The sequence below is a fragment of the Pleurodeles waltl genome, chromosome 2_1 (assembly GCF_031143425.1).
Source record: "Pleurodeles waltl isolate 20211129_DDA chromosome 2_1, aPleWal1.hap1.20221129, whole genome shotgun sequence".
Classification (NCBI taxonomy): Eukaryota; Metazoa; Chordata; class Amphibia; order Caudata; family Salamandridae; genus Pleurodeles; species Pleurodeles waltl.
This window is the reverse complement of record NC_090438.1, coordinates 344,757,755-344,829,843: the sequence shown is the minus strand read 5'-3', so window position 1 is coordinate 344,829,843 and position 72,089 is coordinate 344,757,755. Positions and strand designations below refer to the sequence as shown.

Here is a 72,089-nt window from a genome sequence, read left to right as displayed (position 1 = left end):
CTTGTGTACATTCACTATCAAACCATCCTTTGTCTCCCCGTGATCTAGATTTACCCAAACTTAATGTGAGAGACTGTTTTATTCCAGTGGTGATTCCAGTGAATGCTTTAATGCAATCCTGTGGTCTGATGTTATCTGAGAGGCAAGTTTCAAACTCATTAGTATATTTACTCAACAGTTGTTTCATGAAGCTTATAGGTTCAATCCGTGACCACCGAATAGTATAACCATTTCTTGCTCCCAATTCAATATTCACTACCTTCTCTACTAAACCCTTATGTTTATTTGTAGCTTGAGGCAATACAAGGCTTAAACTTTGAGGATAGTGGTCGCTGAGCATGATGTCATGAATTTTATACTCGGATATACAGAAAACAAAATGATTAGATACTAATATAAAATCAATTATTGTATTAGCACATCTGCCATTAAAGGTAGGTTTTAGCTGTGAATTACTATCATTTAGACTATTACAAAAAAGGAGGTCAACTTTAAATAATACGTCATTCAGCAAATTACCATAATGATTGTGTATAAAATGAAATGAATCATCATTTCCACTTGTGCCAAAATAACAGGGTTTCTCGTCAATTTGAGGACACAGATGTGTGTTAAAATCGCCCCCCCCACACGATAAAGGTCTCTTTATGTGAGGAATTACATACACGGTCAAGGTCTTCCTGCAATAGCCTTAGTATAGATACAAATCTTTGTTGAGGGGCATTGTTGTAAAAGTTAATAATCACCAGTTGTGCTTTATTTTTTAGTTCGCATACAATCAATTGATAAAACGTATTAGAAATTACACTAATATCCTTTATTAAATCAAACTTATTGGAGATAAATGTACACAGTCCGCCTTTCGCCCTACCCCGTGAACAAGGAACTGCAGGGGTGTGAAGTGTCCTAAAACCATTTATGTGAATGGGATCCACGGACCAAGTCTCTTGTAAACACACACAGGAAAAAGATCCAATATATTCTAACCAATCCTCATTCTCGATTTTAGTGCGCAAACCCGCCACATTCCAAAAAAAAAAAATTATCTCTCAGAGTATTTATACCCTGTCCCGCAGGTGCATATTGTGTTACTTTCCTTGTTGGTGAGGAGATGTTACTCTCTGAAGTGTGGAAGTTGATGTAAAAAAGGCCGGTTGAACAGAAACTCCACCTATTAAAGTTTCATCGCTGACATTCTGTCTCAGTGATTTTTTCCTAACGATCCTCTCGTCTCCCCTACTCCCCACCAAGCCATCCCACCCTTCAATAGATCAGGTGCAGAGCTCGTCAAAGTAAGCTTAGTCCTGCCCGCTCCCTGATCTATTGACAGTCAATCAACTTCTTCCAAGGAAAGGGCATAAAATCTGATCTTAGTAGGAACCGTGTAATTTCTCTCAGATCTACTTAGTTGTTTTTCAGAATTAAGGCTAGATCGATCATGCCTTACATTACAATTATAAAAAAAGCCTAAAGGGAGCAGTGAAATACTGTGATTGGGGATCTGTCGCGGACTTAAATTTCTCAGAATGCCTTTGACCAGTTTTGGAGTTCTAAACGAGAGCACCATGCAGTCACCTCTAAATGTTTTGTGGTTCCTGCCCACCCATTTTACCCTTCTGACCATTTTAATATCTTCAAAAAGTGAATCTCTCATACCAGGTTTCATACGAGTTCCTATCCAATTCAGGGATTTGTTTCTCAGAGCTGTCCATGTTTCCCTATTATCCACGGATAGAGTAGGGACATTTGCAAGAACTATCACATAGGGAGTTGCCGCGGGAGGAAGATCTAGGGCCATATTTATACTCCGTTTGCGCCGAAATTGCGTCGTTTTTTTTGACGCAATTTCGACGCAAAACTAACGCCAACTAACGCCATATTTATACTATGGCGTTAGAGGCGAATAGCGCCAAAGTTCCCGGAATGTGCGTCATTTTTTAGCGTGAACCCCTTCCTTGCGTTAATGATATGCAAGGGAGGCGTTCCCGTCTAAAAAATGACTCCCAGGCCTTTACGTGGTATTTATACTCCCGGGCAAAAGTGACGCCCGGGAGTGGGCGTGGCTAAAAACGGCGCATTTGCGCCGCTTTTTAACGCCTGGGTCAGGCATGGCGTTAAGGGACCTGTGGGCTCAAAATGAGCCCACAGTGCCCTCCCCTGCCCCCAGGGACCCCCCCTGCCACCCTTGCCCACCCCAGGAGGACACCCAAGGCTGGAGGGACCCACCCCAGGGACATTCAGGTAAGTTCAGGTAAGTTTTTTTTTATTTTTTTTTTATAATATTTTGTGGCATAGGGGGGCCTGATTTGTGCCCCCCTACATGCCACTATGCCCAATGACCATGCCCAGGGGACAGAAGTCCCCTGGGCATGGCCATTGGGCAAGGGGGCATGACTCCTATCTTTACAATGATAGGAGTCATGTTGATGGGGGATGGGCGTCGTTAAAAAATGGCGCAAGTCGGGTTAAGACGATTTTTTCGACGTAACCTGACTTGCCCCATTTTAAGACGCCCATGCGCCATTTTCCCCCTACGCCGGCGCTGTCTGGTCTACGTGGTTTTTTCCCACGCAAACCAGGCAGCGCCGGTCTGATTGCGCCGTCTAACGCCATTCCATAAATACGGCGCCCGCATGGCGCTTCAGAATGGCGTTAGACGGCGCAAAACTTTTTGACGCTAAACTGCGTTAGCGCAGTTTAGCGTCAAAAAGTATAAATATGGGCCCTAATGTATCTCTTAATGTTGGAGAAATATCCTGGAGAGGTTTCAATCTGTTCTGTGGTTCCGAACCAATTGTGTTCACTTTTAAATGTTGGGGACTTCTAATACTAGTTGAAGATAAGCAGGGATCTACATGTCGTTGGGTAATCTGGGGAATAATTGGTGGGTGTTGACACTCTTTGGGAGAAATGAGATTTCGGATTGGGTATGTGTCATCACAATGTTGAGTAATTACAGGTGTTGAGCCTAAAGACTGAGCCTTCATTAAGTTGAGCATTAACTCCACATTTTCCTCCACTTGGGTTAAACGCTTTATCAGTAACTCAAAGGATGACCTAACTAGATGTTCCAAGGCATTAATGGTGTCTAGGGTGTTAGTTTTTACTTTTGCTAAAGATTGTTTAGGCTTCTGACCAGATTTTTTGTTCTCACGATCAGTTTGAGCTTGTTCCGTGGGTTGAACTCCAAAGTTGCCATATCTAATTGTGTCAGGTGGCTCTTGACTGGAAACTCTACCCTTCCTGGCTGGCTTAGGTTTCCTTGTGCGTTTAGGTGAAGGTGAATGCTCATCAGCGTCTGAAATAGACTCATTTAAGTAGTGGATACATCCATTTAGACCTTTAGTTTGAATCCCACTTTCCAACAACTTAGTCGATTTTGAGGAGGTTAATGCTGGCGGAAGGGAATTATTAAAAGATCCCAAAGGACCCTTCTGAATTAATATCTTTTCCTCAACATTAGTAATCTGTTTGTCAATAGCACCCATTGATCCTGAGATAAATTTTAGTATTGAAGAGTGATCTTTCTGAGAAGTAATGGGGGTCATTACAACCCTGGCGGACGGTGTTAAAGCAGCAGTAAGACCGCCAACAGGCCGGCGGTAACATTTTTGCAATTACGACCGTGGCGGAAACCGCCAACAAAGACAACCACTTTAACACTCCGACCGCCACGGCGGTACAGACAAACAGCGCGGCGGTCACCGCCAACAGACAGGCGGGAGACAATGTACCGCCCACACTATTATGACAGGCCAATCCGCCACCTTTTCCGGGGTGGATTCACCACGGATAAAAACACAGCGGAAACAGGCATTTCGAATTAAAAACGCTCACCTCTACACACTCTACGAGGAAGGAGGAAAGCATGGAGCCGGACCTTAATATTCTCCCAGCGCTAGTCTTCCCGCTCTTCTACGAGGAGCACCAACGCCGGCGGCGAAGACCACGGTGAGTACTGCACCTATGACATAGGAGAGGGGGGAGGCAAAAAACAAGGGCACACACACTCAACACCCCAACCCCCACCCGACCCTCACCCACTACAACACACACACCAATGCTTATCTATACATTACAGTAACACCCTCCTACCCCCCCGGAAGAATGCAAAGACAAAAGGAAATGAGTGTAACTATTGTAATATATCAAAATTCAGTAAGCAAAAATATACATATATATATATACACTATAAACAAAATATACACCACGATTAGTAGTCCAGGTTTTGCACCATTCATAGTCTGTGGAACACTGGGCCCAAAATGCATGGGCGAGGCCCACACAAGATACCCGAACATGACGGAGAGAACACTGCAGGGGCATCAGATAGAAATACAACAGGCACCTCAGGGGGAATGGAAGGGGGGGGCACCTCAGCCGGATGAGTGCACAACGCCAGATCCACGAGGGGGCACCATGCCCATTGATGTATCCTGGGGAGTGCAAAGCCACAGTCTCTCAAGTCTCTACAGTGGGTGGCTTGCCCACTGTACCATCCTGGTGAGTGCAAAGCCACAGTCTCTCAAGTCTCTACAGTGGGTGGCTTGCCCACTGTACCATCCTGGGGAGTGCAAAGCCACAGTCTCTCAAGTCTCTACAGTGGGTGGCTTGCCCACTGATCAATCCTGTGGAATGCAAAGCCACAGTCTCTCAAGTCTCTACAGTGGGTGGGTTGCCCACTGATCAATCCTGAGGAGTGCAAAGCCACAGTCTCTCAAGTCTCTACAGTGGGTGGGTTGCCCACTGATCTATCCTGGGGAGTGCAAAGCCACAGTCTCTCAAGTCTCTACAGTGGGTGGGTTGCCCACTGATCAATCCTGGGGAGTGCAAAGCCACAGTCTCTCAAGTGGATGCATGTCTCCACTGGTTCTGGAGGGGGACTGGTGCCCAGAGTGCTTCGTCCAGTGCAGGACAGACGGAGTGGATGCTGTTCTCCACTGGTTCTGGAGGGGGACTGGTGCCCAGAGTGCTTCATCCTGTGCAGGACAGACGGAGTGGATGCTTTTCTCCACTGGTTCTGGAGGGGGACTGGTGCCCAGAATGCAGCACTCACCCTGTGACGGTCCCAGTTGCGTCACTGCCCCTGCCGCTAATGGGCTAGCTGTGCTCGCCTTGGCGGTCTTTGCCCTGTTCGGCGGTCCTTGCCCTGTACAGCGGTGCTTGCCATGGCGGTCTTTGCCCTGTTCAGCGGTGCTTGCCCTGTTCAGCGGTGCTTGAGTTGGCGGTCTTTGCCCTGTTCAGCGGTGCTTGCCATGGCGGTCTTTGCCCTGTTCAGCGGTCCTTGCCCTGTTCACCGGTGCTTGCCATGGCGGTCTTTGCCCTGTTTAGCGCTGCTTGCCCTGTTCAGCGGTGCTTGAGTTGGCTGTCTTTGCCCTGTTCAGCGGTGCTTGCCATGGCAGTCTTTGCCCTGTTCAGCGGTCCTTGCCCTGTTCAGCGGTGCTTGAGTTGGCAGTTTCTGACCTGTTCAGCGGTGCTTACCCTGTTCAGCGGTGCTTGAGTTGGCAGTCTTTGCCCTGTTCAGCGGTGCTTGCCATGGCGGTCTTTGCCCTGTTCAGCGGTCCTTGCCCTGTTCAGCGGTGCTTGCCCTGTTCAGCGGTGCTTGAGTTGGCGGTCCGTCATTGCCCAGCTGGGCTGTGGCTGGCGGTCCTTTATGGGTCAGCTGGGCTGTGGCTTGCTGGGCCCTCCTGGGCAGCTGGGCTGTGGCTTGTGGGGCCCTTCAGGGCAGCTGGGCTGTGGCTTGCGGGGCCCTCCTGGGCAGCTGGGCTGTGGCTTGCGGGGCCCTCCTGGGCAGCGACAATGGGGCTGGCGGTGGCCTCCTGGACAGCGACGATGGGGCTGGTGGTGGCCTCTTGGGCAGCGACTATGGGGCTGGCCGTGGCCTCCTGGGCAGCAACTATGGGGCTGGCGGGGCCCTCCTGGCCAGCGGGGATCATGGCGGTCTTCTCCGCCGTGCTGCTCCTCCCAGACTTTGCAGGTTTCTTCTGCCCCTTCCCCACCTTGGGAGGAGTAACAGCTGAGTCCACACTCCCCCCGGGACCCCTGTGAGCGGCTTGGCTGGCTGGAGTCTTCCCCCTCTCCCGCCGGGCACTGTCCAACTTCTGGTGCTTCACAGGGGGGGGACTGGCTGTGCTGTGGCTCCGTGTCACACTGGCTGCCCTGGTGCCCGGTGCACTCCACATACCTGTAACAACAGGCACCACTGGTCCCAGAGATTTTTTGGCTGAGGTGCTAGTACGGGACCTATGAGTTGGACGGGGGGTGGTGGGAAATAGGTTAAGGGGGGACAGGAAAAGTTGTTTGGACACACTGGGACGGGTAGCTGGAGGGGGTTTGGGAGTGGAGGAAGAGGTGGTGGTTGTAGGAGGTGTAACTTTTGTGGATTTGGGTACAGGTGCATGCGCTGGAGGCTGTCGTGAGGTGGATGGCTGTTAGGTGGGTGTGTGCCTGCGTTTGTGTATCTTCGGAGGGGGCGTCACAGACACGCTGGGAGAGGACACAGGGGACATGTAAATGGTAGTGGGGGTGGTGAGTGCACGTGAGCGGGGTGTGGTGGTGGGTGTGCTGGTGCGGGACGTAGTGGCTGTAGTGGTAGTGCATGCAGGTGTGAGTGTAGACGAGACTGGGAGGGAGGAGGGAGACGAGGAGGAGGGGGACACAGTGGAGGCAGTGGATGTTGGTGTGTCAGTATGTGTGTGATGCTTGCATGAGTGCCTGTGGGATGTGTGGTGCTTATGTTTGCCTGAGCTTCCCTTGTGTGTTGAGGTGTGTGCAGGCTGGTCTGATGGTGTGCTTGGGATAGGCAGAGGTACAGGGAATTGGGTCTGGGTGGAGGAAGTTGGAGGGGGGAGGCTAGACACAGGGACAACGGCTGCCATCAGTGCTGAGGCCAGAGTTTGAAGGGTTCGATGAAGGGCAGCCTGACCAGAATGAATGCCCTCCAGGAATGCATTTATGTGTTGCAACTCCCTTTCTACACCCTGGATGGCATTCAAAATGGTAGACTGCCCAACAGTGAGTGACCTGAGGAGGACAATGGCCTCCTCACTGAGGGCAGCAGAGGTGACAGGGGCAGGGGCTGTGGTGCCTGGGGCGAAGGTGATGCCCACCCTCCTGGGTGAGCGGGCACGGGTGAAGGCTGAGGGGCTGCTGGGAGGGCGGTGCTGGTAGGGGGGGGTGGCGGCTGTACCTGTTGAGGTGGGGGGCACAGATGTTGCCGCCACCACAAGGGAGCTCCCATCGGAGGACGAGTCTGTGTCGCTGGTTGCAGATCCTGTGACCGCCGTGGTGCTCCCCTCGCCCTTCGTCCCACTGGTGTATTCAGAGTCCGTAGTGTGGGCCTCCATGCCCATGTGGGATGCAGCTCCCTCGTGCTCCGCTGCCACTGTACCTCTGCCTGATGATGCTAATGCACACAAGAACAGGGAGACCGCAAAAAAAGGGGGGGGGGTGGAAACAGAAGAAAGACAGGTTGAGTGCATGGCTTACCGCTACCGTTGGCGGACAATACAGACACAGCAGCCCCCTGCACTATGTCGCACTGTTGGGCTCTACAGTGCAATTCCTGGGAAATGGCCTACAAGGCTATGGACGACATCTGCACACATAGATGACACAGGGGCATGAATAGCTGTACTTGGCACTCTACAGAGGTGGGGTGGGGGTCCACAGGGCCATGCCTTACGAATGGGCCTAGCCTACGGAACTTGCCCTGGCCTAGGGAAACCCACAGCCCCCCCCCACCCAGACACCTTCACTGCACGCAAAGTCAGCTGAATGATAGTGTACTCATCCCCTTGTGTCTGCTGTGATGCCCTCAAGCGCCCATCCAACTCAGGGTAGGCCACCGCCAGGATCCGGAACATCAGGGGGGTCATGGTTCGACGGGCACCCCTCCCACGTTGGGAGGCCATCCCCACCTGAGCCTCCGCCATCTTCTTGCTCCAGCGGCAAATGTCCTCCCATCGGTTCCGGCAGTGGGTGCTCCGTCTGTGGTGGACCCCCAGGGTCCGGACGTCCTTGGCGATGGCACGCCAAATATCCTTCTTCTGGTGGGCGCTGACCTACATGAAATGTACAGGGGAAGAAGAGAAGTCATTACCAACTGCACCGTCAAAGTGAGTGGCCCACATCCCTACCCTTGCCATGTGGCACATGCATTCACCGTCTTTCATGCACGCAGAACTCTGCCCCCTTCCTTCTTACAACCAGCCCTCTCCACACAGGCATAGCCCATACAACATGCTCCCTGTGTACTTACCTGTTGGTCTGGAGGACCTTAGAGTAGCGTGTACTGGGAGAGGACGCCGTCGACGAGCTTCTCCAACTCCTCTGCAGTGAAGGCAGGGGCCCTTTCCCCAGACGCACAAGCCATTGTCTCTTCCAGACCGAGGTCACAGCAGCACTTGCAGTGTAGGTCCTCTCCTGTCGAAGATCAGGTATTGAATGATTAAACAGTTAGAAAATGGCGGTCACGTCCGCGGCGGTGCGTACCATCACCGCCGGCGTACATCATCATTGGCTCCTGGGACCCATAGGGTCTAATGTTAACCAATGCAGCATTGCGCCACGGTCTTCGACCGCCTACCGCGACGGTGTACAATGCCAGCGCAGTTACCTCACATCCCATTGTCCTGCTTTAGAGGTCAGGCAGCCGCCATTTCAGGGGCCCACATGGCCTAATTTCCAACTGCGTCACACATACCTAGGCCTACTCTCAACACACATACAGGCCAGATTTTGTGTATGATTGGTGTTCTGTGTAGCCTGTGGGTACATACCTCTGAGTTGTTTGACTCTGTGCTCGCTGTTGTCCTTCATAGGCACCGTCCGCTGGGACATGTGAGGAGATGGCGGAATCCACCGGTGTACCGACCGCTGGTGGACCTGTCGACAATGGAGGAAAGAAATTTGATCATCACCTACAGGTTTGTCCGTGCCACAATCCAGGAACAACTGTGTACCCAGTTGGAGCCAGACCTGATGTCAGCAATCCGCCATCCCACTGGAATCCCCCCTCAAGTGCAGATGCTATCAGTGCTCCATTTCCTTGGAAGTGGGTCTTTTCAAACAACTGTGGCCATGGCATCAGGGATGTCCCAGCCAATGTTCTCCAACGTGTAGTCCAGAGTGTTGTCTGCCCTGCTGAAACACAGGCGGAGCTACATCATTTTCCCTCAGGTGGAGGACTTGCCTACAGTGAAAGGTGACTTCTATGCCCTTGGACATATCCCCAACATCATAGGTGTCATTGATGGGACCCATGTGGCTTTGCCCCCCCCCAACAGGAGTGAACAGGTGTACAGGAACCGGAAGAGTTATCATTCCATGAATGTACAGATGGTATGTTTGTCAGACCAGTACATCTCCCATGTGAATGCCATGTTCCCTGGCTCAGTGCATGACGCCTACATCATACGGAATAGCAGCATCCCTTATGTGATGGGTCAACTACAGAGGCACCGGGTGCGGCTATTAGGGGACTCTGGTTACCCCAACCTGTCATGGCTACTGAACCCAGTGAGGAATCCCAGGACCAGGGCAGAGGAATGCTACAATGAGGCCCATGGGCGGACTAGGAGGGTGATCGAACGCACCTTCGCCCTTCTGAAGGCCAGGTTTAGGTGCCTCCATATGACAGGTGGATCCCTATTCTACTCACCAAAGAAGGTGTGTCAGATCATCGTGGCCTGCTGTATGCTTCATAATTTGGCTTTGCGATGACAGGTGCCTTTTCTGCAGGAGGATGGTCCAGATGGCGGTGTTGTGGCAGCTGTGGAGCCTGTGGACAGTGATGAGGAGGAAGCAGAGGAAGAAGACATTGACAACAGGGACTCAGTCATCCAGTAAGATTTCCAGTGAAACACAGGTGAGAATACATTCCTGCCTACTACAAGTACTTTTCAACTTCTACCTCTATCCTGTCTGTCGATTTCCCCCAGTGTATGGTCACTGAGTTGTCACTTTCCCTTACGGTTTCACAGGTGTGGGTTCCAACGTGTGTCATCTGCTTAGATTCCTCATGGACTAGAGCTGTGTGACATAAGTATGTTGACATTACTATTTCCTGGAAATGTTGTCACTGTAATTGCAAATGCACTATTTCAAAATCACAGACAGACTCCAGATCTTTTGGTGCTTTAGGTGTGTTTATTTACATACAAAATATTGGAGGGGGAAGTTAAATGGTGAGGGGTGATGGCGGAGGAGTGTCCATGGCAGAGTCCAGTCTATTTGTCTCATAGGTGCATTGCCCATATGGGCATAGGAAGTGGAGCTGGGGCAGTTCCAATATGGACAGGGTGACAAAGTGGGACAGTGGGTTGACAATCAGGGTGGTCTCATTTCTTGGTGGGGGTCTTGGCATCGTGCTCTGTCTTGTTCCTGGATCTCAGGGACCGCTTGCGGGGTGGTTCTCCATCTGCAGGGGGTAGGGTGCTGGTGTGGTGGTCCTGTGGCGGTGCCACCTGTCCACTAGCGCCGGTGGAGGTGGTGGGCAGTTCATCGTCCATGCTAGTGTCAGGGGCCCCTTGGAGTGCCACAGTGTCCCTCCTGGTGTTGAGTATTTCCTTCAGCACCCCTACGATGGTGCCCAGGGCGGAGCTGATGGTTCTGAGTTCCTCCCTGAACCCCAAATACTGTTCCTCCTGCAGGAGCTGGGTCTCCTGAAACTTGGCCAGGACCGTTGCCATCGTCTCCTGGGAGTGGTGGTATGCTCCCATGATGGAGGAGAGGGCCTCGTGGAGAGTGGGTTCCCTTGGCCTGTCCGCTCCCTGTTGCACAGCAGCCCTCCCAGTTCCCCTGTGTTCCTGTGCCTCCGTCTCCTGGACCGTGTGCCCACTGCCACTGCCCCCCGGTCCCTGTTGTTGTTGGGGTGGTGGGTTATCCTGGTTCCCTGTAGTGGTGGACACACAGCTGATTGACATGTCCTGGGGATGGAGGTATGGGCCTGCTGGGTGGGTGTTGTGCTGGTGTTACCAGAGGGTGGAAGGTCTGTGGTGGCCTGTGCCTGTGTGAGGGGAACCGACTGTCCCGAGTCCCACGATGGTCCAGGCTGGTCATCTGGATCCAGTTGGACAGAGCTGCTGTCATCACTGTGGGCCTCTTCTGTGGGTGGGGTGGAGATGTCTGGACCCTCCTGTCTGGTGACGTTGGGTAGTGGTCCTGAAGGGGTGTAAAAGCATAATTATTGCATCTGTGTGTGTCATGGTGGGCAATGGGTGGGTGACCGTGTACCCCAGTGCTTGCATTCCTATGTGGGGACTTGTGTGATGATGGTTTAGGGGGGTGTATGGGTATGTGCAGTGGGCATGCTTTAGTGATGGGTGTCCATGCGTTGGTGTTGCATGAAGGGCTTGGTGATGGGTTTGTGAGATTAGTACATTTGTGAGGAGTTGGAGTGATAGGGGAGGGGGCGAGGGTGGGGGTCTGTGATAGCATGCAGGTAGGGTGGGGGATATGGTAGTTAAAGGTTTGACTTACCAGAGTCCATTCATCCACCGACTTCTGCGAGGCCCTCAGGATGCAGAATCGCCAAAACCTGCTCCTCCCATGTTGTTAGTTGTGGGGGAGGAGATGGGGGTCCGCTGCCAGTCCGCTGAACCGCCAGGTGGTGTCTGGAGACCACGGAACGCACCTTCCCTCGTAGGTCGTTCCACCTCTTCCTGATGTCCTCCTGATTTCTTGGGTGTTGTCCCACTGCGACGACTATTCTTCGCCATAGCTCCATCTTCCTTGCAATTGAGGTGTGCTGCACCTGTGCTCCAAATAGCTGTGGCTCTACCCGGACGATTTCCTCCACCATGACCCTGAGCTCCTCCTCCGAGAACCTGGGGTGTCTTTGCCGTGCCGTGGGGTGGTGTAGGTGATGTGTGGGGTGGTGTGCGTGGTGATAAGTGTGGTGATATGTAGGGGTGTGTGGTGTTTTGTGTGTGGAAGTTGTGTGGGTGATGGTGTTGAGTGCCTGTGGATGCTAGTTTGTGGATGGTGGTGTCTCTCTCTGGTCTTCTCTCTGTAATATTGGTCGTAGAGGTTTGTGGGTGATGTGGGTGTGTGTTTTATATTGTAATGGGTGTGTGGGAGTGGTGTGTGGATGTGTATCAGGTGTGTGTATTTTGAATTGTCCAATGTGGCGGTGTTTTGTAGAAGTGTGTGTATTTTGAGCGGGGCGGTGTGTACCGCCAATGGAATACCGCGCTTGAAAGACCGCCGCATGGATTCGTGGGTCATGATAGTGTGGGCGTATTTCTGTTGGCGTGACGGTGGAGGTTTTGTTTTCGCCAGTTTATCACTGACCTTTGGTGTGGCGGACTAGTGTGGGTGTCTGAATTTTGTCGGATTTTGAGATGTGGGTCATAATAGCTGTGGCGGAATTCCGCGGCGGTATGTTGGCGGTCTTCTGCACGGCGGTAAGCGGCTTTTACCGCCAATGTTGAAATGACCACCAATATCTTTTGCACTAACTTGCTTCCTCTTGCCCATTTTTACTAGTTATTTTATGCTAAAAAGATTCAACCAATATTGCTCTAAAGCACTCCTGACTAATAGCTAGAATTAAGAGAGCTAGCACGGATAGAACAATCTCTATAAAGTTACGGCGATGCAAAGATGAAAATAGCCTACTCAGAATGCGAGGAGTCTGTTTAACAAGATTGCCTGTAGTGATACAGAGTTAATCACCCAACAACAAAAAGTAATAGTTAAAAGTACCTGCCTAAAAACCTGATGACCACACACTTCCAAGTCCCACAGTCACAGAGAAAATATCAGAGGGGGGGCCCAGCCCAACCTCTTCCTGGTGATGACGGGCAAAGGACGGGCCCGCCCTTGGCCCAGGCTTCACCAGGGCGCCGCCTGCGCGCGTCACGCGAGGCAGGAGCGCGAACAAATCCTTAAAGGGGCTCTCTGGCCCTGCCCCTTCCTCCGGCTGTCAAAACGCGCTTCCCGCAGGGCGGGAGCGCGAACAAATCCTTAAAGGGGCTTTCGGGCCCTGCCCCTTCCTCCGGCTGTCAAAACGCAATTCCCAGATTTCAATGTAAAAATGTGATGTGTCCATGTTGCACTTCCTGACGCGATCATTAGGCCTACCCATGCAAGTGAGGTACCATTTTTATTGGGAGACTTGGGGGAACACAGAATAGCAAACCAAGTGTTATTGCCCATTGCCTTTCTCTACATTTTTTACTTTCAAATGTAAGACAGTGTGAAAAAAAGACATCTATTTGAGAAATGAAAAAAAGACATCTATTTGAGAAATGCTCTGTAATTCACCTGCTAGTATGGGCACCCAGGAATTCAGAGATGTGCAAATAACCAATGCTTCTCAACACCTTATCTTGTGCCCATTTTGGAAATACAAAGGTTTTTGTGATACCTATTTTTCACTCTTTATATTTCAGCAAATGAATTGCTGTATATCCGGTATAGAATGAAAACACATTGCAAGGTGCAGCTCATTTATTGTTTGTGGGTTCCTAGGGTTCATGATGAGCCTACAAGCCCTATATATCTCCCCACAACCAGAAGAGTCCAGCAGACGTAACGGTTTATTGCTTTAAAAAATCTGACATCGCAGGAAAAAGTTACAGAGTAAAACGTGGAGAAAAAGTGCTGTTTTTTTCACCTCAATTTCAATATTTTTTTTTATTTCAGCTGTTATTTTCTGTAGGAAAACCTTGTAGGATCTACACAAATTACCCCTTACTAAATTTAAAAAAATGTGTACTTTTCAGAAATGTTTATCTTTCTTGGATCCAGCATTGGTTTCACACCCATTTCTGTCACTAACTGGAAGAAGACTGAAAGCACTAAAAATAGTACAAATGGGGTATGTCCCAGAAAAATGCCAAAACTGTGTTGAAAAATTGGGTTTTCTGATTCAAGTCTGCCTGCTCGTGAAAGCTGGGAAGATGATGATATTAGCATTGTAAAGTCTTTGTTGATGCCATTTTCAGGGAAAAAAACACAAGCCTTCTTCTGCAGCCCTTTTTCCCATTTAAAAAGAAAAAATAATTTGCTGTATTTTGGCTAATTTCTTGGTCTCCTTTAGGGGAACTCACAAACTCTGGGTACCTCTAGAATCCATAGGGTGTTGGAAAAAAAGGACACAAATTTGGCGTGGGTAGCTTATGCGGACAAAAGGTTATGAGGGCCTAAGCGCAAACTTCCCCAAATAACCAAAAAAAGGCCTGGCACCTGAGGGGGGAAAGGCCTGGCAGCGAAGGGGTTCAAACAGTAGCAGTTGGTACCTGAAAAACAAAAGACAAATAAGAATGTACAGATCTCTCATTGTTAGGCTACAATAGAGCACAGTATGTTAAGCTCTAATTCTGCCCTTCAGGTTCCCCTGGGAAGACATCATTCCCCACACCTGAGCAAAGGCCTGAAGTCAGCATAAGCAGCTGTAGCGAAGCGTTCAGCAATCAGCATACAATCGTGGTTCTCTGGCTGGAATCTCCCTCTAACGTGTAAGGAACTGGGAAGTGTTTTTACAATAAAACAGCGGATGTTCTGAGAAAATGTCCCTATGTAAGGATGTGTGTTTTTCTATGAATGTCAGAGAAAAACCTTGTACCATGTTCACCGGCAACCTATCTAACTGCAGCCTTGAAAGAAGCACAGAGTGAGCAAGAATGTTTTGTTTAAGAACATAGTGCTGGCCTAGGCAAAAACACCTAGATAGAGAGAACTAAAACAAGACCGCAAAAGTGGCTATTGTAAGAATAATAAAGCAAAGCTGAATAAAATATATCTAGGTGAAAGTGCACAGCCGCAGGCCTAGTATGCTAAAATAATGTGCATGGAGCTTCACCTAAAATGGCTACACAACACACTGAGCAAGATTATGATTCAAACAAAAGAAGTTTGTTATTCAACATGGGCACATACAATTGATACTTTAGCTAGAATTTCGGAAGTAAGATAACTTCTTGCTGTGGCTTTGTTCAGCTTCAGGCCAAGCAGAAAACAAGAAATAATCATATTATTTCAGCTATTAAACTAAACATAAAACCATTTCTTAAAGGGATTAACATCCTAATACAACATTAGTACATTATTTTCAGAGTGCATGTGCAGGCCTTTCACTCGATGGTGGCCAATCAAAAAGCACATTTTTGTGTCACATTAATTTCTACTGTTAGTACATTTTATATATTAAATCACACACAGGAATATATGTAGAAAAATATTAAAGAATTCTCTGCGCTCACACAATCTGGCACACAATGAGCTTGCTTGATTGACAGACCATAAATTTACTAAAATACTTGGGCCAGATTTACAAGAACTGACACAGCGCAGTAACACGCCAAAATCAACGAGTGCCACGCTGCACCAGTTTTGAACTGCAGGGATGCGCGGCATTTACAAGAATACAGCACAGCTCTGTGTTTCCCCCTGTGCCGGTGCTAAATTAGGCTGCCTGCGCCAACGCAGGCATTCTTGCACCATAGTGCAAGGGTTTCTGCGTTGTGGGGAGTGATTGTTTATGTGCAGGATGGTATTCCTTCCTGCACATACAGAATCTACAGTGCGATTTGACACTTTTATGTGTGCATAGAAGTACCAAATCATCATTTTTGAATTATTGTTTATGTGCAGGAAGGGACATGTTCCTGCACATAAACAATCATCCATGGCATGTGGCTTCTTTTATGTGTGCTGCAGTATTCAGCACACATAGAAAAAGCAAAAAACGAGGAGGAATAAAAGCATTCCTCCTTGTTTTGCCATGCTAATCCCACCCTTGGGGTGGTGTTCGTTGTTGGTGCTGCAACAGATTTATGATTTCTTGTAAATCTGGGGTAGTGTCAAAAACAATGGGTGTTGTGATGGAATGCCCACTGCAACACCCTCTGCACGCTCATCTGACACAGAAAACTGCGTCAGAGGGTGGTGTTACACCTCCTTGTAAATATTGAGCTGTGGTTAGCGCCACCAGAGCATCGCAAAAAGCGACATTCCAGTGGCGATAGTGCCTTGTAAATCTGTCCCTTAATGCGAGTTGCTTCAGAGGTGCTTATACAATCAGTGGCTAAAAGCCACATTTAATTAATTTGTTTTACACAATGCACTGTTCGTTTCTGTGTTTTTTTCAAACTTTTCTTGGAGGGAGAAAGTGAGGCTTCCTCTCTTTGATTGGCCACCAAATGCAATCCGTGGTGATTATTTGCTTCGCACCACTTCCATATTTCACCAGCCTCTACTGGACTTTAAAGCTTGCATGACTTGTTTGTCAATGCCATTTTCTAAAGCAATAATTTTCCAACTGCAGATACGTTGTGGCGAGGGTCCTATATGTGTAATTCTGTTTGACCACTGTATAGTTCATCCCCGACTAGAGCTTTAGGGCCAGATGTAGGTAGGGAAAAATTTGCGAGTCTGACCGACTGGCAAATTGCACCTCGCAAAAGTGCATGCAGAAAGGTGTCTGAGACACCTTCTGCGACTCGCTATGGGGTCGCAAAGACCCACCTCATGAATATTAATGAGGTGGGTCGCATTTTGCGACCCCATAGCGAGTCCATGCACACACAGGGATGGTGGCCTGCTGGAGACAGCAGACCTCCATATCTGTGACTGCTTTATTAATAAAGCAGTTTTTTTTTTCTTTTTGCAGCCCGTTTTCCTTAAAGGAAAACGAGTTGCAAAAAGAAAAACTTCCGAAACCATTTGGTTTCGGTTTTTTCAGAGTAGGCAGTGGTCCATAGAACCACTGCCTGCTCTGAAAAAACATTTTTTTTGTCATTCACAAAGGGGAAGGGGTTCCATGGGGACCCCTTCCCTTTTGCGAATGAGTTACCACCCACTTCAAGTGGGTGGTAACTGCGAGTTGGTTTGCGACCGCATTCGCGGTCACAAAGCAACTCAGCATGGCGATGCGGTCGCAAATAGGAATGGAACACACCTTCCTATTTGCGAGTCGCAGCCTCAAATTGCAAGTCGGTACCGACTCGCAATTTGAGGTTGTGCATCGCGTTAGGCCTTTTGCACGTCGCAAACTGCGTTTTTCGCAGTTTGCGACGTGCAAAAGGCTTTCTACATCTGCCCCTTAGTTCTTAAAGTTAAAACGTGAATTACACTGCTGTGTAACGCACGGTATAGTAATGAGTATTCTAAACTTTAAATGGTAAGTTACACTTCATCGACTTTTAATTATGTTTTTCTTTCATGCCTAGTACAACAATGTTGAAATAGAGGTAATTGCATTTTTTGTGCCATGGTCAGAACGCAGAATACATTAAGAGATAAAACATTGTGGCTGGTTGTGCAATATTAAGCAGGCTAAATGCTTCAGCTATTGTCCCATCATGCTGTACCAGAGAGATAACTGGAAGAAAAGATCCCTTCGTGGCAGATGGAAAAGCAGTTAGTAGTGGACAGTTAGTCACACTTCTGCACCTGTAATTGAATTACCTTTGACAGTGAGCAGCATATAAGACTCCTGATATGATGAACTAGGCTCTCTTGGACAGGCCCCTAAAATCAATTAGCAGATATGGCGGTGTGCACGAGGGCACTTCCTGTTGCTACTCGTATACTATGGGCGAGCTGGAATGACAGCAACAAATGTGCAGTCGAGTCAAGGCGAGCACTTCCTACTGATATTGACCCCTGCTTCTAAGCTTGAAAGGAAACCAAGCCTACCAGCAGCTAAGAGAAAATGGCAGTAAATCACTGGAGCGGTGTTTTGCAGAACCGATACAGGATACTTCCAAATTACTTGATTGATGCTAGGTAGTAAATTAAAGTAAGGTCCGCGTCAGGTAATTAGACCGTCAGGAGCAACTTGTCCAGTGCGGATGCAGGTCCTATTTTTCCCGCAAGCCATATCCTCCTCCCCGTTATCCCTGTCTTGAGTTGAAGTGGCTGTGAATGGTGTTTTCTGTGAAAGGAAATTAAGTTCGAAAACATTCTGATAATGTTGAATCCTGATCCACTGAGAAGCTTGTTATTTTAGCGGGATGGTAACTAACTGAATTTCCTATCTGCAAAAATGAGGTACTATGACCTCTACCTCACTGCAATCGGACTCCACGGGATGCAATGCAACACCGTGTAACTAGCCCCAGATGGCGTGAGCTGGGAATAGCAACCTCACACCCCATTCTGTGGCCACAGACCGAGTTGGCTGCTAACATTAGCGTCGGCATCCGTTTGATGAATTTCAATTAACTTGCACGCTTACAGTTAAAGATAAATTATATCAGTCCTGCCTGAGCACGTCGCCGTTTTTTGATTTGCAATGTGTGTTGGAGCGAAAATGCAAACAACAATTTTGCTCAGTTCATTTGTCCATCCAAGGTTTAAGTCCTGACCCCGTGATTCTATATTTGTGGGCATGAGGTGAGGTTTGGGGGGATTAACCAGGGGTCCCGAGAAACATACCACACAAAAGGTGATGAGTGGAATGTTTCCAAATAGTCCAACCACTGGCAGTAGTTCGAAGTAGCATTCTGACCCCCAGTTTTTCGCCCGCTGTGCCACTTCAGAGAAAGGCCCGTCTTATGCAAATTAGTACTTATCTTGCTCGTCAAGCGAACAGACGCCTGACTCGCTTGATTATTTACATCTATGACATTATGGGCCACATGTACGAAGCATTTTAAAAGTCGCAAACGGTGATTCGGGCCGTTTGCAACGTGCAAAATGCAATTTGGGATGTACAGACCCATTTTTGCGATTCGGTAATCTATTTACCGAATCGCAAAAAGAGTTTGCGAGTCGCAATTAGGAAGGGGTGTTCCCTTCCTAATTGCTAGTCGCAGTCCCATGTATGATTGTTTTGTGACCGTGAATGCGGTTGCAAAACAATCGCAGTTAGCACCAGTTTCAAACTGGTGCTAACTCATTCGCAAACGGGAAGTGGTCCCCATGGGACCCCTTCCCCTTTGTGAATGGCAGCGAAAATATTTTTTCATTTTTTGTTTTTGAAATGCATCTTGTTTTCCGTTGAAGAAAAGGGGCTGCATAAAAAAAAAAAAAAAAACTGCTTTATTTAAAAAGCAGTCACAGACATGGTGGTCGTCTTTCTCCAGCAGGCCACCATCCCTGTGAAGGCGGCCATTCCCAATGGGGTGGCAAATTGCGACCTACCTCATGAATATTCGTGAGGTAGGTCATTTGCGACCCCCTTGCGAATCGCAAACTGTCATTGACACTGTTGGACATAAGGTTTTACGACTCGCTAATTGCAAGACGCTTTGACTCACAATTTGCGAGTCGCAAAACCTATATTTCGCACATGTGGCCCAATGAGAATACTGACAAAAGGGGAACCTGAGTGAAAACAGAGCATAAAGAGAGTTCTACATATTGAGACACCTGGAATTGCCAAGAATTCCCAGTCCCTGGTATAATTTGAAGTGTGGTATATTCAGAGCCTTGTTAAAATCCAAACCAGGGTATAATGTTAAGCTTTTTTAAAACTTTCCAAACCTGAGTATAATGTTAAGCTTTATCATAACCCTGTCATGATCAGAAATTACACGAGGGCCCAGATGTAACCAGCCATATTAAATAATCACAGCCTTGTATCAATTGAACCAGATATTCAACATCCTGATATAATCAGAAGTCTTGTTTAATTCATTACATTCATAAACATAAAATAACAACAAACAGAGTGGCTGTGTAGAGATGGTGCGCACTTCCAGAGTTGTAGGCTAGCATATAAATAGAAAGTCCATGTAAATAAAGTCTCTATTGAAGGACGGAGTGCCCAAGCGGTTTGTCGCCCAGCCACAGGGTGTGCAGGTTGTAGCCTGTCAAGGCCACAGTCCGTGTATAAGAAGAAAAGAAACCACAGCACATCACGGGTGTGTGAAGATTTCACTTTATTCCTCTATATCATCTCGGAAAGACAGATCACTTGTTTCAGTAAGGCAGAAGTAAGTTTGATGTCAAGTAGCCAGATATATTCAGAAAGCAACAGCCGACACGTGTTTCGTCAAACCTGAATTTTTCAAGGCTCCAACTTTTCAAGATATCAGATTGCGTAGTAACTATCCGAGGTCAGTGAAGTTTGCAAGATAGTATGACATGAGCTAAATAGCTTGGCCGAGGACCATGATAAGTCTAAACTCGGTAGCAAATAATTTGCTTCTCAGAAGCGACACTGTCAGCAGCACGCTAACTTCAAATTAGCCTTAGAGCCCTCATTTTTGTAGAGCATTAGTATTGGGATAAGGTCTTAGCAGAATTGTAAAAAAAAACAGCAATGAGCTATATTTAAGAATTTGTTAAAACAATATTTAGTAGCAAGCACACAGGTTGGTGAAACATTTCTAAAGAGCACTGTTACCCAGTGACCGGGTGTTAAGAGGGTTGACAAAGAGGAAATATATCTTAGATGGAAGAGAACAGATAGGTTTTCAGGTGTTTATATGAGTCAGCCAAACAAATGCGTAGAGTCAAGGAGTTTCAAGATTTGGCTATCAGGTAAGAGGGCTGACAAAGAGGAAATATATCTTAGATAAAAGAGAACAGATGATTATTAAAAAGTCGATTAGGTAAGAGGGCTGACAAAGAGGAAACACCTCTTAGATGGAAGAGAACAGATAAGTATTAAAAAGTCGGCAGAACAAATGCATAGAATCAAGGAATTTCAAACTTAAGTTGTTAGGTAAACAAAAGCTTTGGCACCCTTCCTACTCTTATACATTTGGGACCACTAACTAGAAGAGCAGAAAAGGAGGCAAGGCATCTGGATGGACAGAGTGTATGGCTCAAAAATGGAAAATTGGCTAAAAGAGACAATATTGCTTCAAAGGGAGCCTATGTAAGCAATGCAGATAGGTAGGACTTATGGATCTCTTATTCAAGCCCAAAATAAGTGGGCTGCAGAATTTTGAATGATCAGGAGGCAGTGAATCAGATATTGTGACAGTTCCAGACAGAACAAGCTACAATAATTTAGACTTGAAAGCAGACACAAGTGAACCACTGTCTTTGTAGAGTCAAAGGGAAGAAGAGGCAGAATCTTCCTGAGCAGAAAACATATAAAAGTTGCTTTCTGGATTTGATTGATAGGGGAGAATCAAATATAACCCACAATTCTGTACAGAATCAAAAGGACTAGAACTGGATTAATTCAGGAGGTTACAAGCTTGAACTCCATTAGGAAGCAAAGTCAAAAATAATTTCCTTTTTAGAAAAAAATCAGATCATGGAGTTCGAGTGAATCCAGGAGATAACAGCAATTTTGCACTCCTTGAATTTGATTTGAAGGAGCAGGAGGATTCCCTCTAACCTAACTAAAAGGAGTTGGGTATCATCCGCATATGTAGAAAAAGCTAAGATCATCAGATACAGGTTGAAAGGATGGGGCTTAGAGCTCAGCCTGAGGAACCCTGCAATTGATTTGAAATTGTTGTTGTAGAATTGAGTGGAAGACTGTGCCAAAGGCCACAGAGAGAATGAGTAGAACAAGAGCCACAGAGGATTGCTTGTCTAAGGATACGTGAAGTTCATCGGATACTGCATTGTAACAGTTTCTGTTCCATTACAAGGTTTAAAATCCAAATGATGTGCGTCAAAACATGAGGTGCATTTTAGATGGGTGGAGACATGGATGTTCAGCCATTCTTTGACAAATTTTGGCAGCAAAAGGGAGTAGAGAAATGGCCTTGTGATTCTCTTGGTTGGCAGCAGGTTTTTTAACAATAGGATGACTTGGGACTTTTTCCTTAATTCTGGAACTCAGTCACGGAAGAAAGATTACACAGATAAATTAGTGTTGAAGTTAATCAATTTGCCAAAAAATTCATAATGTGATTGGGGCAGGGATCCAGTGGAGAACCACATGAAATAAAAGGCATTTTCGAGATAAATACATACATCATGAGTGGCCAAAAGAAAACTATTTAATGAAGACTTAGGAAAACTGGATTTCAGAAAAGGAGGTAAATGGACTTAGCATTCTGAAAGGAAAAAGGGAAATATATCAGAGATATTTGAATGAAAATAAGTCAGAATGACAGTTTGTAGATCCAAGGAAGATAGAGGAGAGGTCCAGCAGCCAGATACATAAATTGGATAAATTGTTAACAATATTGAAAACGTCTTGAGTAGGATTAGAGGATTCCATTGTCAGACCTCATTTGGAGGGCCATGGTTTAAGCAGTGGCTACTGGGCCTCATCTACGGGGGCTCAGGTCACTTGCCTTTGATCTCCCAGGGTCAGTCCAACTAGGGCCAAGTACAATCCCTTTAAAATGTGACTCCCAGTGGTAGAAACAACAATTAGTGAATTAGACACAGGCCTCTCAGGGAGGTTAGTGTGGTGGGTACAATAGGTTTAGCACAAAAATAACACCCAACAGTGTATTAGCTTAGTTGTCCAGCCCAGTGCTTATCTTTATGAAAGAGAGGCACTATAAAACACTTTATGACATATTACTAACCATTACAAAACTCAGGGAATCAGAGTCTCTGGTGCAGGAATACTCTCTTATGGGTGAGGATAAACCGCCTCCCTCTGTTCTCCTCAACTTCACTTCACTCCCCTCTAGTGTTTGTGTACTTCTAGAGAAGGTCTCAAGCACAAGTGGACTGCTACCCTTCCATCAAACAGAATTGTGTGCTCAGTCTCTCAGCCTTAGATCTCTTACAAATGTGGGTTTCACTAGTAGGACTTGCTAAGCCTTGTGGGCTTCAGTCCATATTTTCCTCTCGGCGTGCAAAGATACTCCGGCTGCAGGGCACCAACCCAGGGCTCCGAACCTAGGAGCAGATGCAGTGCCATGTAGAAGAGTCTGGTGGAAGCTGCAGGTAGAAGCGTGGCCGTCTTCAGATTGGTGGTCCGTTTCCAGACACACAGTGAGTCTGCTGGAGATTGGTAAGTCATTGGCTCAGCTGTACAGACCTGCAAAAGTTGAGGCTGCAGTGTAAGCTCCTTTTGGTCTCATGTGACCACAGTTAAGCCACTTTTAGGTGCTTCACATTTTAGGAGTATCTTCCACCTCAGATCAGGTGATAGGCTCCAAGACCAAGCACTTCGGTCATTTATTTGTGACTCTTGTGTGGACAGATTATCGGCTCTGTATTCAACCATTCTGGACCAAAGTGGGAGTTAGTTCCTCCTTTGGGTGACTCACTCCTTCCCTATTCCTTCAGGCAGGTCACCTCCAAGCATTACAGGGCAAAGAGACCATTGTTCCTTCATATCAGATTCCAGGCATGTCCCCTTTCCCCTGGGAAACTGCTGTCTTGCAGCCACTAGTCCTGGTTGTGAAACCTTGGCAAGGGAGACCTTGGAACTGAAACAACAAGTGGGTCAAAAGCTCCCACTTTTAGACAGATATCACAGACAGGAGATGTGCATTTACAGTTGGCACTTTCAGAACTGGTGTTGGACAGTTCTTTTTTCATGTGCCCTTCTCCATGTGACTTCCAGATCCAGCCTCTGTCTAGCATGATGCTCCTCACAGCATGATCATCTACAAGCTAGAGCAGCCACAGCAGAGGCTCAAACAGTTATGAGCATTTTGCACCTTACTATCAATATACACACTAACAATGATCAGGAAGAGAGGCAAAAGATTGGTCTCTTCTAATGGACTTTTCACATTCCGAACAGAGACTGTAGTCTGATCTTAAACCAAATGGTTGTACTTCATGAAGACTAATCCACAGCTATTTGCAGAAAAAGGAACCTATTGAACTATTAAGGGGAACCCTAGTTCCTCTTTCTGACTTCAGTGTATGTGTTCCCTTCCTCCAGTCTCAGGAATATCAACAATACACTTCCACTGTCTGAGAAAATAACCCCATCTCTATCTTGTGCACATGAACATGTCAGGGGTTTCCAACATGGAACCCACAGGCGTCCTTCACTCTGGTTTGCTCAGACCCACACAGTGCAGGTGTCGTAGGGACTACACCTACATACAGGCACTCCTGACCTGGGTTGTTAGTGTAAAGATCAGGGTTTTGTTTGTAGCAGCAGCACTTTATATAAGCGGGCCAGTAAGCCACCACAAAAGTGATGCAGATGAAAACGTCTGGTCACGACTGTATGATCACTGAAACACAGTATTCTCCTACCATGGCTCTGCATCACAGTACTCTTGACAGAGACAGTAGCTTGCTGTCACTAAAGAGAGTACACTTAGTGAGCTCCTTCTGGCCCAGGACAGGTTTAGGATTGACTCACTTTAAGGGACAGACTTAAGCCTTTGCACACATGCTAGATTAGCATGAGGCTTAGGCCAAAAATTCAAAAACCAAGCTACCAGATACTCACAGTGGAGCATTCAGGGCAGAGGCACACGTGTACACAATGCAAGAGACATTCCTGTCCTGTCTTTCGCATTTGACAGTGGAATGAATGGGCATTCCCAAAACATGTATTGTGGTACTCGGAGAGCGTAGCCTACATAACCTATATTAAAATGAAATGTTTATATATTAATGTGTGATGATGCTGCATAGAAAACTATAATAATAGGGATTTGCTTAAACGCGCACCTGAATTATGACCACGAAGAGTGGCCACCAATGTATACGCAAACTAATAGTGATGAATAAAGTGTTTATGTTATGTTCAATTAAGTTTATATTAACATCCATACTGTTGAATCTGTATCGAAAACCTTATAGGCCTTAAGTTAGCGTGAGCTGCAGTTTAGCTGCCTGGCTCTCATATTAAATGCATTTTTCGGTTTTTCCAGTGTGCTGACTCGCAAGGGCCATGACCCTGCAAATGTTCTTTTCTTCAGAACTTGGAAGATGAATGTAACCATGTTAAATCCATTCCTAAGCGCATATTCGGTGCCTTGGTTTAAAAGTTATGAGTAAATTGAAACAAATGTAGATTAATGAAATGTACAAGGTCACTTAGACCAATGGACAATGAATCTGCTGACCCAAAAGACATGCCAAGGAATGAAGTAACGCCGGATGTTCCACCTCTGAAGACGTCAATTGTGAAGACCAATCAAAAACTCGTGAAATAGTGTAGGGTGACAATTGGGATTACCAAATGTTAAATTTGATAGGTTAAATATAGTGGGGTATAGTGGATGTCCAATAGAATTTTGGGGGAATGTACTACGAAAAAGGGATAAAAACTCATGTCACAGAAAGGTCGAGAGAATTAGTTAGGGAATGCTATTGATTTTATCCAGAAACTCTGTCACTCTGTTTGGTGACTTGAGACTTATTAGAAATCATCCTTGCCCTTAGACTGCCCTTTTACACTTTCCTCTTATGAGGGAAGTGTTCCTTTTCGCCCTTTAGTTAAGATCCTGACTGATGAAGATTTGACTGATGTCCTGAAGATGAAGACTGAACCTGTGCGCTGACCTAATCTTTGGAGGGTAATTATGACAATGCAATTGTAATTTGTCTATTTGCTTTTCCTTTCTAGGTACCAACTGCTTCCTTTTGAAAGGGACCATAGCTAGATGTTTTCTAAATTGGTGTTCTAAATTGTTTGCATGAAGCCCAACATGCCAATGCTAATTAGTGGTTAGGACAGGTGATCATCAAATTGACGCAAACAGACAAACGACTGAGACAATGCTTTGTTGAACTGACGTGATATCAATACTCTGCTATATTCTGATCTATGTTCACGCCATGTTATAGTCTAATGTTTATGATTTTTGCCTTATTGAAATCTTATCACAGTTGCCATATCGTAACTATGCTGTTGTGTTTCTTGGGTTTGAGATTGACGCCATTTAATCTTAGATTGTAACTAATAGGGAATAAAACCCATGAAATTCTATTAAACTGGTGTGGTTATTCATGGCTGAAAGGCCATGGTTGTGTCGCCAATTTGATTAATGACTCTGACTAAAGTGAAATGTATTGTTGTGGTAAATATTGATGACATAATTGATATATTAATTGACATATTGATTAGCTATCTTGTCCTACGGTGTCTCTCAACTGGGTCAAAAGATTCATTGGCCTAAAACGAGTCCTAATGTGTAATAAATTAACATAAAAGGACGCGTTAACAGTTCTGGTAGCAGAGCGACAGTTTGGCCCTTTGGGGCCCTAGGACGGAGAATCATTGTTTAATTTGTTTTTCTGTGATAATGCAAATTGGAGGTATGATGTGTTTCTAAATTCACCATGACTTTCCCGGGATCTCGGAGCCTGCCTAAGTGAGCTGGGGATGTTCTCGGCGTCATAGTGTGTGTGGTATAAGGTATTTGCGCTTGCTCAGCTTATGCCTCTCTGCAGGTGATCGGTGAAGTTTGTGTGTATCTAGGCCAGGTAAATGTTGTTTTAGTAGGAGTGTGTGTACTCCGCAGTATGACAGTAGAGAAGTCGGCGTACTTCACATGAGTGTGGCGCTTTGTGCTAAAAAATTATCCACGTGGTTGGTTGTTTTGTACGGACCCATCGTGGTCTAAGACTCCAGAGTATATTGACAAGTGTAGGAGACACTTGGGTTTATGTTGTAATCTGTACGGTTTAATAGGTCAATTGGGCGTGGTTGACAAGTCAAGTTTGAGTCAAAAATCGTATGTGTGAAACCTTCGATGGAGATTTGGCAAGTTCTAAAGTGCACTAGGACGAACCATTGACAAGTCAAGAGTAGAATTTGCGGGTCGAATTCTGCTTGCGTATGCGGGAGCTGAGAAGGAAAGAGTAGCGGCTGAGGCTTCAAGTGAAATCTATGTAAAGTTCTGAAGCGAATGTGTTACCCTTTCTGTAGTAAACCGGCAGATTTGTGTTGTCATTAAAGGTGCTCGCAATAATATTGCATTCGTTTGTGTGGATTCAGTGAGGGGCGGACGAGCCGCAAGACTTTGTCAGCTGCAGTGTGTGAGTGTGACGTCAGTGGTGCCGCGCTGAGATAGGTCAGTTGTCAAGAGAGGTCGCGCATGGATTGGCTGCCGTCCGTGAGAGGCAATAGGTTGAGAAAGGTGGGTGAAGAGTGTCCTGGGAACTAAGTACAAACAACAGAAAAACGTAAAAATGAATTTTGTCAAGGCATTTAAGAGCGCTCTGAAAGGAGAAGCATATATTATGGCAACTGATGGGGAGCCTACACCGCCTGAGGGTACTCCAGCTTACATGGTTATGGAGGAGAAGGGTGTCGCGCCTTGTTTATGGATGAAACAGTGGCGCAAATTAACAGAGAAAGAGGGATGCTTGGCTTTCCCAGAACATGGGATGTTCAATCCGAAGGTATTAGAGAATTTAAGGTGGATGTTAAGTACACAAAAACCAGCTCCAAGGCCAGCTCAATATGAGGCTCTAGCGATTTGGGATTTGATGGCTCTTAAACATAGACAAGAAAGGTTCCAGAGAAGGCTAAAAAGGGCAGAAAAATCTTATGCAGAAGCTAGGTGGGATAACGAGAATAAAATGTGGAGACGGGGGATTGTCGACGGATTAAAATTGTTAACAGCAATAGCTCAGGGAGAAGAGTCACAAGGAAAGAAAGCCTCCTGTAAAACAGATAAGGACTCTAGTAAGCCTAAAGAGAATAAGAGACCTTGGGAAGAGGAAGACGATTCAGACGATGAAGAACTCATGGACCGATTATTACATGATCGCCCGCCACCTTATGCGGTGAGCGATAGTGTTCCAAGGACTAGCGTGGGTCCTGGGAACCAGACGCAGGAGAAGGGAGTTACTGATAAAGTACAGACTAGTGATATGGCTTCGATACAGAATGGTGTCAGTGTGCCCACTGCACCAGACATGCAGATACAGTTGCAACCTCCACCACAGATACACAGAATCTATCCAGACGTCCCAGTACCTGAGACTATTACAAATCTGATAGTGCCGTCATACCCGATATATACAAAATCGAAGTTAGTGCAGATTGAGTCAACTCCGGAATTGCTTTCCCAGCCGCAACCACAATTGATACCAGGGTACAACCCAGTAGCTGGTCCTCCATTAGTACCGGTCCCGGGTTCTTTGGAACAGACTTATGGAGTTACTGCTCCACGAAGTTTGGGACCAGGTCAGACACCTGCTGCAATATCACTACCAATCACTGTTGGTCCTCCAGTGCCATTATATGCACAGGGCAAATCTGGCGTATGTGATCAGGGAGTAATGACCCAAGATGCGATAAGAGGAGGGTCTATAGGAACTCCCCAGATAAGGGCCCCAGGAGAACAAGCAGTTGAAAAGCCGAGGTCCTTAATGAACCTTAGTCCAGTAGAAGCACCCTTGGAAGCAATGCGTCAGGCAGGGTTAGGAGTTTTAACTCCACAGACAATAAGTACGAACACCTCACAGTCGCCAATGATACATGCAGGGAACATTTCACTGCAGGGTTTTACAGTGCAACAGCTGAATGAATGGCTAGAAAAGACTTATACTTCACAAAAGACTACAGTGACTGCAGTGGAACCGGAAAAGGTAGGGCAAGATGACTACCTAAATTTTGTAAGACTGGGAGTGGAAGCTGCTGAACTAGTGGACGAGACCTTGGGGGTAGACAGATTGGAGTCATACACTGAAGCAGAATTGAGATTCCTGTGCCCCAAGATTACCAAAGAAGTGGGCAAGGTGCATCAGAGATTAGCAAACCTGGCAGACAAATACAATATCGACATTGAGAGCACTAAACATTTGAAAAGAAGCTACAGATTAGACTTTGATTCGAAAGATTTTGAGCACATGAAGTCTGCCGGAATGAAGGCGCATTTAAAAGAACTATTGCAAACTGCGCAAATTTGAGGTGCATTAGAAAAATGGGAAGGCAGATGGGCAAAGAAAAGAGATAAGGAAAAAGGTGACAGTCCAGGGTCAGGTCAGACCAAAGCCTCACCCGATACAGAATCGGTAAAAATACTACCCATGAGAGAAACAGCTGGTGGCGTTTTAGTCCATGTGCCGTGGACCAGAGGAGACATCCTATCTTTCACTAATGATTATCCCAGATTGAGGGAGAAACCGATCGAGTGGTATCAGCAAACAGACAGGTTCGTGAAACTTGCAAAGTGTCTCTGGGAAGACTTGAATACCTTGTTTGAGATCATTGTTTCGCCTGATTTGTGGCTTGAGTGTAAGAGAGGGGTAGACTGGCCGACGAAGGAACTGGCAAGGGATAAGGTGACCGGAGCTCCCTCTGAGGAGGTGATGAAGTATCATAAAGTGATTGAATTTTTGAAGCAAAAGGTGTCGCCGAAAGTGACTGATTGGCAGAAAATTGACCAAACCTCACAAGAGGTTAAGGAATCTATACATGCTTATTATGAGAGGTTGTTAAAGGCATTTAAACATTACAGTGGTACTGAGACCATCGAGCTGAAAGATATGAACCATCTTGTGTTCAGATTTGTTGAAGGGCTGAGACCAGAGGTTAGTCAGATGATTAAGAATCAGTTGATTTGTTGGCAAGCGAAGCCGATTGATGAGGTGTTGCAGTACGCGAAATATTGTAGTGACGAAATTGAGCTGAAGCAGAAAAAGCTGAAGGAAAAAGTGATGGTGATGCAGATAAGGGCTGCACAGGCAGGAATACAGGGAAATGGAATTCAACAGATGATACAGCAGCAACCGCAAATGAATGGTGTGTTTCAGGCGCAACTGAGAGTTCGTGGCCGAGGGTTTGTGAATCGCGGTCCAGACTTGAATACCGTTGTGGTTCAAAATGATGCACAAGGGATGAAAAAGATGCCACCATGTCACGCGTGCGGGGGTGTGGGGCACTGGAAACGGGAGTGCCCGAATGTGGTGCAGGATGGTGTCATTCAACAAAGCACTAATGTCGGTACATTGCAAAATGTAAGAGGTCCAAAACTGAGACACCAAAATCCGAATTTTCAAAATAACCTGGTACAGATGCAAGGGGTACAGCCCATGCAGCAGATGCAAATGCCGGTGTTAAGCCAGTACAAATGCAGCAAGTACAACAGCAGGTTCCCATGGTACCTAGACAGCAAATGTAATTACCAAGGGCTCCGATGGGACAGCAACAGGTGATGCTTCCTCAAAAGGTCACAGGCCAGGTAATGAGTCAAAATAATACAGTACAGCAATTCCCATTACGAGGTGAAAATGGCATGAATGGAGAATGGTCGGATGACAGCTCAGATAGTGAAGAGTGCAGGCTTGCAGCATCCCTAGAGGTAGACCAGAGGGGTCCCTATGTGGAGGGGAAGGTAATGGGTTACAAAGTTTCATTTTTGGTCGATACCGGAGCCACACGCTCTACAGTCAGAAGTGCGGAGGTTCCGAAACTACCACTTTCGGGGCGTACTATAAGGGTAGTCGGAGTAGCAAACCAGTATCTGACAAATATGATTACAGATCCAGTGCAAGTTGAGATCGGCAATTTCCAGGGACTGCATAGGTTTGTAGTCTGTGATTCAAGTCCGGTATCCCTATTTTGGAAGGGACTTACTGTGCAAGACAAAATGTTTGATTACCTGTTCCAATGATGGAATTGAAGTACAGACAAATAGTGATGATGAAGGAGATAAAGGTCAGTTCTCAGAGGAAGAGACAGGGACGGCAAATGAGGATTATCCTTTGATTACTTTGTTTCCGATGCTTACAATGATTGACCTACCTGTCGAGTTACAGGGAACTGTGACAGAGAAAGTGTGGGATCTGACAGGAAAGGAAGTGGGACTAATAAAAGGTGTGGAACCAGTTAAAGTACAAGTGAAGCCAAATGCAGTGTTTCCCCAGGTGCCACAATATCATATGGCACAAGATGTTCTTATTGAAGTGTCACAAATAATTGCAGATTTTCTGAAACAGGGAGTCCTGAAAGAAGTTTTGAGCAGTCCATGTAACTCTCCGATAATGGGTCTGAAAAAGCCCTGTGGGAAAGTCCGAATTGTGCAAGATTTGAGGAAAATAAACGAGATTGTGGTAAAATGTTGCCCCATAGTGCCAATTCCAACAGTGATCATGTTTCAGGTTCCGTGTGATGCTGAATGGTTCACCGTTATAGACCTGTCACAAGCCTTCTTTTCGATACCTCTTCACGAGGACAGCCAATTTTTGTTCAGTTTCAAATTCCTGGATAAGGTGTACAGTTGGTGCAGAATTCCTTAAGGGTGTGAGAAGGTAGCCTCTTTCTAGCCTTGTTACCCCCACTTTTGGCCTGTTTGTGAGTGTATGTCAGGGTGTTTGTCACTGTTTTCACTGTCTCACTGGGATCCTGATAGCCAGGCCTCAGTGCTCATAGTGAAAACACTATGTTTTCAGTATGGTTGTTATGTGTCACTGGGATCCTGCTGGTCAGGACCCCAGTGCTCATAGGTTTGTGGCCTATATGTATGTGTCACTGGGACCCTGTCACACAGGGCCCCAGTGCTCATAGGTGTGCATGTATATGTTCCCTGTGTGGTGCTTAACTGTCTCACTGAGGCTCTGCTAACCAGAACCTCAGTGGTTATGCTCTCTCATTACTTCCAAATTGTCACTAACAGGCTAGTGACCATTTTTACCAATTTACATTGGCTTACTGGAACACCCTTATAATTCCCTAGTATATGGTACTGAGGTACCCAGGGTATTGGGGTTCCAGGAGATCCCTATGGGCTGCAGCATTTCTTTTGCCACCCATAGGGAGCTCTGACAAATCTTACACAGGCCTGCCACTGCAGCCTGAGTGAAATAACGTCCACGTTATTTCACAGCCATTTTACACTGCACTTAAGTAACTTATAAGTCACCTATATGTCTAACCTTTACCTGGTAAAGGTTAGGTGCAAAGTTACTTAGTGTGAGGGCACCCTGGCACTAGCCAAGGTGCCCCCACATTGTTCAGAGCCAATTCCCTGAACTTTGTGAGTGCGGGGACACCATTACACGCGTGCACTACATATAGGTCACTACCTATATGTAGCTTCACAATGGTAACTCCGAATATGGCCATGTAACATGTCTATGATCATGGAATTGCCCCCTCTATGCCATCCTGGCATAGTTGGCACAATCCCATGATCCCAGTGGTCTGTAGCACAGACCCTGGTACTGCCAGACTGCCCTTCCTGGGGTTTCACTGCAGCTGCTGCTGCTGCCAACCCCTCAGACAGGCAGCTGCCCTCCTGGGGTCCAGCCAGGCCTGGCCCAGGATGGCAGAACAAAGAACTTCCTCTGAGAGAGGGTGTGACACCCTCTCCCTTTGGAAAATGGTGTGAAGGCAGGGGAGGAGTAGCCTCCCCCAGCCTCTGGAAATGCTTTGTTGGGCACAGATGTGCCCAATTCTGCATAAGCCAGTCTACACCGGTTCAGGGACCCCTTAGCCCCTGCTCTGGTGCGAAACTGGACAAAGGAAAGGGGAGTGACCACTCCCCTGACCTGCACCTCCCCTGGGAGGTGTCCAGAGCTCCTCCAGTGTGCTCCAGACCTCTGCCATCTTGGAAACAGAGGTGCTGCTGGCACACTGGACTGCTCTGAGTGGCCAGTGCCACCAGGTGACGTCAGAGACTCCTTGTGATAGGCTCCTTCAGGTGTTGCTAGCCTATCCTCTCTCCTAGGTAGCCAAACCCTCTTTTCTGGCTATTTAGGGTCTCTGTCTCTGGGGAAACTTCAGATAACGAATGCAAGAGCTCATCCGAGTTCCTCTGCATCTCTCTCTTCACCTTCTGATAAGGAAACGACTGCTGACCGCGCTGGAAGCCTGCAAACCTGCAACATAGTAGCAAAGACGACTACTGCAACTCTGTAACGCTGATCCTGCCGCCTTCTCGACTGGTTTCCTGCTTGTGCATGCTGTGGGGGTAGCCTGCCTCCTCTCTGCGCCAGAAGCTCCGAAGAAATCTCCTGTGGGTCGATGGAATCTTCCCCCTGCAACCGCAGGCACCAAAAAGCTGCATTACCGGTCCCTTGGGTCTCATCTCAGCACGACGAGCGAGGTCCCTCGAATCCAGTGACTCTGTCCAAGTGACCCCCACAGTCCAGTGACTCTTCAGCCCAAGTTTGGTGGAGGTAAGTCCTTGCCTCACCTCGCTGGGCTGCATTGCTGGGAACCGCGACTTTGCAGCTACTCCGGCCCCTGTGCACTTCCGGCGGAAATCCTTTGTGCACAGCCAAGCCTGGGTCCACGGCACTCTAACCTGCATTGCACGACTTTCTAAGTTGGTCTCCGGCGACGTGGGACTCCTTTGTGCAACTTCGGCGAGCACCGTTTCATGCATCCTCGTAGTGCCTGTTTCTGGCACTTGTCCGGGTGCTACCTGCTTCAGTGAGGGCTCTTTGTCTTGCTCGACGTCCCCTCTCTTTTCAGGTCCAATTTGCGACCTCCTGGTCCCTCCTGGGCCCCAGCAGCGTCCAAAAACGCTAAACGCACGATTTGCAGCTAGCAAGGCTTTTTGGCGTTCTTTCAGCGGGAAAACACTTCTGCACGACTCTCCACGGCGATAGGGATCCGTCCACCAAAGGGGAAGTCTCTAGCCCTTTTCGTTCCTGCAGAAACCTCAGCTTCTTCTGTCCAGTAGAAGCTTCTTTGCACCCGCAGCTGGCATTTCCTGGGCATCTGCCCATCTCCGACTTGCTTGTGACTTTTGGACTTGGTCCCCTTGTTCCACAGGTACCCTAGATTGGAAATCCACAGTTGTTGCATTGCTGGTTTGTGTCTTTCCTGCATTATTCCTCTAACACGACTACTTTGTCCTTAGGGGAACTTCAGTGCACTTTGCACTCACTTTTCAGGGTCTTGGGGAGGGTTATTTTTCTAACTCTCACTATTTTCTAATAGTCCCAGCGACCCTCTACAAGGTCACATAGGTTTGGGGTCCATTCGTGGTTCGTATTCCACTTTTGGAGTATATGGTTTGTGTTGCCCCTATCCCTATGTTTCCCCATTGCATCCTATTGTAACTATACATTGTTTGCATTGTTTTCTAAGACTATACTGCATATTTTTGCTATTGTGTATATATATCTTGTGTATATTTCCTATCCTCTCACTGAGGGTACACTCTAAGATACTTTGGCATATTGTCATAAAAATAAAGTACCTTTATTTTTAGTATAACTGTGTATTGTGTTTTCTTATGATATTGTGCATATGACACTAGGTGGTACTGTAGTAGCTTCACACGTCTCCTAGTTCAGCCTAAGCTGCTCTGCTAAGCTACCATTATGTATCAGCCTAAGCTGCTAGACACCCTATACACTAATAAGGGATAACTGGGCCTGGTGCAAGGTGCAAGTACCCCTTGGTACTCACTACAAGCCAGTCCAGCCTCCTACATTGGTTGTGCAGTGGTGGGATAAGTGCTTGAGACTACTTACCACTCTTGTCATTGTACTTTTCATAAGAGAAAAATATACAAAACAAGGTCAGTGTATATACACGTAGCCAAAAAGTTTTGCATTTCCTCTTTTCACTCTTTTCTAAGTGCTGAAAAGTACTTCTAAACTTTCAAAAAGTTCTTAAAAGTTTAAAAAGTTTTTTTTTCTGTCTTTCCAAAAAGTTCTGAAAACTTTTTTCTCTTTTGCTATCACTTTAACTCTCTCTAAAAATGTCTGGCACAGGCCAAAATGGTGATCTGTCCGAACTTGCATATGACAACCTTAGCTGGAAAAGAGCAAGGAGTCTCTGTATAGAGAGAGGTTTGAGTGTAGGGAAAAATCCTTCCTTGGAACTGTTAATTAACATGCTTAGAGTACAGGATAAGGCCATAGGTGCCCCATCTGTTGAAAAAGTACCTAATAGTTCCCAATCTGATTCAGGGACTCCCCCAGGAAAAGATTCAGGAAAGAAACTTCCTAGCCTGCCTATTACTAGACAATCTAGCATAGATGGTAATGATGATGAGCCTCAACAAACAAATAGTGTTGTCTCACATCATAGCAAAAGCATTTATTCTCACCATACTGGTAGTAATGTTTCTGTTAACCAAGCTGTTAGGGTGGCTTCTGTAAGGGACAGGTCTCCTTCTGTTCATCCCCATCATACCTCTGTATCTAGGAATGTCCCCCCCACCAACCCTGATGACAGAATGTTAGAGAGGGAACTCAATAAGTTGAGGGTGGAACAAACCAGACTGAAGCTTAAAAAGCAACAGCTGGATTTGGATAGACAGTCTTTTGAATTAGAGAAGGAAAAACAGAAGTTGGGTTTAGATACCCATGTTGGCAGCAGCAGTATTCCCCATAGTCATCCTGCAAAAGAGCATGATTCCAGGAATCTGCACAAGATAGTTCCCCCTTATAAGGAGGGGGATGACATTAACAAGTGGTTTGCTGCACTTGAGAGGGCCTGTGTTGTACAGGATGTCCCTCAAAGGCAGTGGGCTGCTATCCTATGGCTATCATTTAGTGGAAAAGGTAGGGATAGGCTCCTTACTGTGAAAGAAAATGATGCCAATAATTATACAGTTCTTAAGAATGCACTCCTGGATGGTTATGGCTTAACCACTGAACAGTACAGGATAAAGTTCAGAGAGACCAAAAAGGAGTCTTCACAAGACTGGGTTGATTTCATTGACCATTCAGTGAAGGCCTTGGAGGGGTGGTTACATGGCAGTAAAGTTACTGATTATGAAAGCCTGTATAACACAATCCTGAGAGAGCATATACTTAATAATTGTGTGTCTGATTTGTTGCACCAGTACCTGGTAGACTCTGATCTGACCTCTCCCCAAGAATTGGGAAAGAAGGCAGACAAATGGGTCAGAACAAGGGTGAACAGAAAAGTTCATACAGGGGTGACAAGGATGGCAATAAGAAGAAAGATGGTGAAAAATCTCAAGATAAGCATGGGGATAAGGGTAAAACCAAAGATCCCACTTCAAATCTTAAACACTCTTCAGAGGGTGGGGATAAAACAAATTCTTCCTCTTCTTCCCAACCTGCACACATTAAAAAGCCTTGGTGCTTTGTGTGTAAAAATAGAGGCCATAGGCCAGGGGAAAAGTCCTGTCCAGGTAAACCCCCTGAGCCTACCACCACTAATACATCAAGCTCTAGTGCCCCTAGCAGTAGTGGTACTAGTGGTGGGACTGCTGGCAACAGTCAAGCAAAAGGTGTAGTTGGGTTCACTTATGGGTCCATAGTAGAAACTGGGGTAGTCAGTCCCAAGACAGTTTCTGTCACACCTAGTGGCACTGGCCTTGCCACACTGGCTGCTTGTCCCCTTACAATGGATAAGTACAGGCAGACAGTTTCAATAAATGGTGTTGAGGCCTTGGCCTACAGGGACACAGGTGCCAGTTTCACTTTGGTGACTGAAAACCTAGTGCACCCTGATCAACACATCATTGGACAACAGTATAAGATTATTGATGTCCATAACTCCACTAAGTTTCTTCCCTTAGCTATAATTCAGTTTAGTTGGGGTGGAGTTACTGGCCCTAAGCAGGTGGTGGTATCACCTAGCTTACCTGTAGACTGTCTCTTAGGTAATGACCTAGAGGCCTCAGGTTGGGCTGATGTAGAGTTTTATGCCCATACAGCCATGCTGGGCATCCCTGAGGAATTGTTCCCTCTCATTTCAAGTGAAATGAAAAAGCAAAGGAGAGAAGGCCTGAAAACTCAGGATCCCTCTCCATCAACAGGTAAAAAGGGTATCACAGTATCCCCTAACCACCCTACCATTCAGGATACTATTCCTATGGTGGGAGAAACCTCTCCTGGGGTGGCACCTGTTCCAAGGGAATCATCAGCTAGCAAAGCTGGACTCCCTGAGGTGGAAGTACCTCTCTGTGGGATAACTAACATTGGTGAGAAAAACAGCACCATTTTAGTTAACATGGAGCACCCCTCCAACCCTCCCAGAGAAACGTTAGTGCAGAAACCCTGCACTACCTCACAACACTTAGGACAGCATCCCTGCCCTAGTGTGGAGCTCATAGGACAGCATCCCTGCCCTGCTCCAACTCAAGAGAAACAGCATCCCTGTTCTCTCTTCCAGCCAGATGGACAAAGTTTTTGCCCAGCTATGGCTTTTCTGAGACAGCATCCCTGTCTGGCATTTCCATCCCTACAAATAGGTTCAGTGGACAATTCCCACTGTTCTAAACTAAAACTTACTGATAGAAACTCTGAAAATACATCTTCACATTGTTGCTTAGCTAAAAAACTTCAAACAGGGTGGTTTACATCCCCACAGGGAAGTAACCATATAGTGGATGATAAAGGGAGTAACCAGTCTATTGCAGAGCTACTCTCTACTTATCACCACTTAGACAATAAAGTCTCAACTGGCCAAGGTTAGCCTTATTGTCCTTCGTTTGGGGGGGGGGGGTGTGAGAAGGTAGCCTCTTTCTAGCCTTGTTACCCCCACTTTTGGCCTGTTTGTGAGTGTATGTCAGGGTGTTTGTCACTGTTTTCACTGTCTCACTGGGATCCTGATAGCCAGGCCTCAGTGCTCATAGTGAAAACACTATGTTTTCAGTATGGTTGTTATGTGTCACTGGGATCCTGCTGGTCAGGACCCCAGTGCTCATAGGTTTGTGGCCTATATGTATGTGTCACTGGGACCCTGTCACACAGGGCCCCAGTGCTCATAGGTGTGCATGTATATGTTCCCTGTGTGGTGCCTAACTGTCTCACTGAGGCTCTGCTAACCAGAACCTCAGTGGTTATGCTCTCTCATTACTTCCAAATTGTCACTAACAGGCTAGTGACCATTTTTACCAATTTACATTGGCTTACTGGAACACCCTTATAATTCCCTAGTATATGGTACTGAGGTACCCAGGGTATTGGGGTTCCAGGAGATCCCTATGGGCTGCAGCATTTCTTTTGCCACCCATAGGGAGCTCTGACAAATCTTACACAGGCCTGCCACTGCAGCCTGAGTGAAATAACGTCCACGTTATTTCACAGCCATTTTACACTGCACTTAAGTAACTTATAAGTCACTTATATGTCTAACCTTTACCTGGTAAAGGTTAGGTGCAAAGTTACTTAGTGTGAGGGCACCCTGGCACTAGCCAAGGTGCCCCCACATTGTTCAGAGCCAATTCCCTGAACTTTGTGAGTGCAGGGACACCATTACACGCGTGCACTACATATAGGTCACTACCTATATGTAGCTTCACAATGGTAACTCCGAATATGGCCATGTAACATGTCTATGATCATGGAATTGCCCCCTCTATGCCATCCTGGCATAGTTGGCACAATCCCATGATCCCAGTGGTCTGTAGCACAGACCCTGGTACTGCCAGACTGCCCTTCCTGGGGTTTCACTGCAGCTGCTGCTGCTGCCAACCCCTCAGACAGGCAGCTGCCCTCCTGGGGTCCAGCCAGGCCTGGCCCAGGATGGCAGAACAAAGAACTTCCTCTGAGAGAGGGTGTGACACCCTCTCCCTTTGGAAAATGGTGTGAAGGCAGGGGAGGAGTAGCCTCCCCCAGCCTCTGGAAATGCTTTCTTGGGCACAGATGTGCCCAATTCTGCATAAGCCAGTCTACACCGGTTCAGGGACCCCTTAGCCCCTGCTCTGGCGCGAAACTGGACAAAGGAAAGGGGAGTGACCACTCCCCTGACCTGCACCTCCCCTGGGAGGTGTCCAGAGCTCCTCCAGTGTGCTCCAGACCTCTGCCATCTTGGAAACAGAGGTGCTGCTGGCACACTGGACTGCTCTGAGTGGCCAGTGCCACCAGGTGATGTCAGAGACTCCTTGTGATAGGCTCCTTCAGGCGTTGCTAGCCTATCCTCTCTCCTAGGTAGCCAAACCCTCTTTTCTGGCTATTTAGGGTCTCTGTCTCTGGGGAAACTTCAGATAACGAATGCAAGAGCTCATCCGAGTTCCTCTGCATCTCTCTCTTCACCTTCTGATAAGGAAACGACTGCTGACCGCGCTGGAAGCCTGCAAACCTGCAACATAGTAGCAAAGACGACTACTGCAACTCTGTAACGCTGATCCTGCCGCCTTCTCGACTGTTTTCCTGCTTGTGCATGCTGTGGGGGTAGCCTGCCTCCTCTCTGCGCCAGAAGCTCCGAAGAAATCTCCCGTGGGTCGACGGAATCTTCCCCCTGCAACCGCAGGCACCAAAAAGCTGCATTACCGGTCCCTTGGGTCTCCTCTCAGCACGACGAGCGAGGTCCCTCGAATCCAGCGACTCTGTCCAAGTGACCCCCACAGTCCAGTGACTCTTCAGCCCAAGTTTGGTGGAGGTAAGTCCTTGCCTCACCTCGCTGGGCTGCATTGCTGGGAACCGCGACTTTGCAGCTACTCCGGCCCCTGTGCACTTCCGGCGGAAATCCTTTGTGCACAGCCAAGCCTGGGTCCACGGCACTCTAACCTGCATTGCACGACTTTCTAAGTTGGTCTCCAGCGACGTGGGACTCCTTTGTGCAACTTCGGCGAGCACCGTTTCACGCATCCTCGTAGTGCCTGTTTCTGGCACTTCTCCGGGTGCTACCTGCTTCAGTGAGGGCTCTTTGTCTTGCTCGACATCCCCTCTCTCTTCAGGTCCAATTTGCGACCTCCTGGTCCCTCCTGGGCCCCAGCAGCGTCCAAAAACGCCAAACGCACAATCTGCAGCTAGCAAGGCTTGTTGGCGTTCTTTCAGCGGGAAAACACTTCTGCACGACTCTCCACAGCGAGAGGGATCCGTCCACCAAAGGGGAAGTCTCTAGCCCTTTTTGTTCCTGCAGAAACCTCAGCTTCTTCTGTCCAGTAGAAGCTTCTTTGCACCCGCAGCTGGCATTTCCTGGGCATCTGCCCATCTCCAACTTGCTTGTGACTTTTGGACTTGGTCCCCTTGTTCCACAGGTACCCTAGATTGGAAATCCACAGTTGTTGCATTGCTGGTTTGTGTCTTTCCTGCATTATTCCTCTAACACGACTACTTTGTCCTTAGGGGAACTTCAGTGCACTTTGCACTCACTTTTCAGGGTCTTGGGGAGGGTTATTTTTCTAACTCTCACTATTTTCTAATAGTCCCAGCGACCCTCTACAAGGTCACATAGGTTTGGGGTCCATTCGTGGTTCGCATTCCACTTTTGGAGTATATGGTTTGTGTTGCCCCTATCCCTATGTTTCCCCATTGCATCCTATTGTAACTATACATTGTTTGCATTGTTTTCTAAGACTATACTGCATATTTTTGCTATTGTGTATATATATCTTGTGTATATTTCCTATCCTCTCACTGAGGGTACACTCTAAGATACTTTGGCATATTGTCATAAAAATAAAGTACCTTTATTTTTAGTATAACTGTGTATTGTGTTTTCTTATGATATTGTGCATATGACACTAGGTGGTACTGTAGTAGCTTCACACGTCTCCTAGTTCAGCCTAAGCTGCTCTGCTAAGCTACCATTATCTATCAGCCTAAGCTGCTAGACACCCTATACACTAATAAGGGATAACTGGGCCTGGTGCAAGGTGCAAGTACCCCTTGGTACTCACTGAATCACCGTCCATCTTCAATCAGATATTGAAAAAGGATTTGGAATCCTTAGTACTGCCTTTTAACTCGACTCCAGTGCAGTACATCGATGACTTGCTGATTGCATCCAAAACAAGGAATAACTGTAAATGTGACACAAATACCTTACTGAATCACTTGGGAAAGAACGACATAAGGTGTCACCCAAGAAGCTGCAATACTGTCAGAAAGAGGTGAAATACTTAGGACATCTGATTGAAAAAGGGTCCAGGAGAATATCGAAAGAAAGAATAACAGCCATTTTTCAAATGAACCCTCCAACCACAAAAAGGGATGTCAGAATGTTTTCAGGTATGGTGGGCTACTGTCGCCAGTGGATTTCCAACTTCTCGTTTATCTCAAAACCTTTGATAAAACTAACAGGTAAAGAGATCAAGGATGAGCCATATACCATAGCTTTGTCCAAAGAAGAGATTGAGTCATTCATGGAATTGAGAGAGTGCATGTGCAGGGCACCAGCGTTAGGTATGCCTGATTATACGAAGCCTTTTCTACTGTTTTGTCATGAACGTGATGCTTGTTCTTTGTCTGTCTTGACACAGGTCCATGGAGGTGCAAATCGCCCTGTAGCATATTTTTCAGCTAGCTTGGACCCCGTCGCAGCAGCCTGACCAGGTTGTTTGCGCGCAGTTGCAGCAGTTGGTCAGAACCTTACGCAATGTGAAGGCATAGTGATGGGATACCCCCTAACTGTAATGGTTCCGCATTCAGTTGAAATTCTGTTGACTTGAACCAAAACCCAGCATATGACAAATGCTCGACTTACCAAATATGAGACAATTATACTGGGGTCACCAAATGTTTCTTTGAAACGATGTACTGTGTTAAACCGGGCAACTTTACTTCCTGCTGAGAGTACTGAAGTCAATAATGAAGAAGAATTTGAACATGATTGTCTTGAGGTAACGGAATTATGTACCAAACCACGACCTGATATTCAAGATACACAGTTAAAGGAAAATGATTGCATTATGTTTGTTGATGGGTCTTGTTTGAGAGATTCCATCGGAACACTGAGAGCTGGTTACGCTGTATGCCTATAGCTGGTATCATTGAAGCCTCCTGGCTTGAGAAGGTGTTTTCCGCACAAGTGACAGAGTTAATTGCCCTTACTAAGGCATGCCACGCAGCTGTGAATCTGAGAGTCACTATCTATACTGACAGCAGATACGGATTTGGAATTGTACATGATTTTGGCCAACTGTGGTCGCAGAGACGTTTCATGACCTCTTCTGGTTCTCCTGTGAAAAATGGGGAACAAATAAAGGATTTGTTACATGCGATTCAGTTACCTCTTGAAATTGCCGTAGTGAAATGCAATGCTCACGTTAAGTCACAAGACTTTGTGTCCAAGGGAAACGGTTATGCAGATCAAGTCGCAAGGTTTTGCGCATTGAACTGTATATCATTCAAGGAACAGTGGGAATTGTTACCGCAAACTGAAAATGACACATGTTTGAACTTTGTATTAAGGGTGGTTGATACCCTAGATGAGCTAAAGACATTACAGGGTCGTGCTAGCAAAGAAGAAAAATGCTCCTGGGAAAGAATACAATGTGTACAGAGGGCTGACAACTTGTGGGTCTCAGAGGAGGGGAAATTAGTTTTGTCAAACAGCCTTCTGTCACAATTCGCAAGGTTATATCATGGACAGGCTCACCTTGGGAGAGATGCAATGATTAGGTCATTCATAATCGATTGGTTTAACCCAAAGTTCAGACATGCCGCGAAGGTCACCTGTCACAGATGCATCATCTGTCAACAGATGAATGCTGGAGAAGGGACTGTGGTAGCTTTGAGCCACACTGGGAGAGCTGGTGGTCCACACAGCAAAATGCAAATGGACTTCATTGAGATGCCTGTTTGTGGAGGATTGAAGTACGTACTGGTGATTGTGTGTGTTTTCAGTCATTGGATTGAAGCCTACCCCACACGTAGAAATGACAGTCTCACGGTTGCAAAGCTGCTACTTAGGGAACTAATACCAAGGTTCGGGTTTCCGGTCTCTATAGAGTCAGATGGGGCAGACACTTCGACAATGAGGTGATTAAACATCTGTGTGCCGCACTAGACATCGAGCAAAAGCTGCATTGTAGCTACCGCCCTGAAGCATCAGGACTAGTAGAGCAAATGAATGGTACTCTGAAGTCAAGAATGGCAAAGATGTGCGCAGCTACCAATATGAAATGGCCAGATGCATTGCCCTTAGTGCTGATGTCAATGAGGAACACCCCTGATAAGAAGACAGGACTGTCTCCCCATGAGATCCTCATGGGCAGAGCTATGAGGTTGCCAGCAGTACCTGCAAATGCTCTAGTGAATATCACAGATGATATGGTGTTGGACTACTGCAAAGGTTTGGCTGATTTGATTTGCTCTTTCTCTCACCAGGTAGAGGCTAACACATTGCCACCGATTGGAGATCCAGGTCACACCCTACAGGCCGGTGACTGGGTGGTTGTCAAGAAGCACATGAGAAAGTCGTGTTTGGAGCCGCGCTGGAAAGGGCCATATCAAGTAATCTTGACAACAACCACTGCTGTGAAATGTGCAGACGTTCCAAATTGGATACATGCCAGTCACACAAAGAAGGTAACGTGCCCAACTGACGAGGAACTTGAAGTTTCCGGCACAACAGTCCCAGGAAGAGTAGTCTCAGGGCCAGAAAGCAGCCAAGAAGGAACTGAGACTGCAGGAGAGCCCACTGAGAACAGCCTCATCCCTCAAACAGTGAATGAGTTTGAGAGAGGTGACAGAGTGCCTATCTCGGTAGAGGTGGCAGGAGAACTAGGAGAGGAGAGGTTCTCCCAGAAGTAGACGGATATGGGTTAGAACTCGAACCCGTTACAGATCAAGAAGAAGAAGAAGGGGAAATAATAGAAAGAGATCAGAGTGTACCAGCATCCCCTGAGCCAGTTGCAGGTCCATCAAGTGAAAACACCATATTACAAGAGGAGGGTGCTGTTCAGAGTCCTGAAAAGACAAATCGGAAGAAGACGCATAAGGGCGATAACTGGCCAGAAAAAACAGTTTTAAGGATAAGAAACATACCAGGTGAAACAATAACAGAAGAAACTGATACATCCCGAGTGGAAGATCTAAGTGAAGGAGAACTGCAAGGTGAACGCAGATTGAAAAGAAAGAGAGTAGCAAACAAAAGATATACAGGTCCTGAATGGGCGTATGCTACCACATCTGAATGGCAACAAGAATTCCTAGCATTCTGTTTTGATCGAGAAGTACCAGATCAATACTACGGTACTTGAATTAACTCAAAGAAAAGACTTTGTTGAAAATCAAAACTGAAAATCAAGAGAAAGAGACTTATAAATTACCGGATGTGACATTAGAACCTGATTTGACTTTGAGAAACCTGATTATGACAAGCTGCTAACCTGATTTGACAAAAGGGGTCCTGGAGCGAGTGAAAACGCTGTAAATACACGCGGAGAGCAAGAGAGAAAAATAATTCGATATCATCCTCGAGTTGATTGTTATTCTGCTATCTGATTCTATACATACATGGCTTATAATAGAGGTAGTAATAAGAAAAGTAAGGTGTGTGGTTGGTTAAGCCTTATAATAGGTATTGTGTGTGCAATAATAATTGTGGGAGTGATTGTGGGAATGCCGTGGTTAGATAAAAAGACTATTAACGCTACTTCAAAACCTGAAACTACAACACTAACACCGTGGGAGAGGTTTGAGCAGGATGCAAGACATTTGCATGAGGGAACTAATTCAAAGGGGGAACTTTCTACTAATGTCTTCTATCGATTGCTGAATGAGTATGTCGAGACCATGGATGCGAAAGACTGTTATGTGTGCACCAAGATTCCTTCATCTGTGCAAGAAGGGGTTTCCTATCATAGCCTTCCTCTAACATACAGGATTAGCTGTAGTCTGCTACTAACCAGATTTTATAATCAAGAGCATGTGCAATACTTTTACTCAAATCTGGACGTTGTGTTTTCCTTTGTGCCTGTGATTGAGTTCTTGAACAAGTTAGCTAAAGAGCATAACATAAAAATAGTTAGAGGTTTCTTCGAACCGACGCTTACATTTGGAACTGCTTATGCACATCGCAACAATCTGACCTGTTTGCTGTCACCTGTAGAGAAAAGCTTCTTAGATCACACTGATGATAGATGCAAAGCATTAAAAGAAAGATTCGAAAAAGGATTAGAAAAACGCACATATTCAAATGATTATGCTTACACCGCAATCAAAACGCAAGGCAAATTAGCTATAGATGCATTACATGTAGGTCGGCTTTGTATATATAGGCCAAAATCTGAGCAGGACAATTTGTTTGTGGGAACGAGTGAATGTAGACATGTGTTTTTGTTTCAGAGTAAATGGACATTTATGTTGAATGGACAGGATCTAGCGATCCCTGGGATCTATTATATCTGTGGACTTAATGCTTACTACCATCTCCCTAAGGGATGGTATGGAACATGTTATTTGGGAATAGTTTTCCCAAAGATTTACCAGATTGATGACTTGACGCAAATACCTAAAACGTCTGAATTACAACATGCTAGACAAAAACGAGAATCAGTGGCTGCTGTCATGGTGATATATTTGGAGCCATAATCCCTTCAGTAGGGGTTATCTTGAATTCCATGAAAATCCAAAAGTTGTCTACTATTGTGGACAACATGCTGACAAATTTTACAGGGGCTATACTCCTGATGGATACTGAACTTGCTGCAGAAAGAGCTATGACTCTTCAAAATCGGCTTGCTTTAGACATTCTTTAAGCAAAGAATGGAGGGGTCTGCAAGATGCTCAACGAGCGTCATTGTTGCTCATTCATTCCAGATAACAGTAACAAGATTAGAGGTATGCTTACTAACCTAACTAGAGGTAGTGCAGATTTGAAGGAATTGAAGGAACTTGGAGTGTGGGAGAAATTTGGAAAAGGAGTTGCTAGAGTGGGAAGCTGGTTTACCAATATTTGGAACGGGGTACTTGCAAAACTACTAGGGGGTCTTTTAATTGTTCTAGCTTGTTTATTAGGATTATGGGGGGCATGCAAAAATAATGATAAAATTAAAAGAAATTGGACCAAAAGAACCAAGAGAAATGAAGAAAGTGAGAGAGAGAAAATGTTTAATGAAATTTGGGAATGCTCACATAAGGGACAAGATGTTGAAATGCGCATAATCCGTAAAGTGAAAAATTAAAATGAAAGGTTAAAGGAAAGGTTTGTGTGATGACGAGCGTCATCAGAGGAGGGACTGAGAGAGCATAACCTACATAACCTATATTAAAATGAAATGTTTATATATTAATGTGTGATGATGCTGCATAGAAAACTATAATAATAGGGATTTGCTTAAACGCGCACCTGAATTATGACCACGAACAGTGGCCACCAATGTATACGCAAACTAATAGTGATGAATAAAGTGTTTATGTTATGTTCAATTAAGTTTATATTAACATCCATACTGTTGAATCTGTGTCGAAAATCTTATAGGCCTTAAGTTAGCGTGAGCTGCAGTTTAGCTGCTTGGCTCTCATATTAAATTTTTTGTTTTGTTTTTCCAGTGTGCTGACTCGCAAGGGCCATGACCCTGCAAATGTTCTTTTCTTCAGAACTTGGAAGATGAATGTAACCATGTTAAATCCGTTCCCAAGCGCATATTCGGTGCCTTGGTTTAAAAGTTATGAGTAAATTGAAACAGATGTAGATTAATGAAATGTACAAGGTCACTTAGACCAATGGACAATGAATCTGCTGACCCAAAAGACGTGCCAAGGAATGAAGTAACGCCGGATGTGCCACCTCTGAAGACGTCAATTATGAAGACCAATCAAAAACTCGTGAAATAGTGTGGGGTGACAATTGGGGTTACCAAATGTTAAATTTGATAGGTTAAAGATAGTGGGGTATAGTGGATGTACAATAGAATTTTGGGGGAATGTACTACGAAAAAGGGATAAAAACTCATGTCACAGAAAGGTCGAGAGAATTAGTTAGGGAATGCTATTGATTTTATCCAGAAACTCTGTCACTCTGTTTGGTGACTTGAGACTTATTAGAAATCATCCTTGCCCTTAGACTACCCTTTTACACTTTCCCTTTTTCGCCCTTTAGTTAAGATCCTGACTGATGGAGATTTGACTGATGTCCTGAAGACGAAGACTGAACCTGTGCGCTGACCTAATCTTTGGAGGGTAATTATGATAATGCAATTGTAATTTGTCTATTTGCTTTTCCTTTCTAGGTACCAACTGCTTGCTTTTGACAGGACCATAGCTAGATGTTTTCTAAATTGGTGTTCTAAATTGTTTGCATGAAGCCCAACATGCCAATGCTAATTAGTGGTTAGGACAGTGATCATCAAATTGACGCAAACAGACAAACGACTGAGACAATGCTTTGTTGAACTGACGTGATATCAATACTCTGCTATATTCTGATCTATGTTCACGCCGTGTTATATTCTAATGTTTATCATTTTTGCCTTATTGAAATCTTTTTAAAGTTGCCATATCGTAACTATGCTGTTGTGTTTCTTGGCTTTGAGATTGATGCATTTAATCTTAGATTGTAACTAATAGGGAACAAAACCCATGAAATTCTATTAAACTGGTGTGGTTATTCATGGCTGAAAGGCCATGGTTGCGTTGCCAATTTGATTAATGACTCTGACTAAAGTGAAATGTATTGTTGTGGTAAATATTGATGACATAATTGATATATTAATTGACATATTGATTAGCTATCTCGTCCTACGGTGTCTCTCAACTGGGTCAAAAGATTCATTGGCCTAAAACGAGTCCAAATGTGTAATAAATTAACATAAAAGGATGCGTTAACAGTACTTAAGACGCTTACATTGAGCAGATGTACTCATAGTATCATATGAAAGCTGCCATTTCCTTTCAGTTGTTTGCATTTCATTTTCCTCTAGTTCAGTCGAGGAGAAAACCAGGGAGCATTTCTTTGCCCACTTCTGGAGACACTGCAAAGTGCGCATGTCAGAAGAACAGGTAAAGAGCATCTGCAGGACTCTATGGATTGAGCATGTTTGAGGGTCGCCTTTCATTGTATATTCTTTCACACATTCACAGTGCCATAGACATGCTGTGCATACTCTGTGCAGTGCACTATGTTGATGAAAAGAAGTCTGCTCAGACAGTGGCATTACTTACCTCTAGACTCCAGCATAAAATCGGGGAGAAGGGAGGTTGAACCTCCTCTCTATCCTGACATCTGATAAGGTGACTAGTACTGTTACAACAAGCTGGTGGTGCAGCAAGGAATGAAGCAGTTAATACTACTACCAAACTTCATAGGTGCTGTGCAGAATCCCGGAGCCTCACTGCAATTATGTTCAGTACACATTTGATGTGGGTGGCTAAGTCATGCTGTCAAGACCTGAAGATGGCACGGGGTGAGTATGTGGCATGTTGTAGGAGGGGCAGGACGTTTTATTAGGCTTTCTGTATTGCTTGTCTCTTGGTGGCTCATTTGGAAATGGAAAACAACACATCTATCACAGAATATCACATTTCCAGGCTGAAAGGTGAATGCAGGCTGCTAAGGTAAATTCACTGCTTAAGGCCACATGTACGATCGACAGATTTTGCAACTTCCTAATTGCAACTTTTTGCGACTTACAATTCGGAAATCACAAACTGTGATGTACCAATGTTTCTCAGACATATATAGCAATTCCCAGTGGGTCGCAAATGGACCTGGCTCATCAATATTCATGAGGCTGGTCGTAATTTGAAACCCATTGTGAATGGCCAAAATCACAGGAATGTTGGCCTGCTGAGTTCAACAGACCACCATGTCTGTGATTACTTTTCCAATAAAGCATTTTTTGTAATACAGCCAGTTTTCCTTAAAGGTAAACTGGATACATTTAAAAAACAAAAATGAAAAGTTTCCTTTTCATTTTTTAAGAGTAGGCAGGGGTCCTTGGGACCATTGCCTGCTCTTAAAAATGTTGTAACCCACATTAGGGGACTCCTTCCCATTTGCGAAAGGGTTACCATCAACTTGAAGTTGGTGGTAAACGGGAAATGTTTTGTGATCGCATTCCAGTCCCAAAACAGTCAGACGTCCCCATGCTACGCGCTACTAGGGAGGGATGCCACTAACATGCCCCTTTCGAATACCAACTTGTGATTTGATGATAGGTTACCAAATCGCAAAATAGGGTTAGTACATGTCAAAAGGCTATGTAGTAGTCACCAACGGCCCGATTCTCCGTTTGTGGTCGCAGAAGCCTTTTGTATATGTGGCCCTTAGCTCTCACTTTATAGGTTAGATGCAGGTAAAATTCGGAAGAGATGCGAATTACACCTGTCCTAGGGGAGGTGTATGCAGCATAAATGTGCAATTAAAAAGAAAATGTTTTTTACAGTCACGACGGCAGTAAGTAGCTTGCATTTGGCGGGCAGAAAATAATGACAGGCTAATCGTATTTAAAGCGTGCACCTTGTTTCTGCAAGAACATTTTCTCTCCATTGTTGGAAATTAATTTTGTGGTTGGCTGCTTGAGTGCCATAAGTTTCTGAAATATCCTCACCCTCTCAGCTCGCGCTGACTGACCACTGTGGAACACCGAGCAGAAACTGAACCAATTTCCTTTGAATATGCTCAGAAATGACAAGGACAGCAAGCAGATTCAATTCAAAACAATGCCAAATCCAAGGCCAAATGCAGACCCTGAAATACTGGAAGTATTACTTTGCATGAGTGGGCACTTATGGTAAAATGTTGGTACTGGCATACTGGAGGTAATTCTTTGCCTCATATAAGGCAGCCATGGCATATTGGGATTGAGGGGCAGGTTGGGGGAAGCAAACCATGATAAAATGCTGGCCCTGAAATACTGGCAGTAGTTTGTGAGGTGGTGTATGGACAGTTTCAATGGCAAAATTCTGGTACCGGAATATTGTATGTGATTTCTGTCATAAGAGAGTTCCTATAATATAATTCTGCCGATGACACAACACAGATACTTCTTAACATATGGGGATCTCTGAAGGCAAATTTTGAAAATAATGGGGTGAACTCCTAGCAGGTATTACTCTGCATCACTTTCAAAGATCACTAGCCGTCACTGCCCAGAGCATTGCCTTGCAATTGTAAATTGTGAGATATAGCACTATGAATATTGACTGAAAATAAGGGATAGCAAGACGTGAGTATATTGTAAATGGAATACATACTTTTGACCATGCTCTGTTCAAGGTATGGGGAACAGAGATATTTGAGGCTTGAAAGATGACAGAGGTAACTGAAACACTGCCAGAGTGGTCAGTACACATCAGAATTGTGTTGAAAATATTGGAGACTAAGGAACTGATTTGGAACTTGGCAGATGGAATACTTCATCACAAACATGATGGATACTGTGTCCACTGTATTACAATCCCATTACATCCTATGGGGATCGTAATACGGTGGACGGGATATCTGTCACATTTGTGATGGAGCATTCCATCCGCCAAGTTCTAAATCAGGGCTCAGTTAGGTGAGGACAAGACCAAATTTAAAATGCGGCCTTACTCAGGAGAAGGCTGAGTCGTTGGTTGGGAAATTTCAAAAGCCACACAGAAATCAATTAGATTAATTTTATTAAATGTTATTCGGATTGATTAAAAATTCAGGTCATTAAAAAGAGGGATGCAACACAATCAGAAAAAGGTTGCACAAAGACCGAGGCATTGCCTGGGGGCTGTTAGACCTGCCATCCTTCATGTAGTTTTCCCTAACTTTTTGCCCTCTGACTTCCTGTTTTGCTGACCTCATTTTTGCCTGCTTGAGGGGTATGGGCACTTTACCACTGCTTAACAGTGCTAAAGTGCATTTGCTCTTTCTCTAAAACATGATAACACTGGGTTATCCACAATAGGCACATTTAAGTTACTTATAAGTCCTTAGTAAAGTGAACTACATGTGTGCAGGGCCTGTAAATCAAATGCTACTAGTGGACATGCAGCACTGATTGCGCTACCCACTGCAGTAGGCGTTCAAACATGGCTCTACCAAACTAGAGAAGGAGAGGGACCTGGAGGAGACAAGGCTGGCTTTGGAGACGGAGGAAAATAAATTGGCTATGGAGGAGAAGAAGCTCATCTTGGCTGATTAGCTGAGCCTAAAGGAGCTGGAAATTAAAGCTAGGCAGGCTGAGTCCAACAGTGATGATGGCAGTATTTTTTAGTGCCCTCAGACAGGAGGATTCACATTCTCCAGGGCTTGGTGTCTGACTTTGTGGTGTGAGAGGACACAGACAGATGGTTTGAGACCTATGAGATTGTTTTACAGATGCACAAGATGCTGCAGGGGGATTAGGCAGCTAGTCTGTGGAGGTATATTCAAATTGAGGAGAGGGATACCCTACTGACCCTAAAGGGGGTGACAGGATGAGGTATCCCCCAATAAAGGAGGCCCTAACAAGGAAGTTTGGTCTGACCCCAGAGAAGTACAGACAAAAGTTCGGGGACAGTCAGAAGTTATCCCAACAGACCTGGGTGGACTGTGTGAATTCATTTTGCAAGGCACTGGATGGGTGAAGGGCAGTGAGGTGAAGGATTACCAGGGGATATATAACTTGATAGCAAAGGAACACATGTTCAGTCTTTGTTTTCCAGATCCCTGCCAACACCTTGTTGACAGTAAACTCTCTGACCCCAGGGAGTTTGCTAAGGAGGCGGCTGATTGGTCAGCAGCAGGGTCCACAAGAAGGTATCTGGAGGGACCCTCACCAGAAGAAGGGGGATAAAAACAAAAGCATGGAGTTCTCCAAAAGGCCCAAACTAGTTCTGTGGATCAGGGCTCCCAGCCCCTACTGAGAAGAAGAAGAATTGGTTCCCTTTCAGGAGCACTGCAGGGAAAGCACCCCTGAAGTGCTTTGGTTGTCAGAAGGAAGGGGACTTCAAGGGAGATGTCAAGTGCCCCAAAAAGGCATAGCCTCTTGCCGGTGGGTAGTTACGTGGGTTGCCTACTGTAGCGCTTGAGAAGGAGATTGTCCCAGATAGTTTGGGGGCAGCATAAAGGTTACCTTAGTGTCCCTGGGTGACAGATAGATGGTGCAGAGAACCCACATGCCTGACAATACTAGGAAGTACAGTCAGTCGGTCACCATCAATGGGCAGAGGGAGGAAGCTCTAAGTGACATAGGAGCCAGCATGACCATCGTCAGGTGTCATCTAGAGCAGGTAGTCCCTAATGTGTTCTATCAAGTTTTTGCTGCTGACAACCGCGAGAGCCATTACCCAGTAGTTCTTTTTGAGTGGGGGGGTCTCCAGTTCCTTGAGGATAGCTATGAGTCCATCCATGCCGGAGGATTGTCTGGTTGGTAATGACCTGGAGCATACCACCTGGAAGGTAGAACTCAGATCGAACTTGGGCATGTTGGGGTTGCCTGAGTGGAATTACCTGACCACATAGTCCATAGCGGCAACAGGAAGTAGTCAAGAGGACCTGGAGTGTGGGAGGAGGCTGAAACTGAAAGGGGCACCCTAGTACCTACAAGGGAGGATGTGGCCAAACAGGGGCATCTGCCTAAACTGTCCAGCTGGCAGCAGGAAGGAGGAGGAGAGGAGATCTGCAAGGTGAAGAGGGAATGCCCTACTCAGCAGCAGCAGGCTGAGTACCATGCAACTGGTGACACTTCTTGCAAATACCTGATATGCTGGGCAAATGGTCCCCTACATAGTGAGTCTTAAGCACCTGGGCCAGATACAATACATGTGTTGGTGGTCTCTCAGTGCTAGAGGGCCTTTCACCTGGGCCTGGCTCATGATGTGCCCCTGGCAGGCCAATTAGGGCCAGAAAAGACATCTGACAGGCTTGTTGCCCACGTTTACTGGCCTCAAATGAGGAAGGCTTCAAATACATTCTGTTGGTCCTGCCCTATCTGCCTGATGAGTGGCAATGCAGGGGGAAGTGCAAGGCCCCCATCTAACCTTTTCCTGTCATTTCCATCCTCTTTGACAGGGTGGGCATCAACATCATTGGGGCCCAGGACCCCAAGACAGCCATGGGCAACAGATGTGTTCTGGTCTTGGTGGACAATCTCAACCGGTACCTGGAAACTATCCCTCTGAGGGCAGTGACTGCACCCACCATGGCGAAAGCAATGATGTGGATCTTTACCCATGTGGGTTTCCCCAAGGAGGTGGTATATGACCGGGATACCAACTTCATGTTGAATTACATGAAGGCTACATGGAAGGAATGTGGGGTAACCTACAAGTTCTCCACTCCTGAACACCTCAAACCAATGGTTTGGTTGAAAGGTTCAATCAAGCCCTGAAAGGCATGATTATGGGTCTTCATGAACCAATGAGACATAAGTGTGGCGTCCTCTAACCATGTCTTTTGTTTGCATACAGGGAGGTACCACAAAAGGGATCGGTTACTGCCTCTTTGAACTTCTGTATGTGCACCCTGGAGAAGGCCTCTCAGTTTGGTGAATGTTGGGCTGTGAGCAAGCTCCCGGAAGAACCCCCCAGGATGTGGTCATCTACATGCTGGCCCTTCACAACCATACAGCCCACTTCTGGAATCTCATCCAGGAGACTCTGGAAGCGAGCCAGGAGGACATGAAGTGCTGACATGCCAGAATTGTCACTCTGGTTGAGTCTCAGCCTGGCCAAAAAGTATGGATGATTGAGGTTGTGGAGCCTCAGGCTCTGCAAGACTATGGGTGTGGACTCTATGAGGCAAAGGAGTGCAAGAGCGAGGTAGCCTACTTGGTGGACCTCAAGACTCCTAGGAACCCTTTGAGGGACCTGCTGTTAAATGTCTCAAACCTCACTTCAAGAGATCAGAGATTACCATGCTCCTGGTTACAGATGATGGGGTGGAAGAGGAAAGTGAACTTCTCCATGACCTCCTGTCTTCCAAGGAGCAGAATGAGTCAGTGGAGGGTAGCAGCCTCTCCCCTACACTCACCCTAGACCAACAAAGGACTGCTGTCAGTTGCTGGGGCACTTTGCCTCTTTGTTTTCCCTTATCCTAGCACTCACTGCATGGTGTACCCATGATATTGATATGAGAGACAGCACACCCGTGAAGAACAAGATTTACAGATTGTCTGATAAGGTGAGAGCCAGCATTAAGGAGGTCCAGCCTAGTGGTGTTGGTCCCCAAAGCTGCCTCCAGGTGTCAACATGAACTTGGGTTCAACATGTACTACTGTGGGCTCAATGTGGTCACCGAGACTGACTCACACCCTATCCCCAGAGTTGATGAGCTTAAAGATTGACTTGAAGCTGCCAGGTTTCTCAGCATGTTTGACTTAATGTCTGGGTACTGGCACATTGCCTTGACTGAGGGGGGAGGGGAGAGAAAAGTCTGCATTCTCTACACCAGATGGACACTTCCAGGTTCGAGTCATGCCTTTAGGGTTGAAGAACACCGCTACCCCCTTCGAGAGGTAGGTCAACCAGGTCCTGACTCACTTGAAGAACTTCAGTGCCACCTACCTCAATGACATTGCGGTCTACAGTTCTAGCAGGGAGAACCAACGGTGCTACTTCAGAGAAGTGCTTCAGGCTCTGCAGAGTGCAGCCCTGACAATCAAGGCCAGTAAGTGCCAGATAGAGCAGGGTTCTGTGGTCTACTTTCATCACCAAGTGAAGGTGGCAAAGTGCATCCCTTCCAGGCCAAAACTGAAAGAGAGGTGGCTCAAAATAGAAAGAGAAGCCTTTGTTGTGGTCTGAGTACTCAAGAAACTAAAGTCATACCTATTTGGCACTCATGTCTGGGTTCAGACAGACCACAGGCCCCTCAGATGGTTAATGCAAATGAGGGGTGTGAATTCCAAACTGTTGAAGAGGTCCATCTCCCTACAGGGAATTGACTTTACAATGGAACAGTGTCCTGGAACAGACAACACCACTGCTGATGGTCTCTCCAGGTTCTTCCACCTTAGTGAAGAGATCTCCCAAAGGGTTGGGTAGCTCTTCCCCCTTTCAGCTGGAGGGGACATGTTTTAGACCTGGCATCCTTGGCTTGGTTTCCTCTAACCTTTTGCCCTTTGACCTCCTGTTTACTTGATCTTGTTGTTGCTGGCTTTAGGACTCTGGGCACTCAACCACTGCTGACCAGTGCTAAAGTGTGTGTGTTCTTTCCCTAAAACATGATAATGTTGGCTTATTCACATTTGGCATATTTAATTTACTAATAAGTCCCTAGTAAAGTGCACTACCTGTGCCCAGGGCCTGTAAATCAAGTGTTACTAGTGGGCTTGCAGTACTGATTGTGCCACCAACTGCAGTAGCCCTTGAAACATAGCTCAGGCCTGCCATTGAAGAGCTGTGTGTTTTTGTGTTTGTGTTTGTGTGTGTCAAGCCCAAGCTTTCCTTTTTCATACATAGAAGTCACCCATAAGGTAGGTCCTGGACAGCACCAAGGGCAGGGTACAGTCTACCTTCTCCCATAGGTTAACATTGGGAATATCTTAATACATTTTATAAGTGTAATTTCCAATTGGGAAGAGATGGGACTGTCAAGTTAGGTATCTCTGGAATCACAATTTAAAATCAAAACTTATGGTGAAGTTGGATTTTAATCTGTAATTCTAATAATGCCACTTTTAGAAACTTGTTATTTTCTTACTTTAATTCATCTAGGGCCAGATGTACCAAAGGGTTTTTCCCATTCTGTGTCAATGGGAAAATGTGTTCGTACATATGGCATCTAGTGCATTCTGCCTGTCTCTGAATGCACATCTGGGTGGGTGACAGCTGGGCTCTTGTATATTCCCTCCCGACAGGCATACACAAAGGGAGCTTTGTTGTGACTGATTAACCATTTGAATATTGAAGGGCTATCCTGGGCAGGATGGGGGGGGAGCTGACACTTACACCTGAATTGGCTGTGTCCAGAGCCCATTCAAAGGGCTGCATTTCCCTTGTAGTATGTCTGGAGCCACGGCAGGAAGGGCAGGGGCTCTATACACTTCAAAGGCCTTTCTTTGAAGTCTCACCAAATTTGAAGTCACCACTGGATATACGGACTGGGCTTCTGATCCCACCAAATCAGTACACTTCTGGGCCTGAGGACATTCTGCCAGGAAGAAGGACTGCTGTGCTGCTGAAAGGACTGTCACTCTGCTGGACTTTGCTGAACACCTGTTTTGCTGTGACTGCCCTGCTGCCTGCTGTCCTTCTTTCCTGGGAGTGAGAAGGACTGGACTTGCATCTCTTCATCCCCAGAAACAAAGTGACTCCAACAGCTTGATGACTCGACTCCTGTTCTAAAGTCTGAGGGACCTCAGAGACTTTCAACAACCCTGCCACAGCTTCTAGACTGTCATCTGTGAGTCTTGCCTGCTGAGGGGTGCCAATCCACTCATGGGCCCTTGGAAGTGGGTTTGCTAGTTGGTTCCTACCAGAATCAACACAGCTGTTGTTGCACTGGTTGGCACCAAAACATCCCCTTTGCCGATGCTGCATCACTACCGCAGGGACATCACACCACTGGATGTGCAGCTTGAAGACAATGCATCACCTGCACCAAAGGGGTTCGACACTGACATATCTCTAATTGCATGGCCCAGAACCGACGCATCACATACACTGCTAGGATCAACGATGAGGCATCAACACCGCTGCTCCGCCTGTCTCTCTACCCTTCCTCCACTTTAGTATGTGTTCTCTGATCGCTTGCCTCATTTCTATTCTATACGTGTACCCAGTCTCCTACCTTCTCTTTCATTTGCACCCTTTGGTGTTCCACATTCCTCCTTTTCCTTCTGTAGCCAAGTAATAACCTACAGTAACACTAAGAATTCTTCATAAAGCATCAAGGGTCCCATGGAGAAAACCATATTAACCCATCCAACACACTCAATATCCAAGATGGGGCACATAGTACACTATTGGTGGTAGAGGCACTTATGATAAGCACCCTGTGCTCAGTGCTCTGTGGAAAACAATCAGCACCCTAATGAAAGTGATAAACACTATATGGAAGCTTTCACAAACCCATAGGAAGCACAGATCACCCTATGAGAAGCAAGCTGCATCATAGGAGAACAACTTACAATGTCATGGACATTCATCCCCAATTGGGCTCACCCTGAAAGAAGTATCACAGAAGTTTCTTGATGACGATTTAGCATTCAAAGTGGGTATATTGTTGCATTCCTGAGCCTAATAATTTAAAGTGTATTATGTCACAGAATAATATCCTTTTTAACAAAATTGGAGAAGTGCTGGAAGATGGCACTCTGTACGCTTAAAATTTAGGACCAGATCCACAAAGAGTATGCTATGAGCAAATGTGGCTTACTCTTGTAGACCCTTGGCTCACTAGTGAATTTCAGGAGTGAGCTTCGAGGGTTACTCATATAATTCAGCAAGTCAGGGGTACTAGCAAGCCAAAGCAAAATCTTTGTAAATCAAGTCCTAAGTTATATTTATTGCCAAAATACAAAAACTTTCTGTAGACGGGTCTCCGTGACCGCGTCCTCTCCCTCCTTGCACCGACACCATTCGACCGGCTCCCTCGATGCGCTTCCGCGTTCCCATAGTAACATGGGAACGCTGCCAAGCGTCGTAGATGACGACTTCCTGAGATGGTAACTACAAGAGAGGAAGGACTACGCCACGGAGGAGAAGAACACCCCGGAAGAAAAGAACACGACGGAAGAGAGGAAGACGTACGGAGCCCGAGATGCGGAGACGATGTGGAGAAAGACCACGGGCCCTCCCGAGGAGCAGAGGAAACCGGAGCTGATTCCAACTGCGGGAAGGAGCCGAGGATGCTAGGAACCCGCCACGACCCAGGAGGGTCGTGGCTCTCTAAGGTACGGTCCCTCCTAGGGACGAGGGAACCCAAGAGTGACACGGGCACAGGGGAAGGGGACAGGGGAGGTGGGAGAGGGGAGGTGGTACGGCACTGAACCACTGGGGAGAGAGTACTGGACTCTCTGTTTGCTTGGCACTATAGAGAGAGAGAGAGAGAAAAGAGACGGACCGTGGCACCATATTCAGGACCCATCACCTGCACAGTGGGATATCCTCACCCCCCCCCCTAAAGTCTCTCCCCACATGTATCTCTAAGAAAGAAACCCCACCAGACTACCCCAAAAGGACTCACCTTCGTTTTCTTTCTTTGTTGTTTTCTTTTCCGGTAACACTCGGGAGAAACAACAACCCGACGTCCGCTGAACCTAGAGAAGGGGGAAAAGAAAAGGAAAGAACGATTAATAGAGACAAGACAAGAAACCCACAAAGCTACAAAGAACATAACGGACATTGGATGCTCTCTAAAAATAGAAAAGAAATAAAAGTTTGGTTTTTCTTTCTAAAAATATACATATCAGACTCCGCCCTTTTTATTTGTCTCTTTGTACCGCCACAGCCTACCACAGTGGTGTCAGAAGTGGGATTTAAAATCCCAGAGGCTACTAGGCGGTATACACCATGGGCGAAAAACCAACCCTCGAGGACATGATTAAACAGCTAGCAGAGGGCCAGCGCCACTTACAACTAGTGTGGGAGGCACATCAACGGGAGGCCAAAGAAGACAGAGAAGCCTTTCAATCCGCCCTAAAAAGCCAAGCTACGATCTTGGCCAACAACCAGCTTGTACATGAGACTGTGCTGCAAAAATTAACGGACACCATAGCAGCCAGCAAAGTACACCCAAATGTCCCGAGCTCTGTCTTACAAAAATTCCAGGAAGGCGAAGACCCGGATTCCTTTTTTACGAACTTTGAACGGGTGGCCTCCTCCGCCCTGTGGCCGGAGGACCGATGGGGACAATACATCACGCCATTACTCACCGGAATTCTGCAAACGGCATACCAAGCTGCCAATTCAGGCGGTACCACTCCATACAAGGACATAAAGCAGAGTATTCTGGAACGGGTTGGTCATGACATAGAATACTATTGATTGAAGTTCCGAAAAGTGAAATGGGGCCAGAATGAGGATCCTCGCACTTTCTACTTTCGGGTTAAAGACTTAGCCTTGAAATGGTTGGGGCCTATAGGGACAACCAGAGAAGATGTGATAAAAACAATTATTCTGGAACAGTATTTAGATTCCTTACCACATAGCACCTAGAATTGGATAAGACAACACCTGAAGGTAGATACAGAGCTCGCAATAGATCTGGCCTGTGCTTACCACCAGTCTACGGATGTCAAACTTCTACAGCCCAGACAAGTCCTAAAACCCACACCAACCCCACCAAAACCAAACCTAAGATATCCACCGGAAGAATCTGGGCCCCACAAACAGGGGGAGAGTCATCCAACGCAATTACCCCAATGTTTTAGTTGTGGAGAGTGGGATCACATAGCAAGGGTATGTCCGAGGAAGTCAGATGGAGTCGAACCCATGGAAATCGGGGTTACCCGTCGTAGAGTATTATGTACAGGGAAGGGAAACTCGAAGTTTAAACAGGTCATCAAGATAAACGGGTATCCCATCTCTGCCCTAATCGATTCGGGTTGTAGTCAGTCCGTAATTCGGAAAGATTTAGCGGACCTCACAGACCTGGCCTCCAACCAATGGGTCACTATTTGTTGCATACACGGCGATAAGGAAAAATATCCCCTAGCATTGGTCAAGGTGGAATGGGGCCCATATCACGATTTTCTCCCAGAAGGGGTTATGGACCGATTGATTGAAGACTGTATTATAGGGACTGACTATATCCGGTTCTATAATCTCTTAGAACAAACCCGAACCCAGAAGGAAATCCCAGAGTGGTGGACAGAAGCACCGTTTTCTAATAGCTTTATTGAATGCCCTCCGAGCCATAGAAAACTCACCAGAAATGAGAAAAGACAGGAGAAAATACGATTTCAGGAGGCCAGAAAAGAGACAGGACACAACAAGGTAGTGGCAGAGATTAGTAACGCACCAGTGACTTTTCGAACCAGCCAGAGAGAAGACCCTACCCTTGCTCATGCCTGGAATATGGCCAAAACAGAAGCCACAAACGAGGTGGGTCCTTATTTTCTAATACAGAAAAATCTTCTTTATAGAATAACCACGACTACCACAGGAGAAACCAAACAACAACTGGTTGTCCCTGAACCATATCGAACCCAAGTATTGTTTCTAGCTCATAATCAACCAGGAGGGGGTCACTACGGTAGAGAAAAGACGGAGGAATACCTCCTACGGAGGTTCTATTGGCCAGGAGTCTATGCCCACATTAGGAGATATTGCTTACAATGTCCTCGGTGCCAACTTACCGAACCAGGAGTACCCAGGAAAGCACCCTTGCATCCTTTACCCATTATTGAAGTTCCGTTTAGCCGGGTGGGTATGGATTTAGTCGGCCCTTTGCTTCCCTCATCCAGAGGACACACCTATATTATGGTCATAGTAGACTATGCTACGAGATACCCCAAAGCGATTCCCTTATCCAGTATGACTACAAAAACGGTAGCCCAAGCCATGATAACGTTTTTTTCTCGGGCAGGCTTCCCACAAGAGATCCTTACGGACCAAGGCACCCCTTTCATGTCAAACCTTATGAGGCAGATATGTCGATTATTAGGGATTACTCAAATAAAGACCTCGGTATACCACCCCAACGGACGGTTTAGTGGAACGCTATAACCGTACCATAAAGACACTATTAAGGAAAATAGTAGATGACTCCGGAAGGGGTTGGGATCAGAAGTTGCCCCTGGTTCTTTATGCCATCCGGACTCACGAACAGTCCTCTACGGGTCATAGCCCGTTTGAATTAGTCTTTGGAAGGCAACCTCGTTGTCTTCTGGACATGGCAGCAGAAACATGGGAGGAGGAAGGGGAGGAAGGAAAGCCCTTGCTCGACTATGTTCACAATTTAAAAACCCAGTTACAAAACCTATGGGAAGATGTACATAGACATCTCGAGAAAGCACAAAACAATCAAAAAGCCTATTATGACAAAGGAAGAAAGTTACGATCATTTCTCCTGAACGATCAAGTCCTCATAATGCGACCAACATCTGAGCATAAATTATTAGCCAAATGGCAGGGACCTTATAGAGTTATTAAAGCAGTCTCTCCCGTCACCTACCTCATAGAGTTAAATGCACACCCGAAAAGAACCCAAATCTACCATATAAACTTACTAAAAAAATGAAAACCAGCAGAAGAGGCAGATAATCGATTAGCTAACGGATGCTTTATCTCGCCGTCCAGAGAGCTAGACTTAGAACTATGTCCCCTAGAGGAACAAAACCCGGAGGGAAATCCCTGCATAAATAACTCTCTAATGGAAACTGAGAAGAGATAACTATCCACACTCTTAAAACAACATTTGCACTTCTTTTCAGAAACACCAGGTCGAACCACCTTGATATACCACAAAATAAAAACACCCGAAGGACGGATTATCCGCCTCCGACCCTATCGTATACCCGAAGCCCAGAAGCATGTTATTGAGGAAGAAATAAAGAAGATGATAACCCTGGGGGTCATTGAACCCTCTGTTAGTCCTTGGAATTCCCCGGTAGTTCTCGTCCCGAAACCTGACGGGTCTATCCGGTTTTGCATCGACTTTCGCAAACTCAATGATATATCACTGTTTGATACATATCCCATCCCTCGAGTTGATGACGTCTTAGAGAAATTAGGGAAGGCAAAATATTTGTCAACCCTTGATCTAACAAAGGGGTACTGGCAAATTCCCCTCGCTCAGGACGATAAGGAAAAAACTTTTTTTTCAACTCCGACAGGCCTCTATCAGTTCACGGTTTTACCCTTCGGTCTCCATGGAGCCCCTGTGACTTTCCAACGCTTGATGGACCGATTGCTAAAACCATTTCAAGACTTTACAGCAGCCTATTTAGATGACATTGTCATTTATAGCGACACTTGGCGTAATCACTTACTACATCTCAACAAGGTGTTTACTGCTCTGGCAGAAGCCGGACTAACAGCCAATCCAAAAAAATGCTTGTTGGGAAAAAAAATTAAATTGAGGCCATAATGCAAGTTAAAAAACCAAAAACCAAAAAGGACCTACGATCCTTTTTAGGGTTGGTAGGCTATTATCATAGGTTTATACCGAGATATTCTACTATCGCCGCCCCTCTTACTGATCTGCTGGCCAAGCCATGTCCCACCACATTAGCTCCATTTTCAGAGTCTCAGAATAGTAGCTTTGAGCAGTTAAAGAAATCTCTTACCACTGATCCGGTGTTAAAATGTCCTGATTTTTCTAGACCGTTCCACCTTTATACTGATGCTTCTAACATCGGTCTCAGGGCCGTCCTCACCCAACCCGACGAGGAAGGGCTTGACCACCCAGTTGTCTTTATCAGTAGGAAACTTCTTCCCCGTGAATGCCACTACCCCACTATTGAAAAAGAGTGTTTAGCCATAAAATGGGCTGTAGAAAACTTACAATACTACCTTTTGGGCAGGTCGTTTATCCTGTACACTGACCATGCCCCTCTAACTTGGCTCGCCTCCCACAAGGACTCCAATTCCAGAGTTTTGCGGTGGTTCCTAGAACTGCAACCTTTTACTTTCCAGGTCCGCCACGTCCCAGGTTCTCAGCAGGGCCCCGCTGATTACCTGTCTCGATTCCCGTCCTCTTCCTCCTCGGTCCTCGAACAGTCCCGATCATGGGATGGGGAGTGTAGACGGGTCTCCGTGACCGCGTCCTCTCCCTCCTTGCACCGACACCATTCGACCGGCTCCCTCGATGCGCTTCCGCGTTCCCATAGTAACATGGGAACGCTGCCAAGCGTCGTAGACGACGACTTCCTGAGATGGCAACTACAAGAGAGGAAGGACTACGCCACGGAGGAGAAGAACACCGCGGAAGAAAAGAACACGACGGAAGAGAGGAAGACGTACGGAGCCCGAGACGGGGAGACGACGGTGGAGAAAGACCACGGACCCTCCCGAGGAGCAGAGGAAACCGGAGCCGATTCCAACTGCGGGAAGGAGCCGAGGACACTAGGAACCCGCCACGACCCAGGAGGGTCATGGCTCTCTAAGGTACGGTCCCTCCTAGGGGTGAGGGAACCCAAGAGTGACACGGGCACAGGGGAAGGGGACAGGGGAGGTGGGAGAGGAGAGGTGGTACGGCACTGAACCACTGGGGAGAGAGTACTGGACTCTCTGTTTGCTTGACACTAGAGAGAGAGAGAAAAGAGACGGACCGTGGCACCATATTCAGGACCCATCACCTGCACAGTGGGATATCCTCACCCCCCCCTCTAAAGTCCCTCCCCACATGTATCTCTAAGAAAGAAACCCCACCAGACTACCCCAAAAGGACTCAACTTTGTTTTCTTTGTTTGTTGTTTTCTTTTCCGGTAACACTCGGGAGACACCACAACCCGACGTCCGCCGAACCTAGAGAAGGGGGAAAAGAAAAGGAAAGAACAAGACGATTAATAGAGACAAGACAAGAAACCCACAAAGCTACAAAGAACATAACGGACATTGGATGCTCTCTAAAAATAGAAAAGAAATAAAAGTTTGGTTTCTCTTTCTAAAAATATACATATCAAACTCCGCCCTTTTTATTTGTCTCTTTGTACCGCCACAGCCTACCACACTTTCTATTACAAGTAAGTAGATGTAACTTTGGAATGAAAATCCCTGAATAGTTTAAAAATAAAAGAGGCATAAACATACCCTAAAAATAATCAAAACTATTATTCAAAAATATAATTCTAACAAACCTTATTCAAACAGGCAAAAACCAAGTGCATATCTCATAGCTTGGAAAAATCAACGAAGACCTCAACAAACATCGCTGGAAAATAAACCATCATAATATGTAAGTCTAAAATGTAAACAAATAATCTAATGCACGTTTAAATCTTAGTGGTAATTGAAAATGCACTTATTGCAAGAAGTTATCTATACTCCTGGCTCCCTGATATACCTCCATAAAAAAAAATGTTGTCTAGAGATTTTAATTTTTAATTTGTTTTTTTTTATCGTTAGGAAAATAGTTTAGCATGGGTAGACATTGCTGATCCAGGCCGATTTTGTCTGGATGACATTTTTAAAAATGGCAGATATGTTGCAGTGATGATGTAATATTTAAGAAACTACCAGACCTAAATACTTCATTTTTGTGTCAAAACCTAGGTTTTGGGGGTCAAGTAGTCTTATAGGGACAGAAAATAACTCCTCAGAGCAACCCTTTCACCATTTTCCAAAATGGCAACTCAATAATGATGTGTTTTAGCCATCATACTGGTAATTTATTTCAATATTGTTTTTGTTTCAGGTTTTCCGTTGATTCAAATTTGTAAACATGACCGAAGTAGGTGTTAGCGGAGCATCCTTGCCTCCTGACAGAGTGTTGTTAACTACAAAATCTGAGGACTCCTTCAACAAAGAAAAATGTGTCGTATGTCAAACTAATCCGAAAAAAAAGCTAACATCAACTGTGGCTGGATGGAAGAGAGTTCAAGATGCTGCAGAAATTCTGACGAAGTTCCCAAAAGATTGAAACTGGTTGGTGACGAGGATCAAATATTTTATCATTGTAACAACAAGTGCTACAAGTCATATACAATGGGAAAAAAGCCTGGAAAAAATTCAGCAAAAAATAGTAGAAACCAGTGAATCACAACAAGAATCTGAGGCCCATATTTATACTTTTTTAGCGCCGAATTTGCGCCAGTTTTTGATGCAAAAGCGGCGCAAACTTACAAAATACAATTGTATTTTGTAAGTTTGCTACGCTTTGCGTCAAAAACTGATGCAAATGCGCAGCTAAAAAGTATAAATCAGGCCCTAAGTATGTACTCCTTCTGCATAAGGGCCTGCTTAAAGTTAGATCTTGCCAGTGTAATTTTTAATACATAGCGCGGCGTGGTATTGGTAACTGATTTAAGCGCAGAGTGCAGATGTGTATGCTTTAAAAAAAACAGGAGTGACACTGTGGAATTTTTTGAGGTTTGTTAGAAGTTAACCCACCTGCAATGGTATCACATAAATCTTTAAAATTATGTAGGATCGATAATGAAGCACAAAAAATGACAGGCCATTGAACGCCTTCAGTGCCAAGAACCATGGAAAGCACATAAACTGCGCTTTATAAATAAGGCTCTGTTTCATTTTATACAGAGCTTCACATATAAATAAAGACAGAAAACAATTGCCCATATTTATACTTTTTTACCGCCGCATTTGCGTCGTTTTTTGACGCAAAATCGGCGCAAACTTACAAAACACAATTGTGGCCCGTATTTATACTTTTTTTGCGCCGCATTTGCGTCGTTTTTTGACGCAAAAACGGCGCAAACTTGCAAAATGCCATTGCATTTTGTAGGTTTGCGCCGTTTTGTGCCAAAAAGCGGCGCAAATGCGGCGCTAAAAAAAGTATAAATACGGGCCTGTATTTTGTACGTTTGCGCCGATTTTGCATCAAAAAACAACGCACATGTGGCGCTAAAAAAAGTATAAATATGGGCCAATGTTTTTTCTTCTCTGTATTTATATACAATGTAAAATCCGGAAAAACAAAGAGTATGGTTTATTTACCTTTTTCAGTGCCTAACACTTGGGACAGGGGGAGGTTTCTCTGTGTAAGATACATCAGATCTCAATATTTTTTATTTAAACCCATTTTTAATTACTCCCTTTTTCAAATCCCCTATTGTAGTGTGTGGGAGGGGTCCAGAGACAAAAACATTTCTGGTTATGGACACAGGCTTTGGGAAAATCAACCAGTACGGATTTGCTTGGCATAGAAATGGTCACCTAAAGGTTAGGAACTTGCTCTGAATGAGATAGCTCAGGACGTTGTGTATCTGCTCCTTTGATTGCCATGATCCGTGTGTAACTTAATGTAAGAAAGACACCTTGATGGATAAACGCAACTTCTGCATACATGTCTGCTTGTGTGTTAGCTTAAAGTAATTGATTAAAGTAATATATTTGATGGTGTTAACTTAATTGCAACATGAAGTGGAAGGAACTACAGAGAAACTATTCTGCTGCACATAACAGCAAAGATATTTTAACATTGCGTGGTTTATCCGCAAATTACCCTCAGAAAAATAAACCATTGAAAACTTCACTTATAGAAAGTATGTGCACTTTATGTGGGAAAACATGTGGGAAAAAAGGAGCTACAGGTTTTTCCTTTCCACTCCCCCTTGGCACTCAAACAGACATGCCATTCATCATGCACATACAGACCCATGACTCATCCTGCAGGCACCCTGGCTTCATCCAGTCACACCACTCATTCTGCACTTATACTGTCACACAACTCCCTTTGCATTCACACAGGGGCACCACTCACCCAGTGTACTCATGCAGTCACACCGCTCACTCTGCACTCACAGACAGCAACTCATTCTGCAGCCAACTTGCTCTTGTACGTCACCCTGTGCTCACACTACTCAAGCCTGCACTTACACCCACACTCTTCACTTGCACCACTCATCCATTACTCATATATGCATATCGTGGCTCACCCTCCACTCATACAGGCACACTACTCACCCAATGCACTCATGCACTCTCACCACTCACAGGCACCACTCATCCTGCAGGCACTCTGTACTCACCTATTCCACTGATAAAAGCACACTACTCACCCTACCTTCACACACCTCTAACCCTGCACATACACAGACAAGCTTGCAGCAGCACTAACCCCCAGAGAGAATATACAAAATCGAGGAAAGATCTGAACCCATAGACACCACTTAGAGAGGAAAAGGTGAATTTGGAAGCTCACAGAAAAAAGTATGTATGCACCACAGAGGAAGAGGAAGGCTCTAGTCAAATGAATAAATGCTAACTCCAGAAGAGGCAAAGAAATGTTCTCTATGGGTACACACCAAAACACCAATACCCACAGATGTCACTGGAAACATCAACCCCTCACAAGATCTGTTCAATGACCTCTCAAATGTTTTCCGCAGCAAAACTGTAACCATATGCAGCAACTTCCCCCCACAAATGGACCTCCTGGCCCACTTCAGAAGCCCCTACTGACAAAGGAATGCAACACAATCAACACATATCACACCATTACCACAGAGGAAACAACAATCATGAAGCCCATCCAATCTGGGGCATCAGTGGAAGCATGCCCTCCCCACGCCGGCACAAAGGAGCAAACCCTGCTCTTTCCTCACCAGAAGAACCCAAACTGTCAACATGCCCCTCCCCCCTATGCCTCTGAAGCAGGAGATTTTATTTGTAGAGTCCAACATGGCTCCTGGCTCAGTCAAACACTCTTCAATATCTACATGACCCTGCTGACCAACATCATACGAGCTCACAACATAAACATCCACACTTACAATGGCACACAACTGATGCTGTTCCTCTCAGACAACAAACCCAACATCAAGAACAAGTTCACCACATTCATGACAGAAGTAGCCACCTGGATGAAATCCAGTTATCACAAATTGAGCTCAGCCAAGACCGAGCTGATAATCTTCAGGAAGAAAGCGTCGTAAAGGGAATTCACCTGGTGGCTCACAGACCTTTCACACCCCCCAACACCCTACTCGCAAGCTGGGAACTTCAGAATCATCATAGACAACAAACTGAATGTGACCACCCAAGTCAACACAGTGGTCTCGCCTGTTTCAACACACTAAGGGGCAGATTTAAGAAAAGCGGCACTGCCCCCATTGCAGCACCATTTTTCTTGTGACCCTTAGCACCCCCTACTGCCACCATGTGTGCGCCGTATTTAAAATATGCCAAACCATGGTGCAGGGCCGGCGGCAATAGCATCAACATTTGAGAAGCTATTGATGTACTGTTCAGGGTTAGCGCCAATATTTTGGAGGTAACCCGGAACAGTACATTGGGACCAATTGTAAACAACGGTATGCCACCCTCTTAATGCCTGCTTTGAGCAGGCGTTAAAAGTAGCTGTAAAAAATGATTCAGTGGATTCTCTTAGACTCCACTGCACCATTTTTGCGGTCCCCTTAATGGGGAATGCCCCCTTTGCATACATTATGCATGGCGCGGTGATTTTTGAAGCCTAAAGCCACATTCCTTAGAAAGACGAAAAAACCTCTAAGGCTTGTTCTTGTGCAGGAAGGTGTCCATTCCTGCACAAAAACAATTCAGGATGTAATGCAGTTCCCTGGCATATGGTGTAAGGCTGAGCTGGCACTTAGCAGCCACAAGTGTGCCAGTGCAGAGAGAACCGTCTCCATTTGACACGCCGCATGACATGTTGCTGCATTGTGCTGCGTCAAATCTTGATGAATCTCAGCCTGAATTTATAGAATAACAATTGTTTGTGCATTAGCTTCTGATTTCTTTATCTGCCTTTCTTTATTTTTGTCTGTTTTAAAACGTTATGGCTCTCATTATGACCGTGGCGGTTGGTGATAAAGTGGTGGTAATACCGCCAACAGGCTGGCGGTAAGTACCGCCAATTTGTGACATGGCAGTGATATTTCTGAAAGACATCCAATGTACCACACTGACCGCCAAGGCAGAAAGAACAGTTACCATGGCGGTAGCCGCCGACAGCCAGACGGAAGACAAAGTTCTGCCCACCACATTATGACATGGCAAACCGCCACCTTTTCCGGGGTGGTACCAACGCCATCAAAAGCCTGGTGGAAACAGAGCTCAGAAGTCAAACCACTCACCATTGGAGACACAGGGGAGAACCATGCCGTCATGGAACCAGAACTTCAAGTCTTTCCGATGATCTTCTATGTTATGGTCCACCACAAACACCACCACTGGGGAAGAATACAACAGCCGCCTAGCACACAAGGGAGGGTGGGAGGAAAACGAGAGTGACACACACACGCACAACACACACCCCACACACTCACACACACCATACACACAACCAGCTGTACAAGAAAACAATTTATCCCCGAAAATTGGCTGAATAATGCAAGGACAACAGGAATTGACTAAAGTGATTGTAATAAGATCAACATCAAAAATAATAAGTCAATGTGGCAATGCAACAGATATGTACAAATGTACAAGAAAGGGACTTTGCCCAGTCCACAGTTCACACAGGCCACATGGCCACAGAGCAAAGTCCAAAACCCCACTCGATCCCTGCACCAATATGGAGAGAACACTGCAGGGGCATCAGTTGGCAAATAGGCAGGCACCTCAGGGGGAGGGGGCACCTCAGCCAGATGCGGAAACAAGACCACTGGTTCTGGAGGGGGCAACATGCCCTGTGCTTGGTACTGGGGAGTGCAAGGCCACAGTCTCTGGAGTGGGTGACTTGCCCACTTGCTCTGGAGGGGACAGCATGCCCTCTACTTGGTCCTGGGGAGTGCAACACCACAGTCTCCAAGGTGGGTGACTTGCCCACTGGTTCTGAAGGGGTTCTGAAGGGGGCAACATGCCCTGTGCTTGGTCCTGGGGAGTGCAAGGCCACAGTCTCTCAGGTGGGTGACTTGCCTTTGAGGGCTGCACTGTGGTGGTGGTTGTGGGAGGCTCCTGCTCAGCCCCTGCACCCCCCGATGGCTGCACTGTGGTGGCGGTTGTGGGAGGCTTCTGCTCACCCCCTGCACCCTCTGAGGTCTGCACTGTGGTGGTGGTTGTGGGAGGCTCCTGCTCAGCCCCTGCACCCTCCAAGGGCTGCACTGTGGTGGTGGTTGTGGAAGGCTCCTGCTCAGCCTCTGCATCCTCAGAGGGCTGCACTGTGGTGGTGGTTGTGGGAGGCTCCTGCTCAGCCCATGCACTCACGGATGGCTGGCAGTGGGGGCTCTGTGACAGCTGCTGGTGCAGGCTCCTTCCCCTTCTTGCTGGCTGGTGCAGGCTCCTTCCCCTTCTTGTTGGCTGGTGCAGGCTCCTTCCCATTCTTGCTGGCTGGTGCAGGCTCCTTCCCCTTCTTGCTGGCTGTTCCATGCCCCTTCCCCTTCTTGCTGGCTGGTGCAGGCTCCTTCCCCTTCTTGCTGGCTGGTGCAGGCTCCTTCCCCTTCAGTATATGTGGCCTGGAATCCTTTCCACCACGAGTAGGTGCTGCTGAAACTGGGCCCGTGGACTGTTTGGCTGAGGTGCTTGGCTGGGTCATTAATACCATGGCCATACGTGCAGGACGGGGGTAGGGGTAGAGAAGAGGTCAATCAGAGAAAGGAAAAGCTTTTTAGGGACATTGGGGTGGGAAGAGGGAGAAGTAATGGGAGTGGAGGATGAGGGAGTGGTTGTTGGAAGTGTTTGTCTGCTGGATTTGGGTTCAGGTGCATGGGTTGTATCCTGTGAGGTGGTTGGCTATTGGGTGTCTGAGTGCTTGCGTTTGTGTACTTTAGGAAGGGGGTACAGACACAGTGGGCGACGGCACAGGGGGCTTGTGCCTGGAAGTTGCGGAGGTGTCTGCCAGTGAGGTGTGTGTTCTGCTTGGTGTGGTGATGATGCAGGTAGTGGATGGTGATGTAGTGAATGCAGGTATGAGGGTGGATGTAACTGGGTGGGAGGTGGAGGAGGAGGGAAAGACAGTGGAAATAGTGAATGTTGTTGTGTCTGCAAATGAATGGTGTTTGTGTGAGTGCCTGTGGGATAAAGTGTGGTGCTTGTATTTGCATGTGACACTCTTGGGTGTTGTCCTGTGTGCATGCACGTCTGGCTGTGTGCTTGGGATGGGTTGGGGTTGAGGAGAATGGGACTAGGAAGTGGAACTTGGAGGGGGGACGGTTGAAACAGGGACTATGGCTGTCATCAGAGAGGAGGCCAGAGCCTGGATCGATCTCTGTCGGGCCGCCAATCCACTGTGAATGCCCTCCAGGAATGCATTAGATTGCTGCATCTGGGCTGACAGCCCCTGGATGGCATTCACAATGGTTGATTGCCATACAGAGATGGATCTCAGGAGGTCAATAGCCTCCTCACTCAGGGCAGCAGGGCTCACTGGGCAGGGCCTGGGGTGCCTGGGGTGAAGAAGATGCCCACCCACCTGGGTGAGCGGGCATGGGCAACTGACTGAGGGGCTGCTGGGAGGGCGGTGCTGGTACGGGGGTGTTGGCTGTACCTGTAGCTGGGGTGGTCACAGAGTTGTCCGCTACCACCAGGGAGCTCCCATCGGAGGAGGTATTGTTGAAGCGTCCTTTTGTATCTGCCCTCAGGAACAAACCAGAGACCAGCCAGCCTTAAGGTACACGCAGAAATATTTAATAATACGTGCACGGAGACTGTGGCTTGAAAGACTAAGGCCAAGCAGTCTGAATTGCAGAACTCCAATGCAATCTTTTATGCATGAAAACCACAAAAGGGTGAAAATACATCATCCAGTCAGAACAACTGAAAGATAATTTCTTCATCAAGTACATGGCGTGATGTTGATCAGGAGATGCATGGTATTACACATATATTAGGCATCTATCCAATCACAGTAGAATAACATTTCATGGTGGCAGCGTGATACAAGATGACCACAAGCGTGACCTTCACATTTCTCAGACGTTTGGGACTTTCCAAGGCGTCACCAATCCAGCTTCCTCATAACCTCTCCTCAGACCTATGTGGACATCGAGATGTCTGTCTGTTGCTGGTCGAATGAAGCAATGCATGTCACATGAGCTGTCTCTTTTAGGCAAGCCTTGCATTACAAGCTGCCTGTCAGGGTTAATGTACTAAAGGTCATTCAACCTTCTGCATATGTTTTTCAGGCCTGTACATCATTGAGTATCACGGGATGAGGTCATGCCTGGGGGACAATAAAATGGATTCCTTAGCCAGTTTCCACATTCCGTCCTCTGATAATCAATGATGAAATGGTTTTCCCAATCCTCCTGCAACTGTCCCCCACCCATCAGTGTTTAGGTCTAGATATAGGGGGTCATTCCAACCCTGGCGGTCGGTGATAAAGCGGCGGCCAACCCGCCAACAGGCAGGCGGTTAAAAAAATGCAATTCTGACCCTGGCGGGAACCGCCAACACAGCCCGCCACTTTAACACACCGACCGCCACGGCGGGACCGACAAACAGCGCGGCGGTCACCGCCAACAGGCAGGTGGCAGACAATGTACCGCCCACCCTATCACAACTCACCAATCCGCCACCTTTTCCGGGGCGGGAGCCCCGCCGATAAAAACACGGCGGAAACAGACTACGAACGGGAAAACGCTCACCTCCACACACTCCACGAGGAATCTGGACAGCATGGAACCCGAATTAAACATACTACCAGCTCTTGTCTACCTGCTCATCTACCACGAGTACGAACGCCGGCGCAGACGACAACGGTGAGTACTGCACCTACGACACAGGGGAGGGGGGAGGAGGAAAGGTTACGTGCACACACATACACGATACACCCACCCCCCCAACCCACCCCTCCAATACCTACACACCAATGCAGAGCAACAAGTCAGAGTGACAGCCCCCAAACCCCCCGGAAGAATGCAAAGACATAATTAAAATGAAGTTCCAAATTTATGTATAAAATAGGTTCATTGAAGTCATGGTAAATATGCCATATGAAATATACAAAAGAAATAATGAACATAGTGCAAAGTATAAACATAGTCGATCAGTCCTACACAGTCCGTTAAATATCCATAGTCCGTGGGCCAATGTGTACAAACACATGGGCAAAGCCCACACAGGAGACCAGATACCATTGGAGAGAACACCGCAGGGGCATCAGATGATAAAACAACAGGCACCTCAGGGGGAAGGGAAAGGGGGGCACCTCAGCCACATGAGTCCACGACGCCAGATCCACGAGGGGCCTCCATGCCCACTGTGCCATCCTGGGGAGTGCAAAGCCACAGTCCATCAGATGGATAACCGACTCCACTGGTATTGGAGGAGGCATGGTGCCCAGAGTGCTTCGTGAACACCTGCTTGACACAGAACTGGCACTGTCAATGGACCAGCGGTGCTTGAGACGGCGG

The 72,089-nt window shown here is 46.3% G+C and overlaps 1 long non-coding RNA gene across 1 annotated transcript; it reads right to left on the bottom strand.

The window, feature by feature from the left end:
- Window positions 1-13,553: 13,553 nt before the first annotated feature.
- LOC138258832 (uncharacterized) lies at window positions 13,554-62,619 on the bottom strand. Its single transcript, XR_011198587.1, has 3 exons — window positions 62,548-62,619; window positions 57,395-57,467; window positions 13,554-14,246 (listed from the first exon to the last, which is right to left on the bottom strand). It is a non-coding gene; the product is annotated as an uncharacterized lncRNA (long non-coding RNA).
- Window positions 62,620-72,089: the final 9,470 nt, after the last annotated feature.